Source organism: Lissotriton vulgaris, chromosome 7, assembly GCF_964263255.1.
Source record: "Lissotriton vulgaris chromosome 7, aLisVul1.2, whole genome shotgun sequence".
Classification (NCBI taxonomy): Eukaryota; Metazoa; Chordata; class Amphibia; order Caudata; family Salamandridae; genus Lissotriton; species Lissotriton vulgaris.
The window spans coordinates 174,032,959-174,105,047 of NC_141695.1; the positions used below are offsets into that span (position 1 = coordinate 174,032,959).

General features: G+C 44.7%; 1 long non-coding RNA gene across 1 annotated transcript; it reads left to right on the forward strand.

Moving 5' to 3' along the window:
* Window positions 1-9,760: 9,760 nt before the first annotated feature.
* Window positions 9,761-43,718, forward strand: LOC147701116 (uncharacterized). The gene is made up of 3 exons (XR_015297156.1): window positions 9,761-9,813; window positions 10,273-10,292; window positions 43,526-43,718. It is a non-coding gene; the product is annotated as an uncharacterized LOC147701116 (long non-coding RNA).
* Window positions 43,719-72,089: the final 28,371 nt, after the last annotated feature.

Genomic DNA, 72,089 nt, shown 5'->3' on the forward strand with positions numbered 1-72,089 from the left:
CATATTGCATTCATGGCACAATGACTATGATGCACCTTGGAGGACCCCAAATATTTCAAATTAACTTGTCATTTTTGAAAGATGCGTCTTACAGGGGTATGCCTATGCTGCTCCTAGGTGGATGGTATTTATACAGTATTAGAGGCCCTAGGGGGGACTCTTCCTACAGGAAGGGAGGGGATAGGTCCAAGGGATATATTCTCACTAAGATGCAAAACAACCAAAGGACCAGCTATCCCTTACATACCTCATGATTTTGCATCTCTCGTGGAAAACCACCTATCTCTGAAGAAATAAGACTCTATTTCTTTTTATATTACGACCCTCGCCCACTTTAGTAGTGGCTTGCTTCGTCATCGGGTCTCATGCTAGCCCCGAAAAGTCAGGATGGGCTCCATAGTGTTTCAGGGAGCACTTGAGATATTTTGGTAACTAGGGGAAGCTAAAGAGACAGAAATACATCATCCAGACCAAGATATACCTTTTTTGGCCGTCCTGATGGTTATGATATAAAATTAGTCATGAGGTATTAAATTACAATATAATGGTCATTGTCATTGTAATTTAATGTTATAATTGATAGGACAATATTAGCAGTAACTGCCCCAGTAACACATATGAGTTTTTCTTGGCAAGAATGCATCCAATACTAAATTGCATGCAGAAAAGTGATTTGCCATTCCAGGTAGAGGGTAAATTGTAAAACAACAGTTGATGGACAGAATGCAGAACAATGTCATACATTCACCCCAGTACAGAGATCTGGGCCTAAATCCATCGTTTTTTTGCACTCCACACCACCCCAGTTCAGACATGGCCATATGCAAATCAGCCTTGACCCTGTGACTCATGGGAAAAGTCCAGCCTGAACTGCCAAGCCAGGTATTTCCTGGACCGGAATCAAGCATCCTAGGACCGGTTTCTGGCTGTCAGCCATCTTCAGCCAGGATAGCTTGACTCCAGCGGTATGGAGAGCATTGGACTCACGTCTGAGCATACCCATCCCACTCAGGGTGACAAATGCAAAACAACAGTTGATGGACAGAAGGCAGGACAATGTCATACATTCACCCCAGTACAGAGATCTGGTCCTAAATCCATTGTTTTTTTGCACTCCACACCACCCCAGTTCAGACATGGCCATATGCAAATCAGCCTTGACCCTGTTCCTCATGGGAACAGTCCAGCCTGAAATGCCAAGCCATGTCTTTCCTGGACCGTAATCAAGCATCCTAGGACCAGTTTCTGTCTATCAGCCGTCTTCAGCCAGGATAGCTTGACTCCAGTGGTGTGGAGAGCATGGGACTCACATCTGAGCATACCCATCCCAATCGGGGTGACAAATGCAAAACAACAGTTGATGGAGAGAATGCAGAACAATGTCATACATTCACCCCAGTACAGAGACCTGGGCCTAAATCCATCATTTTGTTGCACTCCACAAAACCCCAGTTCAGACATGGCCATATGCAAATCAGCCTTGACCCTGTGCCTCATGGGAACAGTCCAGCCCGAACTGCCAAGCCATGTCTTTCCTGGACCGGAATCAAGCATCCTAGGACCGGTTTCTGGCTATCAGCCGTCTTCAGCCAGGATAGCTTGACTCCAGTGGTGTGGAGAGCATGGGACTCACGTCTGAGCATACCCATCCCACTCGGGGTGACAAATGCAAAACAACAGTTGATGGACAGAATGCAGAACAATGTCATACATTCACCCCAGTACAGAGACCTGGGCCTAAATCCATAGTTTTTTTGCACTCCACACCACCCCAGTTCAGACATGGCCATATGCAAATCAGCCTTGACCCTGTGCCTCATGGCAACAGTCCAGCCCGAACTGCCAAACCATATATTTCCTGGACCGGAATCAAGCATCCTAGGACCGGTTTCTCTCTATCAGCCGTCTTCAGCCAGGATAGCTCGACTCCAATGCTGTGGAGAGCATGGGACTCACGTCTGAGCATACCCATCCCACTCGGGGTGACAAATTCAAAACAAGTTGATGGACAGAATGCAGAACAATGTCGTACATTCACCCTAGTACAGAGACCTGGGCCTAAATCCATCGTTTTTTTGCACTCCACAAAACGCCAGTTCAGACATGGCCATATGCAAATCAGCCTTGACCCTCTGCCTCATGGGAACAGTCCAGCCAGAACTGCCAAGCCATATCTTTCCTGGACCGGAATCAAGCATCCTAAGACCAGTTTCTGATTATCAGCCGTCTTCAGCCAGGATAGCTTGACTCCAGTGGTGTGGAGAGCATGGGACTCACGTCTGAGCATACCCATCCCACTCGGGGTAAATTGTACGTTCAATGAGAAATAAATGTATTGCGATTTATATAGCGCACGTATCACCCAAAGGCATCAAGGCGCTTGCCTTGGGAACCCGTCCTGGTATTCCCCTGTGAGATAACCCCAGCAGGGTATCCACAAGGTGAAAGCCAGGCATCCTGCCGCGAGGGGCCGTAGTGGAGATTAAGCAAGCTATTGCCCAGAGTCGCAGAGTGTGAACCCGTGAGTCGAGTAGGCACCGGAACGAGAATTATCAAGTCCGTGGAATTTTTGAGCCCAAGACCCGCCGAGGCGGGGAATTGAACCCTGGTCCAGGACCGATCTCAGCTTCCGGGTCTGCCGCCTCTAACCCCTGAGCCACACTTCTCCACAATTACTTGCTGTAAATATTTATACTGTGCAGAGTTTCACATGATTCACTGCTACACCCACTCACTCATTCTACCTAGTTCCTTTTATGTATCTCATCGACAAAGGACAGGATGTCACAAAAGTATGCTCAGTGTGGAATAAAAATATTTCATCTATGTATCCAACATCATGCATACTAGGCTAAATCCTCCGGAACATTTTGTGGTCAATTGTAACTATTCAAGCAAAAAAGTCCAAATCATTTAAGGCAGAAGTATTATCCAGGTACTAAGTAGTTGTTTTCTAGCTGATTATCTAGTTGATCTGTACCACTGTGTCATAAAGACCAACCTAAAAGCATTGATTTTAATGATGTTTAACTCAGTCTTTAGAGCCTGATATATAAGTTGATGATACAAAAAAAACCTTCAGTTTGAGGAGCAAGTGCTAAAAATGAAAGAATCCTTGTATGGACAGTTTAATTTCCATAGCTTTTGAATGGATAATGTGCCACATGGTTAGAGTGGGGTATCCTGCATTGCAGTTTCCTCAACTATATTGTGCATACATTGGAAACAATTCCACTGGTGGATTATTTTCCAAATTTAGAACTTGCTACCCAAATTACAGAATCTTCTATTCCCATCTAACTCAAACTCAAGACTTTTTCTGACATTTCAGACATTTTGTCTCACATTTCAGACATTTTTAGACAAATGGTAATATCCTCAATGTTGGAAGGAAATGGAACTGAGATACATGAAGATATATTGTCTTATTTATGGGTGGGTCGTAACACAAAGTCCTCTAGTTCTCTGCATGCGGAGTGTTACCTTCATCATAAGCAGGGCACCTGGAGTTATTCAATTCTGCGGCCATGGTGCTTTCCACATAATTATGGATTTGACACATTTGCTGCATAATCTGTCATTTGCTGCATAATTTGCAGATGTTTCTCTACCAATTTCTTTGCAGCTCAAATAAATCAAAAGTTACTACAATGAGGAAGATGCATTATTGCACAGTGAAAGGCCTTTCTCAAAAGTTGACTGGTGACCTTTTGAATGCCTATTGCTATATTTCAGTGTTAAAATGTTACTACATAGGGATAAAATTTGCCCATACAGTGTTAACATATAAAAAAAGACAAAATAATGGGAGTAATACTATCACAAAATGTGCGTTTTCTTGCCACATAATTTAGTAAAACCTGCTGCATAATTGGGTCGCCAAATTCTAGTGACCTTGATCAAATGTCTAGCATAAAAATTGTAATCTGCTGACTTACTCTCCACTGGTAGAGACTCTTCCGGTAAAGGAATTGCCACCTTCCGATGATATAGACAGATGAAATGTTACAAAGGAATATTAAATCCGCCTACAGAACCTTATTTAGAGTTCAGTAATCGAAATCCTTCAATTTGTGGTGTATGGGCTAACAAATATGAAAATACACAGGTGGAGTTTTCACCTCCATAGAAGAGTATGGCTATTCCACCATAGGGCTAAAGTGGGATAATCAGATTTGTAATTATCTCCTCCATATTATCCATACCTCTAATCCACAGCTTGGACAATATTCTGGTGGTGTTTATTCCACCAGATCTATAATCTCCTCCACAAATAGTAGGCTTTTTAGCAACCAGAGGCTTTTAAATAAACTAATAATTTCCCACCCAGGGGCTTATTTATTCGAGCGTAAGCCTCTCAATCATATCTATGAGGTGACACAAAGCCAATCTGCATAGCTTTGCATGGCATTATAGATAAGGAGTAAGACAAAGCAGCTCAAGCCGCTGCCTTGCCTTACTCTGCATCAAGCAGGTATTCCATGGTCATTGCGGTGGGCTTTCCCAGACAGCACGCATGATTTTGATGCTGCCCAGATTAATGTAAACATGTAAACCTGGGGCAGCACCAAAACCTTATACTTCCCCAGAGCAGGCGTAACAATCAGATTTTTTCTTCTCCTCGTTTTCTTTCTTTCCATGTGTGCTGCAATCAGAACCACTCATAGAAATAGGGAAGCATTTGTCTGGATTGTTTTTGTGCAGGTAGGTGCCCCTTTCTTCACAAAAACAGTCCTGCCTTCAATGGAGGCACCCTTGCACCATGGTGCAAGAGTGCCCATGCTGGCGCTAGGCAGCAAATTGTCCACCAGCATGGAGGGAATGGACAGGATTGCACCGTATTTCATAAATACAGTGCATTCCTCCCCTTTCACATTGGCCCAGGTCAGCGCAATAAGATTTGTGGTGCTGCCCTTTGCCAATTCCTCATAAATTAGGCCCTGAGTTTGTATGCAACTATTAACATCCGCAGTGTTGGAGACTGAAGAGCCCCATGTAGAGAGGAGTGGAAACGCTGGAATTTATAAATCCATCATTGGAGAATTCTCATTTGGTGGAAAATCCTGTAGTGAAATTACTATCCTAAGCAGGAAGTAATTTCACTGACAGATTTTTTACTGGTACAAAATCATCTAACAAAAGGCTTTTGACTAGAGGGTTGTTAAATTTGTGTAATTTGCTTTTTCGTAATTATGTGAAATTTTGACATAAGTACAGAAAATTATATGCAATTAAGTGAAATGGAAATTTGTCATTTAGCACTATGAGCCCGATTACGATGTTGAATTGACAGTGACCGACAGGCCGTCTTGGTGGTCTGCCCAACAACCAGGGCCGTGGTCTGACCGCCTGATTATGATGCCAGTGGTCATAGTATTGTGGTTGCAGGGACAAACCAACAGGATTATGATCCAACTGCCATGAAAAGGCAGACCGCAAGCAATTTTGAGGGCCCCTAACAGGAACCCAGTGACCCTGAGCCTCTGCTATGGTGGCTGTCACGCGTTGCAGGAATGTCTCTAAACCTGCAGTTGTGCATTGAGGCTTGTGCTGCAGCCCTTTTCCAGGCCAGAGCAGAAGCCTCAATGTAAAAAGGCATGTTTCCAACCTCCGACACGGTGGTCGGATTGTAATTCGGAGGTCAGGTCAAGTGTCTAATTTTTGGGCGTGGTCCCAATCCCAAAACGGTGTTAGTTGGACGTTCGTCAGACCCTCATCATAATCAGTCCATATACTTTATTGCAAGATGCATCCTTGTGTCAATGTTTGATACAAGGACGTATTTCACTCTATATAAAAAGTGCAAAAAACAATCACAACACAGCAGCAATTCACATTCTGTTGTTCCCGGGTGTTTGCAGTGCATTTTTACCACAAATGGCATGGTAACTGTGCATTTCTACTGGCAATGATGTGCAATTAAGTGAAATGGCATAATGTTGTCATTTCAAGGATTTTACATTCCAAGGAGAACCCAGAACCCCCAAAAGTTTTTGAGTATCACTGTAATTGACCTTTCACCCTGGCTTCTCTACCACTTCATTCAACATTTGGAGGGTTTTACTTTCCTGGTCAATATTAATTCAGGTCTTAAATGCTCATAATTGCTCATTTTGAACTGGGGAGAAAAAAGGTATATAGCATGTGTGCCCTAGTCATACAAATAATCTCTCCCTTTGACTAATATTCTCCCTCCTGTTAGTGTATTTTTTTTCCTGTTTCAAAGAGAAGCCAGCACAAAATGATACACAGAACTCCTGATAAAGCTCTGAAAAACGTAAAGTTGTCGTGATAGAGGCGATAGCCTGGCATATAACAAATAAGCTAAGTGAAAAACTAATAATTTTGAATTTCACGTGTGGAAATTAAACTATAGCTGTTGTAATCGCACTTGTAGAAAACCATATTTAAAGTAATAAAGGTTTCATAAAATAATTATCAAAATATCCAAGAATTGCAATTGAGCATAATAGAAAAGTATTACTTGAATTAGTTAAATGTCTTTTCATGAAAACAAAATACAACAGACAGCATCATTATTTCCGCCTTTATCAAAGAAATAAAAAATAAATCACTGATACTTGTACCACAAGATAATTACCTCAACTGTTAAGCATTTGAATAGCAAGCATTGCATGTCTACTGTGAATGGTCCAAGCCTCAAAACAAAGATTTGCATCTGACGCAATAAAACAAAAATGTGAACGAAATGTTAAATTTTATATTTAAAAAATAAAGGCTGCAAATACCTCCTCAATTGAAATCAATATAATTGAATCGAAGCTTACTTTATTTTAACTTTCAATTCGTAATTACATATGTATACTTGTGGTTTCATAGGTCTAGCTCCCAAATAATCTCTACCCTATTCAGCATATGTATCTTTGATAATTAGTTGTAATTCTTGCTCCTGTTGTGCAGCACTGCATTCCCTCAGGCATTAACATATAGACAAAATGAAAGAGCCACCATATTACTGCATATAGGGACAGAATCAAACGAAATTGCAGTAACATCAAAGATTACAAAATACATGCTGATAGACTATCCAGGAAACTAGCAGATAGGTGATACCCAAGGAGGATCATTAAACAGGCATATTAATGAGCTAAATATCATAACAGAGAGTCTTTTTTTTTTAAGTAAAGAGGCAAACCAAAATGCTACACATTTGTCGATGATCTTTGTTACAAATTATAGTAACCTCAGCAATAAGGTGAAAAATATCATCAACAGAAATTGGCACTTACTATACAGACAGGGCAAAATGAAACTGGACAACCCCCTGTTTGTTTTTATTCCGTAGAAATAGAAAAATTAGAAATTGCTTAGTGCGTACATACAAGAATGATACTAATAAGAAACAATTTAGCATAATTCATGCTCCTCTACCTTTAGGCACATTCCCCTGTGGTGCTTGTAACAACTGTAACAATATTCTTAAAGGAACCTATGCTGAACATAATAATGTAACTCATAAATTCAGAAACATGGCAAACTGCCGGTCAAAGAATCTGATTTATTTGATCCTATGCCAATGCAATCTGGGCTACATAGGAGAAACATCCAGAGAAATGTAATTCATATCCGGATTAGCGAACATAAGTCTGCGATCCGAACCAGTAAAAGAAATGCCCCGTTAGTAGAACACTGGTAGAAAAGGGTTACACATCTGATCATCTGAAGTGGTGCGTGATAGAGATAATTCAAGTGAATGCAGGAGGGGGAGATATAAGAATAAAACGTAAGAAACAAGAACAGTTTTATATGTCTAAATTTCAGACATTCAGATTAGGCCTGACAAACAAAGTAGACTGGGAGAAACTCATTTAATGGGGTTCTTTGTCAGTAGATCAACTATGATGAAAGTAATCAGATAGGATTCCATGTAGATACACTTTAACAATAGCACATGTCCATGATGAAACTCATTAAGTAGGATTCCTTGTCTGTGCACTCTAGAGTAACATGTGCCCACATTAATTTCAGCATGATGTCTTTTGTATATTCAATCGTGTCTCTGGTAAATCCTAGACTTGGGGAGCACATAAAGATTGTACACTACATGAATACTTTCTTTTCCCTGTATCAAGACAAATATGGAGAATGTATAATTTTCGTTATCCGTTACCCTTGGAAGGGAGATCGTCTCAAAAAAATGTTGGTCTATGCACTTTTTGAAAGTATTCATCCATTCTATCAATTTAGCCATTTTTTTTAATCTTGTAACTTTCACTAATAGTCCAATTATATAAAGGAAGCCCTTGAGTGGCTTAAAGAAAGGCTTCATACACAGCATAATTAAACATTAAAAGATGGCCACCACAGTGTCAGGTAATCTCCTTGTGGCGTTGTGGAGTTAATTGAAAACACATGACCACCTACAGGATATTTAAACCGCATCAGGGTAAAGCCATATCACGTAGCCTGACCCGGAAGGTGGCTACGTAGGAGCAGGGAGGCCGGACTGTCTTTAACAAATAAGTTGCAAGGAACAAAGTTTTTCATTTAGGTTTTGATTTAGGTAGCATTGGGCACTAAAACCAAACTTAACACAGCTTAGGAGCAGGCCCATTTTAACAAGCAAGCCATGAGGAACAAAATCTCTCTCTTTTTATTTAGGTTTTTGATTTAGGTAGTATTAGGCACTGAAACTAAACTTAACGCAGCTTATTATAACATGCTTTCCCTGCAACACAAGTAATATCAAAGGAAGTAGTTGGTTTAAGGGACAACTGGTGAACAGTCGAGGAGAAGAGAGGTGTTTACAGAAGGTGGTAAGGACTGTATAAAATCGTTAGATAGAACTAACAGCTCCGACATAATTAATTTTAAGCACACAGGGTTCTCTGCTACTGCGATACAAGCCTCATATTGCTGTATGTTTAAGTTCCTTAGAAGTTGGTAAGGACTGTATAAAATCATTAGATAGCTCTGACATAACTAATTTTAAGCACAGAATAGGTCTAGACTGTGTCTTAAACTGTGTCTTAAACAATATCTAGAATGTACACATGTCAGGCACTAATTGTGGGTTTTGAATTTTGACCCGTACAGAAACCACCATTTAGTAAAGTTTCACTATCAAGATTGGCAACACAATCAGGTAACTGATATCAACAACCACTAAACTTGAGTAACCTGATAGGTAATGAACACCAAAGAAACAAGAGCAAGAACTTACAATATATTGATCTATTTTCCAGTGTCACTGGTGCGAAGGAAATAACATGTATTGTATTGTATAGTGGATTTATATAGCGCTTATCCCCCAGGGGTCTCTAAGCGCTTGCCTTGGGAACCCGTCCTGGCTTTTCCCTGTGAGATAGCCCCTACAGGGCATCCCCAAGGTGAAAGCCAGGCATCCCGCCGCGGGGGGCCGTTGTGGAGATTAAGCAAGCTTAATGCCCAGAGTTGCAGAGTGTGAACCCATGATTAGGTCAGGCACCGAAGCGAGAATTATCGAGTCTGTGGACATTTGAGCTCAAGACCCTGCCGCGTCGGGAATTGAACCCTGGTCCCGGGTCTGACCTCTGCTTCAGGGTCTGCCTGCTCTAACCAGTGAGCCACACTGCACCAATACCGTAGGAGAGTCCAATCACGGCTCACCAGATTCGGATAAGAAAAGGTATAAGCTCTTAATGGTAAAATCCTTCAAGTTTAAAACCAAATTCATTTATAAAATTCTTGAGTATTAGTCCTGACGGTTTCTTCTCATTTATAAATTTTTTAAGGGCGTTCGCCATTAGAAACATCAAATTTCGGTGGCTCCTACGTATGCAAGAAATACAAGGAATTGTGCCATATGAAAAGGTATGCCACACTATAAGTGTGTAGTAATGTTTAGTTCATTAGATAGCGTTCATCGACATACTTGTTGGTTTTCTTACACGATTTGTCTCATTTCATGACATTCCTTGCTTTTACATTGAAAAGGTATTTTCCCATCTGAATCATTTCTATAAAGTTTTCTTATCCACTACCTTGAAAACAATTTTTTAATAGGTAAGTCACTATGCAAATATGTTGGATCATTTGTTGTTTCTAGCGGATTAATAATTTTTTGTCACTATGCCATGTTTTGAGTCCGTGCTCTCTACACCTTCATAAGGTGTCTGATTAATGCCATGCAGGGGCTCAGCAATGTAGCAATAAGTGATGTACACACATGTATAATCGAGTTATGGGTTGTTTCCATTAAAGTATTATTCTAAATGTCTCTTGAAGTAATAGTGATTTAATCTGATGCCTTTTTGTATATTACATTTGTAGAAAACTACGTCCTGAAGAAGGTGACCAATCCGAATTTAAACGAAACGCCACGTCGACTTTTTATGTAGTTTTCTGGTTTTAACCCTCGAATTGATGAAATTTGTTGCATGATGTTTTGATAATATGTTTTAATATGTGCTGAATACTTTTAATAATAACAACTTATTACGGCCATTTGAGAACATTGTGTTCACAATACTGTTCTGTTTTGTTTCTTTATATTATCACTGTGACAACCCGGATAATAATACAGTGGCGGCATTATAGTTTTATTGTTTCTTGGTATTGCAACAACCTGAAGGGGATTTTTAGAATCATCAGCAGGATTTTGTTAAGAGTGCATATGTAATATGTCCATTGAGGATACAATGAGCTAGTTTACAACATGTGATCTACATATTCTTTCAGGGACCTTTTGTATTTCCTGTTGACATATAGCGACCAATGTTGCCTCCCCTTTTATGTTTGCTAACATAATTGTAGATACCTGGGACGAATTGCCTATTCATTTAATCCCTAAGTTCATAGCAGGTTCTGCTCCATACTCTGTATTTGTCTTAATACCTCTGGTATCATTGCTATTGAAGGAGTGCCATGAGTCCTGGTATAGTTGGCAGCAAAACAGTACCCCAAGTTGTACAATCCTCAATCAGGGCAACTTTTCCCATGGGCAAGCAAATTGTCAATATCATGTGTTTTTTTCTTGTGGGCCTATGTGTAGAAACCGTGCCTTTTTCTTGTGGGCCTATGTGTAGAAACCGTGCCTCGTTCTGTGCTATCCAGAATGGCATTTGCTCGTTTAGTGTACATTCTTCCCATAACTGTGGGAAGTGTTTGTGGGGTGATTTTAGTTGCAGTCCCTCATAGTTGACCTGCTGGAGCATCCAATGTAGGTTTAAGTGTGAGTGTTCTCATAATTAACCGTGCCAGATTTCTATAAAGTTTTCTTATTGCTTAGTGAAGTGGACATAAGTCTGCTACCAGTAGTGTGTCAATTTCCAGCAGCCAGGACCATCCGAGTCGCTCCATTTCTGCTGAGCAGACCGAGTCTCACTTTATCTTTAGTATGTAGGAGGGCACCTTTAAACCAATTTATATGCTCTTGGTAAGTGAGCAGAACTTCTGTGTCCTCATGATGACAGTATTCATCTGGTATTTCAGTATAAGCAGGTGGGAATTTAACCCACCAATAGAATACCTCTGTCCTAAATGCTTCATGTGCCTCAGTCATGAAGGTTAGTGTTGTAATCAAAAGAGGATGCAACTCCAGGGTCTCTTAAGTAGTACTTATTAAAGAGTTGGAGTACAGAGCACCCCACCAGGAGCAGACTTTCTGCTGTTTAGCCCGTACACCAACTGCCACCCTCACTCATCCAACATTCCATAGCATCATCATGAACCAACATTCTACACCACACTCAAACTGGCTGAGCTGCTAGTATACCAGTTACGGCCCCTCCTAGAGCTGAGAGGTCAAAGATTTTTCATTTTTCAGCAACTTTCTGAACTGTTTATAGCACCTTCCTGCTCATCTTCCTCTCTTCTAGTACTAGCATTGTCATCTGCAGCTGTGTTGCTGCCTGAGACATTATTGTTTGAGGTTATATAAAAAGAGATAAGGGTTTTGCACAATGTGGAAAAATTATATCTTTCAAGCTTAACTAAACCTAGAGCCAATACATAGAGTACACCTACTCAGCTGTGGCAGGGTCTCTGAGAAAGCACGACTGAACTACTCAAATTTGACTGTTAAATAAGAACAAAACCAACGTTGGTGGTGCCATGTCATGTAGTTCCTACAAATCTATATAAGATCTGTGCATTTAGACAACATAAAGTAAGGGATTGGTGTCCAAACTGATTCCAGACGCCTCCATAGGATATGTTAGTTTACAGACCAGCTAGCTCACAGTGCCACTATCAGCCCCACAACCTTACCAATGAGAGAATAGTTTCTGGCAACAATTGAACAAGACAACCCTGATCCCTCAGGGATCATGGAAACAGAACAGTACTTTTAGCTCAGTCACTCGTGCTTAGAGACGTACACAGAAAAAATGGTGGGGATGTTTACAATACGTATTTATTGAACTAGCGTGATTCTAGTATAAAATATGTCTGCTGAAACAACCATGAGACAGAATTAAATATATACGATTACAAGCACCAATAAAGTCATTTAAAAGGTAGAATTCTACCATAGTTCTAGAACAGTGAATATATGCAGGCATATAAGTACCTGACAATAATAATGCATACTCCTATAATGCAAACCTAAGTATACCTGGCATGAATCCACCTAGAAAAGAGCCAACCCCATTACCTGATGTGAGAGGGTGAAGGACCCATCTTTGTTGTGTGTCGATTTAGATACCAAATATAGATTTCCCGATTCATGCCCTTATATAGGTACAATTAACATTGCCCTTATTTAGGCATAGAAATCCAGCCCTTATTTAGGCATTGATCATGCTAACTAAATACAGGCATGGTCAACTGCATCCATCTATCCACGTCACAACGAGTTCTTGGAAAACCAGACTCTTAAGCCTTTAGGGCTTCCTCTTGCTTGGATATTGATTTCTTCAAGAACTCATTTCTTATGCATGAACATCTATTCCTTAGGGGTTCATTCATGACGTTCTTATGCCCGACTTCTACGTCAATACTGTCATTCCTAAACAACTTTAATGTATGAATATAACTTCTCTTGCCATGTCAAACCACGGTACGGTTTAGCTGCCTACTTGCACGACGTGGCCTGCCACGGCAAGTTCGGAAGGAAGTCAAAACCTCAACTGACGCACTGACCAGACACTGTCATTCTTCTCACAGAGAATCCAGCTCCAGTATTTCTGATTCCCCTTGCAGGGTGTTAGAGATCGAGATTCGGAAAAAGATTCCAACCTCACTCATTCTAAGGTATGGAGTGGACTAGAACCTAGAGAAACTTTTGGCAACTCTTGGCTAAACTAGACTATAGCTCAACAGCACCTACTTCTTCCCTCAGACTACACTTAGGTTAGGTGCACTGGGGTAGGATTATTTTAGAAGCACCAGATGAGTATTTTAGCCTGTGTTATTTATGTATGTATTTTTATGAGTATGTCATAGCTACAAACCATGCTATTACAGTATTATTTTATCTTACTGCAAAGGCTGTATGTATTTTACTTCGCATTCTGTCTTACGATTGTAGCAGATCATATCACTTGCATGAGAAAAAAGACTGTTCAATCAACCCTTTTATTGAAACGCTCATCTCCCTATTTCTGAGCAAACTCTGTAGAAACGAAGCATGCACGATTGACTGAGTGAAACTGTTATCTTTTGTTTCCACGATTGTACCGACTCTAAGGGAAACACAGTTATCATGTTTATGCGGTTGTCAGAAACTAATCCCTTCTTGTTCATTCGAGAAGTTTCTAGTGACCTCTGAGTTAGATGGCACGCACAAATAATTCAGTTTAATGTACTCTACAGAGACATACTGACCTCAGTCCTATGTCAAATCTATAGTGTATATTATTCCAATGCACAGAGCCTATCAGGGATATAGAAACTACACTACATGTTACCCAACGGTTTGGTAAGGCACAAATGTAATGCTAGATACTGAAGTAACTCAGTCTTGCTTTTCTCATAGAGCCCTAAACATAAAACTCCATAAGACATCTGAAGTGTGTAGGGATAATATCCGCCAAAGCTGAGTAGGACGAAAACTCCTATGTATTAGCTGTTTCATTTGTTCAACATTGATGGATAAAGTGTTCTAAAATATTCTGCACCTTATCTTTGTTTCCTAGAAACTTGCTATACAACAAAGCTGTAGCCGACAATGTTGCAGTACTTTTTGACAATACAGGTTTTAATGAAACAAATGCGAATGCAATAATCATTCCTCCAAATTTAAGGAGAGCCATCACTCTAAAACCTATAAAGCATGGTCTAACCAAGAGGGGATAGAGCAGTTTTTGAGATAGAGGCACATGAATCTCACCAGATAGAGGTATTTTACTAATGGTTAGTATTCCCTGAATCACATCCAGTAACACATGTGTTTCATAAGATGAACCACCTGAGGAACATATTCCGCTCGAGGATATTGAAATTCCACTCACATACCAGAAGCAATAACTATGGGTTAAAGGCACCCTAAAACACTTAAATCACATTACCAGGCTTGGCCCACTATGTAGACCAGTGGCAACATGAGTGGTTTTAGCAGGTTACCCACCTCATCCTGAAATCGAGGACATGACAGACATAGAAGTACTTGCTCAACTCAAAGAGTTAATCAAGATTAGAGACAATTAGTCCAATATGTCATGCGGACTCTCACAGTCCAACCACCATCAGTTATGCAACAGCAAATATCTCACCAGGGAAATACACTAAAAATCATTCCACAGACTTTACATGCAGTCATGGGTAAATTGCCCGCAAAACGTGAATAAATTCCATTCTGGATAGCTCAAAAAATTACTCAAATCGAAGCGGTATTTCTTAATACCAGCCCCTATGGCAAACAGAATTCTAACAATCTGTTTACTGATGGGGATAACACCACATCTGGAAGACTGCACCTCTTGGGGAACAGTCTTTGCTGCTATCTACACTAAATAATATGGTTTTCCGTCTATGGTGGTACTACCCGAAGTCCTGAAACAGATTCAAAACGAATACAGGGCAGGGGCTGCCCTGAATTTAGGTATGACATTACTGAAACATTTTAACCAGGTCTCAACAATAATATTATATAATATTAAAGGAGAAGCAGCAGCAGTGGCAATCCACCACAAATTATGGGAATTTGATGTAACAGAACAACCACAAGAACTAGCCAGAATAATTGAAAAGTTCTATGAAGAATTAGGCAGAGACAGTTTGGGTGGGAAACCAGTTAAACCACAACTGTATGACAAATCCTGAAAAGGCCTTTACTAAATCCTACATCTTCTAAAAAGAAGTGGGAAAATAAAGAAAAAGATTCTCAATCCCGAGGTAGGTCTCCTCAAAAGGAGCCCTCTGAAAGGAGGTATAACCTCAGGAATAGGGATAATTTGAGAAAACCTGACAGGTATCTAGATACTGATATACATTCCTCTCGTACCTTTCAGATATCATGACAGATATCCGAAAGAAGAGTACGGTCAGATCAAAAGGAAGAACGTGTGAAGTCCAAAGACGATCAATACATTCAGAATACCAACCAAAACCTCAATTCTCCAAGAAGAAAGTAGCAAGATCAGATATGCCGAGGATTTTGAGAACACAGCTCAAGTATGGAAAAAGGGCTCGGACAATGTTGGAAGGTGCAGCAGAAGTATCAATAGCTCACCAGAATCTGAAGGGACTTCTGGATCTGGATGAAGACATTCAAGTTGAAGCTGCAGACACCAGGGTTAGTTCTCCACATAAGTTAAATGAAATACCACTCCAGACAAAGAAAAGTGAAAGCACTCTTTTGGGAGCATCTTTCAAAGGGATATGATATACTTCTAGCAGAACGGGACTGGCCAGCAGAATTTGTCGGAGAGTGCCCACATGGCAAAGACATCATTATGCCAGCCTTCTCCAACCATGTTCCAATACATTTAAAATATACTTATGCCACAAAATGGGCTGTTGCCCAAGCCCGGGCATTATACAAAATTCATGTAAGATGGGATGAGGATTCACCTCACCATAAAATCCAGTTAAAAAAATCAACCAACTGCGCAAAGGCAGTATCAAATTAAGCAAGAAGCTAAAAAACAGGTCAGGGAGATCTTAGATTAACTTGAATACCAAGGGGTGATTGAAACATGCACCTCATCAATGAACAATCCTTTGTTTCCTGTTTCCAAACCAGACAATACATATCATCTACTTTTGGATTACAGACACATAAACTCTTGTTGTAAAACATTTGCAGTGCAAAATGCACCCAGTATAGCATTAATGAATAACATTGTGCATAAAAAATATGAAGATAAATTAGATATTTCTAACGGTTTCTTTTGTCAAAACATTTGACCGCTTTCTCAATAATGGGGACGCAGCGTCAATTTTGTTGTCTCCTTCAAGGATTCAAGAAAAGTCTGGGGTTATTCTCAGCAAGGGTAACAGAGTTACTACAAACTTATGATGATGAGGCATTGTCATATGTCGATGATATCTATCTGACCGACAATGACCTGAACAAGTACTTGAACAGGGTGAACACCATTATACTGGGCTTCGCCTCTGAAGGGTAGGAATTCAATTTCAAAAAATCTAGAATTGCCCATCTCAACGTGCTTTTTCTAGGATATAAACTATCAAGTGAAGGCAAAAGCCTGGTAGCCAACTTTTTAGAAAAGTGTTCACTGCGGTATAGAGTCAAAATATCTGGTTTTTAATATCGACTACACATAATATTGATTAAAAAATATAGAATAGACATAATATCGACTAGACAATTTTAATATCGAATAGAATGGACATAATATTGAATCAAAAATATACAATGGACATAATATCGACTAGACAGAATGTAGACAAAAATATCGAATTTAAGGTAAGTTAATATTCATTTTTAATTTTTGTGTAATATAATTCTGTAGCGAGTTGTGGGATGAATTGAAATTGATTACTTGATAAATCTGTGAATTTTAGTAATTTATTTTCTGTAGCGGGTTGTGCGTTTATAGGGGAATAGTGTGGGAAGTAATTTAATTATAATTAATTAAATATGTTATTTTATTTATTGGTATTTATTTAGAATTAATAGTTAAATAATTATTAATTAGTAATTAATTAATATATAATTAGTAATGTATTGTAATTGATTAATTGATAAATATATTACTTTTATTACATTATTTTTTGCAGTGGGTTGTGTGTTTATAGGGGAATAGCTTGGGAATTAATTTAATTGTAAGTAATTACATTTTTAAAATATTTTTTGGGTGTCTAATTTTAATTTATTTTGATATTGTAAATTAATTTATTGGTCATTGGTAAATACTTAGTATTACTAGGTAATTTTTATTATTAGGTAATTTTTATTTCTAATTTTAATTGATTAAATAATATATTTTATAAAATTGTAAAATATTTTAATTATTTTGTAATTGGTATTAATATTTATGTTATTTATATTTATGTATGAAGTATTTACTTTCCCTACTATTGCACTCACTGGAGTAGGAATAGTAATTTTTATCTCTACGCTATCCAACGCTTTCCCTACTGTTGCACTCTCTTGAGTAGGAATAGTAATTTTTATCCCCACGCTATCCAACGCTTTCTCTACTGTTTCACTCACTGGAGTGGGAATAGTAATTTTTACCCCTATGCTATCCAACACTTTCCCTACTATTGAACTCACTGGAGTGGGAATAGTAATTTTTACCCCTATGCTATCCAACGCTTTCCCTACTGTTGCACTCTCTGGATTTGGAATAGTAATGTTACCCCTATGCTATCCAACGCTTTCCCTACTGTTGCATTCACTGGAGTGGGAATAGTAATTTTTATCTCTACGCTATCCAACGCTTTCCCTACTGTTGCACTCTCTGGAGTAGGAATAGTAATTTTTATTCCTATGCTATCCAACGCTTTCCCTACTGTTGCACTCACAGGAGTGGGAATAGTAATTTTTACTCCTACGCTATCCAACACTTTCCCTACTGTTGCACTCACTGGAGTGGGAGTAGTAATTTTTACCCCTACGCTATCCAACGCTTTCCCTACTGATGCACTCTCTGGAGTTGGAAAAGTAATTTTTACCCCTCACTATCCAACGCTTTCCCTACTTTTGCACTCTCTGGAGTTGGAATAGTAATTTTTACCCCTACGCTATCCAACGCTTTCCCTAGTGTTGCACTCACTGGAGTGGGAATAGTAATTTTTATCCCTACGCTATCCAACGCTTTCCCTACTGTTGTACTCTCTGGAGTAGGAATAGTAATTTTTACCCCTACGCTATCCAACACTTTCCCTACTGTTGCACTCACTGGAGTGGGAATAGTAATTTTTAGTCGTACGCTAGCCAACGCTTTCCCTACTGTTGCACTCTCTGGAGTGGGAATAGTTATTTTTACCCCTACGCTATCCAATGCTTTCCCTACTGTTGCGCTCTCTGGAGTGGGAATAGTAATTTTTACCCCTACGCTATTCAACACTTACCATACTGTTGCGCTCACTGGAGTGGGAATAGTAATTTTTAACTTTACGCTATCCAACGCTTTCCCTACTGTTGCGCTCTTTGGAGTGGGAATAGTAATTTTTACCCCTACGCTATCCAACGCTTTCCCTACTGTTGCACTCTCTGGAGTGTGAATAGTAAATTTAACCCTCTCGCTATCCTACGGAAAAAATATTGTATATGTTTTGTTAATAATATGTATATATATATATATATATATATATATATCCAAACTGAGTCTCCCAAAGAATACAAGATCCCCGGAAAACAAATGAAGCCGCCACTCCAGTCACTCAATTTGTGTGAGACAACTAATTTATTCTTAAATCCTCTGCAGCATTATTCACAGCACAAAAAACCAACGCGTTTCGTTAGCTCCCCACTAACTTGATCACGGTTGTTTCAAACACTGTTTGCTGGTTGTGTTTTAAAATGGGAGTTCCCGCCCACCTAGGTCACATGATTACACCAATCTGTTTACTATCACAGTGGTATTCTGGGATCTGTAGTTTACATTTCAAATAAATGTAAACATCACACAATTTATCACAAGCTTTAAACCCATTCCTTATGTTATGGTTCCCTCATTCCCTGCTATACTGAGTTTAAACACCCTTAAATGTTTATTTCTATGTGAATGAGGTATTTCCTCCATAAACAATTTTTAAACAAAAACAGAAAAAACAGTCTTTCGGATGGAGGGTCATGCTCCCAAGTCTTATTCCTTAGACATATTTGGAGCCCTCTAGTGGGCTGACATTACTGAGGGATTGCAAAGTTTTTCAGAGTGTTTATGGGTCTATATGTTTTATTTCAAATGTCCCAGATACTCCATTGTTCTTGACCTATTACGTGGACTTATGGGATGGAAAAATTATGGAGATTATTGCGAGAAGTAGTCTTAGTTTTTTTCAGATATGTACATAAAGTTCTTCCGACTGATTCAGTCCGAAAGGGGTCATTGTTCGAAAGTTCAAAATGTGACGTGACTCCTTTTGGCGTAGAAGTTTTTCACAATGTCCACCTCTGTCTGACAGTGACATCGTTTCCAATCCCAGGAATTTTAGCAATCGCCAATTTCCGTCATGATGTGTCTCCATGTGTTTGGCCACTGCATTTCCTCTGTCCTTGTTTATGGTGGCCCTTACATGTTCCAAGATTCACTTTTTCAGCTCGCAGATTGTACTTCCTATGTACCGTAATTGACAAGGACATTCAATCATATAGACGGTATACTGGCTTTTGCAGGTGATTAATTCCTTTATCTTCCAGATCTTTTGGTTTGCCATTGTGACTTGTTTGGTGGGTTTATGCAAACACAACAGGTGATGGACCGAATGTGGATCAATGTCACACACTCAACCCAGTCCAAAGATCTGGGCCCAAATCCATCATTTTTTTTGCACTCCACACCACCCTGGGTTAGACAATGGCGATATGCAAATCAGCTCTGACCCTGTGCCCCATGGGAACAGTCCAGTCCGAACTACAAAAGCCATGTCCTTCCCAGAACGGAATCAAGCATCCAAGGATCGGACCGGTTTCGAGGTAACACCTCTCATCAGCCCGGCTAGCTTGACTCCAGTGGTGTGGAGTGCCTGGGACCCACGTCTGGGCATCCCCAGCGCACTTAGGTCGGAATATGCAAACACAACAGGTGATGGACCGAATGTGGATCAATGTCACACACTCAACCCAGTCCAAAGATCTGGGCCCAAATCCATCGTTTTTTTGCACTCCACACCACCCTGGGTTAGACAATGGCGATATGCAAATCAGCTCTGATCCTGTGCCCCATGGGAACAGTCCAGTCCGAACTACAAAAGCCATGTCTTTCCCAGAACGGAATCAAGCATCCGAGGACCGGACCGGTTTCGAGGTAACACCTCTCATCAGCCCGGCTAGCTTGACTCCAGTGGTGTGGAGTGCCTGGGACCCACGTCTGGGCATCCCCAGCGCACTTAGGTCGGAATATACAAACACAACAGGTGATGGACCGAATGTGGATCAATGTCACACACTCAACCCAGTCCAAAGATCTGGGCCCAAATCCATCGTTTTTTTGCACTCCACACCACCCTGGGTTAGACAATGGTGATATGCAAATCAGCTCTGACCCTGTGCCCCATGGGAACAGTCCAGTCCGAACTACAAAAGCCATGTCCTTCCCAGAACGGAATCAAGCATCCGAGGACCGGACCGGTTTCGAGGTAACACCTCTCATCAGCCCGGCTAGCTTGACTCCAGTGGTGTGGAGTGCCTGCGACCCACGTCTGGGCATCCCCAGCGCACTTAGGTCGGAATATGCAAACACAACAGGTGATGGACCGAATGTGGATCAATGTCACACACTCAACCCAGTCCAAAGATCTGGGCCCAAATCCATCGTTTTTTTGCACTCCACACCACCCTGGGTTAGACAATGGCGATATGCAAATCAGCTCTGACCCTGTGCCCCATGGGAACAGTCCAGTCCGAACTACAAAAGCCATGTCCTTCCCAGAACGGAATCAAGCATCCGAGGACCGGACCGGTTTCGAGGTAACACCTCTCATCAGCCCGGCTAGCTTGACTCCAGTGGTGTGGAGTGCCTGGGACCCACGTCTGGGCATCCCCAGCGCACTTAGGTCGGAATATGCAAACACAACAGGTGATGGACCGAATGTGGATCAATGTCACACACTCAACCCAGTCCAAAGATCTGGGCCCAAATCCATCGTTTTTTTGCACTCCACACCACCCTGGGTTAGACAATGGCGATATGCAAATCAGCTCTGACCCTGTGCCCCATGGGAACAGTCCAGTCCGAACTACAAAAGCCATGTCCTTCCCAGAATGGAATCAAGCATCCGAGTGTGGTAAATATTTAATTACCGTCTTAATTTCTATGCATGTAAGTACTAAAATTAGAATAACTCAATCGGAAAGAAAGACGCAGAGTCCGTGGTGTTAGAGTTCTTAGGGGGTTTATTCCTTAAAAAGGAATGGTTCTTGAACCGGATATCATGTTCCTGACACCACTGGGGTTCAGGAAGGGATAGAGCATACTTTATTGACAAGACATAACTTTTATACTTAAATCATATAATGGATACCAATACAGTAGGCGTAACAGCTGAGAGAAACAAGATAAAAGCACACACATGTTAGCAATACGTAATTAGAAGGCGTGAACTAGGCGTGAACATAGAGGTGTGTGCTAGAAACGTCACATGAAAGTGTCACAAGTAGGTGGGTACATAGCAGAATCTTGCAATGTCAGCAGAGATCTGAGGTCTGGATGCGCGCGCAGCTGCATGACGTGTGATTGACGTGGAGCTGGAGAGTGCAGGGGACTTGACATTTACACTAGCGGAAAGAGACAGAAGTCTGGCATGTCAGATCAACTCGTACCTATATCATATATGATATCTGTTGTTTGGGAACCATATTATCTAGAGGGAAAGGTCTCTTGGGCAGAGGCTATTCTATACTGACTGTGAGTGCGTGTATAAGCGTCTACGTGTCTGCATGAGATGCGAGGGGCATGGGCCTACCATGGTAACAGGAGCTATGAATTACTTGCACGGAGACAGTGAGGCCGGGCCCTTTGCTCTGCAGCTGGAAGGATGTTTACTTGAACTAGTAGGCAGGAATGTATTTCTGAGGAGCGGAGCAGATAATTTGAAGGTTGAATACAGTCTTGGCAGACAACAGGCTGAGCTAAGCGCCGTTAGCCGCGCAGGGAGTAAGGTAAAGGTCACGGGTACAGAGGCAGGCCCAGGCTGAGGCATTTAGAGTCAGAAGGCAGGAGAAGGCTTGATGGCAGAATACAGGGCCTACTTCGCCTGGGCTGGGAAACGTGTAAAGTACACTACATAAAGACGTTGGCAAGGCATACTTAGGAACGGAATATTCAACCCATTCAGGGTGGATCTGAAAGAGGACATGTTAACGTTGGACGCAAATGTATTTGGGTCTTCATAGCTGGCACAGGAGGGAAATTACATGCACTTTAAGCTTGTACATGGAGACGGTGGGGTACATGTTAGGGAACATTTCTTGACCATAAAATTTATATTTCCTCATTCCCTCCTTGTTCCCTACGGACCCTTCATGATATATCGATCCTCATGAATCGATCAGTCTGTTCACGTAACATCATTTGCTCTTCTTTCTTCTTTTCGCGTTTTGAGTAGGAACTTGGATGCGGAATACATGATGTGGCGCATAGACCACAAATCGCTGGCCCACATTGTAGGCACAGGCAACAACTGAATACTACGAGAAGGGCAATGCCTAGGAAGGATAGGATCTTCCATCCCCAAGCGGTCAACGTTGTCCAGAACCAACCGGACCAAGTCCAGGTGCCTTGAGTCTGATGTATCAAACTTGCAATCTTATGAAGACGTGTGATAGCCTTATATACTGTTGGCGCGTTTTCTGGAATGAAAACACAGCAACTCGACCCGATGACCTTACAGGCTCCGCCCCTACTAGCTAGGATGACGTCAATAACAAGACGATTTTGAAGAACAACAACCCGCATGGCAGATTGCTCCTCTGTTAAGTTGCCTAGAGCGGAAGTAGTTTCATTCACTACTGCTTCGAGTGTTCTAGTTAATTTTCGTATCAGTTTACTATTAAAAACAGTACCTAAGTAGGGGAAGAAACCTTTATTGAAGTCTGTGTATTGCTCCCATGTCGTTTCAGTATAGTCGACAATCGGGAGATCTCTTCGGAGTCTAGTAGTTACTAGATTTGTATTTCTGTTATAATCAGGAGGGGCTAGGAAAACAGGTGGCAGAAGGAATGCAATGTAACAGGTACCATCCCAATCTGGAGGTAAGCGTATGTATGCGGTATGGTCACAAACAAAGTAGGAATGGCGAGTAGCTCTAAATGTAGACCTGCCTTGATCACTGAATTCGACCACAGTAGTACATTTACTATGACCTAAGTGTACTGAACCCTTCTTTCAGACACATAAATCACCAGTGACTGGTAATACTGACATAGCAGGGAGAACTGGTGCAGCTTCGGATTCAACAGTAAGAATCATGAGGTTAATTGTATAATTACCTAACCCATATACTTCATTTTCTAGATCAGTTCCTGTCCTAGTGGGAAGTCCCTTCTTGTCAGGATAACAGGCGTTAAGCAAAACTAAGTTCAGGTTTCCCCAAACCCAATTTCCTTCGAAAACAGCAATATCAGAGTCTAAAGAATTAATTAATCTAAACCATGCTCCGCATGAGCCATTGTGAGTGAACGGGTATGGAAAGAGAGGCAGAACCCCCTTGTATTTCTGATAGGGAGGGAGTCGGCCACATATCCAACAGTTTGTAGCATTATTAGTCTGATGGGAGTGATGTAACATACTAATGAATGTGTTGTTGCGCAGCGCAAGTCTGTAAGATAACTCGTGAGGGGGTAATTCGCTAAAAGAATGTTCGGCAGTGACATTGTAAGCAGATTGAGTATGCTTGAAGATAGGGTAATATACATGCAACAATATACTGGCAGCAATAATCAGAAGGCTTACAAAAAACATAACCAATAATGTCACTATACAGTGACTACGAAGTGATTTACAATATGCACGTTTCTTGAGTTGTCTCTCTCTCTCTCTGTCTCGGTCTAGGGGATACATGTCAGAAACTAATTTAACCGATTCACCTAGGGGAGGACTTAAACAATTAAACTGTCTGACTTGCTAGACCGCAATTTTAATTTATACTCCTCTTGCGGAGTTTTCTCTCTCTTGCAAACTTTAAAGTCACTAGAATCGGGGCAGTCCTTTGAGGGGGTGGAAGAGTCAGGGTCTGGCAACAGTTCATTACATTTTTTAATATGACTCGTATGGATCCACCCCTTTCGGCCCTCAACTTTAATTGCAGTCCTCGTGGTCAGAAGGACGAGCTTCGGCTCCTGCCAGCGAGGCTCCAGCGGACTCCTCCTGTCGAAATTTCGTATTAAGACTGTATCACCAGGACGGACATCGTGTGGCTTCACATCAGTGTTGTCGGGAAAGGCTGCGGCAACCTGTGAACGACATGATTGGAGTGCAGACATCAAGGAGGCAAGGTAATCTGTCAGCATATTACAGTCAACATCGGTTATTTTCTTAGGCATGGGCGTCCCCCACATATTTGGTGGTCGGCCAAAGACCACCTCATACGGGGATAGTCCTGATCTCGAATGGGGGACCATTCTCATATAGAACAGTGCAACTGGCAGGGTGACTATCCAGTCGACCCCTTTCTCTTTACATATTTTGGCGAGACGTGTCTTCAATGTCTGATTGTGCCTTTCTACAAGGCCAGCTGCCTCGGGATGTCGGACGCAATGGAATTTCCACTGGTATCCTAACAGAAGTGAAACCTGCTTCATGAGCTCGGATGAGAATGGCTGTCCGTTATCTGAGTACACGATACGAGGCAAGCCGTACCGTGGGAAGAATTCACGAACCAGCTGCTTAGCAGTGGTCGGGGCAGTGTAATCTGGGACTGGATATGCTTCGGTCCAACGGGAAAGTGCACAAACAACTACGAGGACGTACTTGAATCCTCGACAACGGTCCATCTGGATATAATCCATCTGGAGGACTTCAAAAGGGTATTCGGGAGGATGAAATCCACCTTGCTCTACAGGGACGCTTTTACCTGGATTGAACTGACAACAGATCATGCAAGTACGCACTTTCTGTTTTGCGGCTGCTCGTAAATGTTTGTTGTACCAGAGATTCTGTAAACTGTCTAACATAGCTTTTTCTCCTAGGTGTGCTGGACTATGTGCTGTATTTATTATGACTTGAACCATAGAGTCGGGGAGAAACCATGTAGATTTTCCCTTCGTCATCCATCCCTGATCTGTCTGGATCCCTCGTAGTTCAGTCCATCTCTTGATTTCATCTGGAGTAGCACGTGTCTGAATATCGATTACATCTAGTGTGGGATCCCTAACTGTCATACAATGTGTCGGCACTATGATCTTTGTTACATCCGTTGTCTGAGTGTGAGTCAATGCTGTATGTTTTGCTGTTTGGTCTGCCAGGTCGTTACCCTGGGAAATAGAGTCTGTAACTTTAGTATGTGCTTTACACTTCATGATGGATATGCCTGAAGGCAAATGTATTGCTTCTAACAGTGCTTGAATAAGGGGACCGTGTTGAATCTTGGCACCGTGAGAGGTCAAGAAACCTCGTTCTTGCCATAACACTCCGAAGTCGTGTACGACTCCGAAAGCATAACGTGAATCTGTGTATATGTTAACATTTCTGTTCTTGGCTAGTATACAGGCTCGGGTCAGAGCGATAAGCTCTGCTGCTTGAGCGGACAGTGTATCAATACGATGTGTTTCTTTGACTTCAGTTTCAGTGGTCACTGCATATGCGGCTACTAATTCTCCTGTGCTTGTTCTCATACATGAACCGTCCACGTAAAGTGTCAGGTCTGGATTTATCAGTGGAACATCTGTTAAGTCTCGTCGGGGCTTCGTTACTGCATTAATGATCTCTATACAATCATGCTGGGCTGAATCTGTCGTAATCGAAGGTAACAATGTTGCAGGATTTAGAATGTTACAGCGTCTGATTTCTATGTGTGGCTGGAATAGCGTTAATTCATAACCTGTCAGTCGTGCTATAGTCAGGTGTTGAGTCTGGGTTCGGTTTAGAAGGACCTCTACAGAATGTGGAACTTGTACTGTCAATGGATGTCCTAATACTATTGAGTCGCTCTGTCTGATTGCTATGGCTGTCGCTGCAACTGATTTTAAGCACGCAGGGAGTGCCTGGGCTACTGAATCCAATGTACTTGAAAAATAAGCACAAGGCTTATGTGAACCTGCTTGATCTTGAGTGAGGACAGACAACGCTGTACCATCACGTTCTGTAACAAAAAGTGTAAAAGGTTTGCTGTAACATGGTGTCGCTAAAACTGGTGCTTGACATAAAGCTTTCTTTAATTCCTCAAAGGCCTGTGTATGTTCCTGTTTCCAAGGGAGGGCAGTCGAAGTCGCTGCCTCCTGTGTTGTCAACTGAATGAGTGGTTTAGCTAGAAATGCATATTGAGGAATCCATTGTCTGCAGTATGAGGTGAGGCCTATAAAGGCCCGCACTTCCTTTTGTGTCTGGGGTTGTGGCATGTTTACAATTAACTGGATGCGATCAGGAGTGAGCTGCCTCCCCACTTTGGACAGCAAGTGACCCAGGTACACAACTTGCTGAACACAGAATTGTAGCTTCGAAGGAGACACCTTGTGTCCCTTGTCGGCCAGAAAATGTAAAACTATCAGTGATGCTTGTTCACATTCGGGTTCACTTTGTGCGGTGATCAGCAGATCATCGACGTACTGTAGTAAGGAAGTGTTAACTGGCATTTGGATACAATCAAGTTGTCTTTTCAGTGCTTGGCTATAGATGCTGGGGCTTTCTGTAAATCCTTGAGGTGCGCGTGAAAATTTGAAACTTCGTCCATTTAAACTGAATCCGAAGAGATATTGGCTTTCTGGATCAATGGTTACACTGAAGAAGGCGTTCTTGAGATCAATTACAGTAAAGAACGTTGCTTCTGAATCAATAGCCGTCAATAAGGATGAGATGTCGGGAACCACAGGATACTGTGGAACAATGCATTTATTCAGTTCTCGTAAATCAATCACCAGCCGATATACTGGCGGTGCATTGGGATCAGTACGTTTAAGAATCGGAATGATAGGAGAATTACAGATATTGGAGTCGGTTTCTACGACCACTCCTTGGGCAATGAGCTCTTCAATGATTTCCAGTAAAGCCACTACAGCATCGGGTGGTAACTTGTATTGTCTGATTCGTGGTAAAACAACTCCTGGTTTGAGTGTAACACGGTATGGTGTAATGTGCATGCAACCTACATCGGTTGGGCCTTGTGCCCACAGGTGTTTCGGTACATTTTTCAATCTGACATCAAACTCTCGTAATACATAGTGACCCTTAAAGTCACGCAGAAAAAGTCTAACTCCTTCCGGAGAACAACATATCACTGCTCCTAAAGCCTTCAACGTTTTGATACCTAGCAAGTTTTCTGGACATGATCTCGTTAGTAACAGGTCTGTAACGCGTGATAATGGACCTACTGCTAGGGGGACTGGTTTCGATACTTCATTTACAATAGGCTGTCCTGAAAAACCAAGGGAAACATTCTGTGAGCCTGAGAGGGGTGCCCCTGGGACTTCATCATGGCTGATTGTTGTGCGGCTTGCCCCTGTGTCAATTAAAAACTTTCGGTCTTTTCCCAATACTTGACTGTGTACATAAGGACCCTCTTGATCTACAGGAATCTCAATAAGAGGCAAGCCAACCTCCCTCTCTAGGCTGTTTCATGTGTATCGCTGATAATCGGGATAATCAGATTGGGCATACTGGTTCATCTGTCGTGAAACTTGCTGCGTCGCGGCAATGGGCTGTGGCAGTGGCTGTGATACCGCTGCGGTCTGTACTGTATGTGGTGGAGCATGCACAGGCTGTGAATTCTGTGAAGTCTGTGGCTGAACCTGGTCTTGTCTAGGCTGACGCGGTCTTTCTTTAGTTTTACCTGTTGCTATATTGTGTTTCAGGACTGAACATTCATGTACATAGTGACCTGGCTGTTTGCAATAGTTGCATGTCCCTTTAACGGGAACTGCTGAATTACCTGTCTGGGTCGCACCCTTTCTCTGACCGTCGGCTGGAACTGACTGTGCCACTAACATTTTCATTTTCGTGTCTTTCATACGTCTCTGTTCGTGATCCTGTTCTTCTCTAATTCTATTCTGGTGGTATTGTAACATTTGTAACATCTGGGACGGCGTATTTGCTTGCCATGTACTTTCAACTTTATATACACGGTTCTTAACTTGTGTCAGGGAATTCTCGACTAATTTTGTTACAAAAAGATGTGGGTATGACTCGCTACCTGGTTTCAGGCCACTATTAATAATGAAACATTTCTCGAATCTCGAATAGAAGTCACTAGTATCTTCATCGTGTTTCTGTTTACAGGCTGAGATTGCGTCCCAGTCTTCCTTTTTAGTTGTCAATAATCTTGGCAAAACCTGTACTATTAAACCTGGTAATGCTTTAGCTTTGTCCCCAAGGCCTGGCCCTGGGGTACGGCCTTTTTCCTCGTCTTCTATTTCAGTCCAGATAATCTTTTTATCTCCCACCTCCCATTCTTTTTCCTTGAGTTTCTCGTAAATGCCGGTGGGCAGCAGTACTTTTAACAATTTCATAATATCTGTATACGTGTAATCTCCCATGAGTAACATGTCTTTAAGTTCTCGGTGAAAACCTGCAGGGTCTTTATCATGACAGGGTACTAGTTTCTTCATTTCTAACAATTCCAACTTTGTTAAAGGTGTGTACACAAACACACGTTCCAAGGTATTATTGGCATTCATAACTGGGTGTACTTCTCGTAAAGGATTCTGCCTGTCAAAATGACACATTTTTCTTTCTGGGGGCGGAGCTGAAACATATTGTGGGCCTAAGAAAGTGTTATATCTGCGGCGTTGTTCTAGAATTATTTGAATTAATCTGGTACTTAGGCCTCTCCATCTATTCATAAGTAGCGCTTCTAATGTATCTGGTAAGGGACCTGGATCAGAATGTTGTTGTCTGTATAACGTGATGAGATGCTGAATCATGTATACACCAGCTAATTTCTGCTCGTCTGGGGAAAGGTTCAGAAATGTCTGTGCTACTCATCATTGTATGTGCTAGGATTGTCAGCCCATAGTACTGCTGACCGGGCTAGTTCTTGTTCATCCATAGAATTGAGTACATGGTACCCCATCTGTTCTTGAAGAATTTTATCGGTACCTTGAAACAGATATTCAGGAGAATTCGGTTTTGATATATCAGAGAGGAAAACTCTCTTGCTTTCTGGACGAATGCCTTTCCTAAGATAATTTCCCTTACCTACATATGCTATCATTTCGTTAGCCGTGTCATGTTCTTCAGGTCCGTCCTCCTCGGAGGAGTCATTCCTGTCACTTTCTTTTTCTTTTTCTTTTTTCTACCTTCATGATGCACTCGGCATCCCATGTTCCTGTAACGGGCCATCTGTGTCTCTCTTCTAGGTGCTTGGTATAATCGGCCCATAAATCTAGGTACAGTATGGCATCTAAGCCATGCTTATGATACATAAAACTTCCAGGAGTGTCCCTAGGGGGAATAGGAATTTCTTCCTCTAGTATCCCCTTCCTAGTTCCTATCTGTCTTAATTTATTGAAAAACGGCATCTTGTTACTTGGTACTGGATACTCGATACTTGTTACTTACTCTGAACACAGCTAGTTACACAAAAACACAATAATGGACATCAAACAATCACTCATACCACGACATTAATTACATGAAAACATTTTGAACACATATGACTACCCACGATACTAGATGTACTGCTAAACAGTACAGATACACTGTTGGAGAACAGTGCAAGAACTTGAATAACTGATGTACTGCTAAACAGTACAGATACACTGTCTAAAACAGTGCAGACCGTGTTTGTGTACCCAAACCCGTCTTTACCGGATACATAATAATGCACCCGTCTAGATGCGTCCCCAACAATGGTACTCACCGGGAAGCACGGAACAGAAGGCCTCGGAAAACTCGACTGGACTGGACCGGACTGGACTCGACTCGGCTCGATACGTGAATACTTCGGAACTGGTGGGCCTCTTGACACCTCGGACCTTGCTTCTTTCGGCTAGGCTCTGGTCGGGATCCTCCGCACTCCTCACCGCCTCGTCTGGGTGCTGATCGCAGTCTCCGTCGCCTCCGTAGGCCTGAGGGAGATACAGGAAATCCTGCGGGTACGCGTAATTGTCCGTCTTGACTTATGGCAGGGGGCAAAGGTTGCAACGCACCAACCGGCGCGTGAGGTGGGGGAGGGGTCCCAATTCGGGTGCCAAAATAATGTGGTAAATATTTAATTACCGTCTTAATTTCTATGCATGTAAGTACTAAAATTAGAATAACTCAATCGGAAAGAAAGACGCAGAGTCCGTGGTGTTAGAGTTCTTAGGGGGTTTATTCCTTAAAAAGGAATGGTTCTTGAACCGGATATCATGTTCCTGACACCACTGGGGTTCAGGAAGGGATAGAGCATACTTTATTGACAAGACATAACTTTTATACTTAAATCATATAATGGATACCAATACAGTAGGCGTAACAGCTGAGAGAAACAAGATAAAAGCACACACGTGTTAGCAATACGTAATTAGAAGGCGTGAACTAGGCGTGAACATAGAGGTGTGTGCTAGAAACGTCACATGAAAGTGTCACAAGTAGGTGGGTACATAGCAGAATCTTGCAATGTCAGCAGAGATCTGAGGTCTGGATGCGCACGCAGCTGCATGACGTGTGATTGACGTGGAGCTGGAGAGTGCAGGGGACTTGACATTTACACTAGCGGAAAGAGACAGAAGTCTGGCATGTCAGATCAACTCGTACCTATATCATATCTGATATCTGTTGTTTGGGAACCATATTATCTAGAGGGAAAGGTCTCTTGGGCAGAGGCTATTCTATACTGACTGTGAGTGCGTGTATAAGCGTCTACGTGTCTGCATGAGATGCGAGGGGCATGGGCCTACCATGGTAACAGGAGCTATGAATTACTTGCACGGAGACAGTGAGGCCGGGCCCTTTGCTCTGCAGCTGGAAGGATGTTTACTTGAACTAGTAGGCAGGAATGTATTTCTGAGGAGCGGAGCAGATAATTCGAAGGTTGAATACAGTCTTGGCAGACAACAGGCTGAGCTAAGCGCCGTTAGCCGCGCAGGGAGTAAGGTAAAGGTCACGGGTACAGAGGCAGGCCCAGGCTGAGGCATTTAGAGTCAGAAGGCAGGAGAAGGCTTGATGGCAGAATACAGGGCCTACTTCGCCTGGGCTGGGAAACGTGTAAAGTACACTACATAAAGACGTTGGCAAGGCATACTTAGGAACGGAATATTCAACCCATTCAGGGTGGATCTGAAAGAGGACATGTTAACGTTGGACGCAAATGTATTTGCCTCTTCATAGCTGGCACAGGAGGGAAATTACATGCACTTTAAGCTTGTACATGGAGACGGTGGGGTACACGTTAGGGAACATTTCTTGACCATAAAATTTATATTTCCTCACGAGGACCGGACCGGTTTCGAGGTAACACCTCTCATCAGCCCGGCTAGCTTGACTCCAGTGGTGTGGAGTGCCTGGGACCCACGTCTGGGCATCCCCAGCGCACTTAGGTCGGAATATGCAAACACAACAGGTGATGGACCGAATGTGGATCAATGTCACACACTCAACCCAGTCCAAAGATCTGGGCCCAAATCCATCGTTTTTTTGCACTCCACACCACCCTGAGTTAGACAATGGCGATATGCAAATCAGCTCTGACCCTGTGCCCCATGGGAACAGTCCAGTCCGAACTACAAAAGCCATGTCCTTCCCAGAACGGAATCAAGCATCCGAGGACCGGACCGGTTTCGAGGTAACACCTCTCATCAGCCCGGCTAGCTTGACTCCAGTGGTGTGGAGTGCCTGGGACCCACGTCTGGGCATCCCCAGCGCACTTAGGTCGGAATATGCAAACACAACAGGTGATGGACCGAATGTGGATCAATGTCACACACTCAACCCAGTCCAAAGATCTGGGCCCAAATCCATCGTTTTTTTGCACTCCACACCACCCTGGGTTAGACAATGGCGATATGCAAATCAGCTCTGACCCTGTGCCCCATGGGAACAGTCCAGTCCGAACTACAAAAGCCATGTCCTTCCCAGAACGGAATCAAGCATCCGAGGACCGGACCGGTTTCGAGGTAACACCTCTCATCAGCCCGGCTAGCTTGACTCCAGTGGTGTGGAGTGCCTGGGACCCACGTCTGTTTGGTGGGTTTGGCTATCTCGCAGACTTTGCAATTATAGCATTTGGTAAATCCAATGGTTTTGAGCCATGATGTTTTTTTCTTGTTGACAAAGTGGCTATGAATCAATTGGCCTTTCAAGTTTTTTACTCTTCTATATGTTACCACAGGATGATCTCCCATTTTCTGGCTTATAGTCGGGTCAAGTTTTAGTATTTTCCAATTCTTTTTGAGAATTTGGATTACTTGTTTGGACTCCTTGCTGTAATCCATTATGAGTCTAATTGGTTCTTCCATTGTACTCTCTCTTATTTGTGGCTTCAGACAGTCTGCCCTTGGTTTATCATTTGCTCTCTCACAACATTTTTTAGTCAAGTTTTTCCCATACTTTCTTTTCCGGAATCTATTCATTGTTATTGCGCTGTGTTTTTCCCATTCTGTGCACTCACTACAGATGTGTTTAATTCGAAGAAATTCTCCGTAGGGTATACTTGAGATCAAGGCAGGTTGATGGAAACTCGTAGCTTCAAGGGTGGAGTTTGTAGCCGTTACCTTTCTATGCAATGTTGTCTCCACTTTGTTATTTCTTACGTATACCTCTGTGTCTAGGAAAGATAGGCGTTCCCTGCTTTTTGTATAGGTGAATTTCAATCCCGGTATACTGTTATTCAAAAGCTCAAAATATTCATCAAACTCCTTCTCGCTTCCGTCCCACACTATAAACAAGTCATCAATGAATCTTTTCCATTGTATAATGTGTCGGGTGAATCTCGAGTTTTGGGAGTTCCAGGCTATCTCCTCCTCCCACCATCCCATAGCTATGCAAGCATAGCTTGGGCTGAATGAGAAGCCCATCGCTGCGCCGTTGCGCTGACGATAGAGTTGTTCGCCGAAGAGGAAGATGTTATTTGTTAGCATCAGGGTGATCATTTCATACAACATTTCATTATGTTCCTTGTAGTGTATGTTGCGTTGTTTTAGAAAATATTTACACGCATCCACGCCCAAGTCATTGTCAATGTTCGTGTACAACGCGATGACATCCATCGATATCAGAAGATAATTTTCTTGCCATTTTAGATTGGATAATGTACATAAAAAGTCTGTTGTATCCTTGAGGTATGATTTCAAATCCTCTACATAGGGTCTCAGAAAAAAATCAATAAAATTCCCCATTGGTTCCATCAACGAACCATTTGCCGATACAATCGGTCTTCCTGGTGGTCTAGTAGGATCTTTATGAATCTTTGGCAAGAAGTACATTGTGGCTGTACGTGGGAAATCAACCGTGAGATATTTCTTTTCCTCATAATCAATGAGATTTCTGCTTTCCCAAGTCGTGAGTTTTTGATCTATCTCTCTCTTTATTTGATCCATTGGATTTTTTGGTAATTGTTCATAATACACGGGGTTGGTTAATTGACTCATCGCTTCCTCCGTATATAAATCCTTGTCCCAAATAACCACGTTGCCCCCTTTATCTGCCATTTTTATTTCCAAGTTTTTGTCATTGATTAGGGTTGCCAATGCTTTTCGTTCTTGTTGGGTTAGGTTATCTTTGAATTGAGTTTTGGGGATGTTATATAGTTCCTGTATTACTGCCTCTTGGAAGATGTCAATTTTGTTTCCAGGAATGAGTTGTGGGTAAAATTTTGACTTCGCCTTCATTTTGCTGATTCCTGCCCCTAGTTGTGGTATTGCTGCTTCCAAAGTTATTTCATTTTCTTCCTCCACATCTAGGTTCAGGAGAGCTAAGTAGCCCTCAGCGTCTTTTACACTCAGATTTGAGGACGGGTTTTGGGGGGTTCTGTCAATTTGAGGCTTGTTTTTTCTCTCTAGGAAGTGTTTTGCCAGCTTAATTTTCCGAATGTACAAATAAAGATCTATCCTTGTTTGTGCCAAGTCCATCTTTCTTGTTGGACAAAAATTGATGCCTCTCTTTTGTAAGGCTGTTTCCGCTGGTGATATCTCCCTCTTGGACAAATTGACCACTTGTAGTTCTTCATTCATTTGCCCCTCTTCTGTTTCATGCCCCTCGTTTCTATCCCACTCTGTTGATTTTGTGCGCTTTCTCCTCCAGCCTCTTCTGGTTTTTTTTGTTGTTGGTTTCTTTGTCTGGGTTGTCATGATCTTGCTCGACCTCTTCCTCTTCCTCGCATTTGTCTTGGCGCCCCCTGCTCCTGCTCCCACTGTCGTTGTTGGAGCACGTGGCGCATATCCCCTAAAAAACGCCTCTGTACATCATCCAAGGTTAAATCTTCTTCTGTTGGTTCATTGGATGTGATTGAAGACAGATTGGAGGATGAGATAGTTCTTGTATCCGATTGTTTTTTGAAGGGATCATATTTTCGGGCGAATGTGAAAATTCTTCCTTCCGAATAATCGTTTGCATCTCTAACAAATTTGTTATGTTTCCTCAATCTCACAGTTTCCTCATGTTGATCTATTTGTTTTTCCAAGTCCTCTTTGAATTTTGTCATTTCTTGATTTAATTTTAAGGCTTCTAGTTCTTTTTCCACTTCCTTAAGTTGTTCCTTTATTTTGTCCAGGGCAATTTCAATATGCTTGACTAATATCTTTATCAAGCCCAGTGAAGAATTCAAAATGAATGCCCCCCATTCCTGTAATAGTTCGTTAGTAACATCCTGTTGACTTGGCATCAGCATGATTCTGAGTCCCCTTGGAACTCTTTCCGCTTCCAGGTATTTTTGTAATGCTATCAATTCCCAAGATTTATTGATTTCTTTTCTGTTCAGTTTTTCCCAATGTCTTATTTTGCTTTTTATGTCATCTTTCGGTGTTTCACTTTGTTTAGTTTGAACTTTCTCCATATTTCCCTTTTCGAACATGCTTGTTATATGTTCCTTTCTTTTGGCTTCTCTTTTCTCCATTTTACTACTGCTGCCATGTGCTGTTTAGGATCAATTATCTTTTTTAATGTCTTTGTGTCTCTATAGTGGCTGCCGGCTTTACACTTAATGGGGTGATGTTTACCCGCGTCGTGATTACGAATTTCAAAGGAAAAATGCGAGGTTCCCGCTGTGTGTGCCGCGCTAGTTCCAATTGTACGTGTTAAACTGCTCCCATTGTTTGTAATGCCGCTGCTGAATCGCTAGGCTTTCCTTATGCTTTTGTTTGAACTCCGTGGGGAAATGTGCACATCTGACGCCCTTTCGTGTCAGTAACAAGAAGGAGAGAGGGGGATCCCTTCTTACCTCAGATGTAGTCTCCGGGCAGCATGGGTTTCCCGTCCTCCGCACGCACTTCTCGAATCTGCTTCCCTCGGTTTCTGTTTAGGTTGCGATGAGCACCACGAAAGGAATTCACAATATTCAACCAAGGTTGGTTCAAGTCTCCTTCCGTGTTTGGTGCTTCTTGCATGTGCGTGGCTTCATGCGGTGGAACCAAACCGCTTAATTATCCAAACTGAGTCTTCCAAAGAATACAAGATCCCCCGGAAAACAAATGAAGCCGCCACTCCAGTCACTCGATTTGTGTGAGACAACTAATTTATTCTTAAATCCTCTGCAGCATTATTCACAGCACAAAAAAACAACGCGTTTCGTTAGCTCCCCACTAACTTGATCACGGTTGTTTCAAACACTGTTTGCTGGTTGTGTTTTATAATTGTTCATAATACACGGGGTTGGTTAATTGACTCATCGCTTCCTCCGTATATAAATCCTTGTCCCAAATAACCACGTTGCCCCCTTTATCTGCCATTTTTATTTCCAAGTTTTTGTCATTGATTAGGGTTGCCAATGCTTTTCGTTCTTGTTGGGTTAGGTTATCTTTGAATTGAGTTTTGGGGATGTTATATAGTTCCTGTATTACTGCCTCTTGGAAGATGTCAATTTTGTTTCCAGGAATGAGTTGTGGGTAAAATTTTGACTTCGCCTTCATTTTGCTGATTCCTGCCCCTAGTTGTGGTATTGCTGCTTCCAAAGTTATTTCATTTTCTTCCTCCACATCTAGGTTCAGGAGAGCTAAGTAGCCCTCAGCGTCTTTTTCGCTGTTTTTGTTTAAAAATTGTTTAAATACCACATTCACATAGAAATAAACATTTAAGGGTGTTTAAACTCAGTATAGCAGGGAATGAGGGAACCATAACATAAGGAATGGGTTTAAAGCTTGTGATAAATTGTGTGATGTTTACATTTATTTGAAATGTAAACTACAGATCCCAGAATACCACTGTGATAGTAAACAGATTGGTGTAATCATGTGACCTAGGTGGGCGGGAACTCCCATTTTAAAACACAACCAGCAAACAGTGTTTGAAACAACCGTGATCAAGTTAGTGGGGAGCTAACGAAACGCGTTGGTTTTTTGTGCTGTGAATAATGCTGCAGAGGATTTAAGAATAAATTAGTTGTCTCACACAAATCGAGTGACTGGAGTGGCGGCTTCATTTGTTTTCCGGGGGATCTTGTATTCTTTGGGAGACTCAGTTTGGATAATTAAGCGGTTTGGTTCCACCGCATGAAGCCACGCACCTGCAAGAAGCGCCAAACACGGAAGGAGACTTGAACCAACCTGGTTTGAATATATATATATATATATATACATATATACATATATATATATATAAATATATATATATATATGTTTTAAACATTTGTTTTTTAAGTAACATCAATTATTTATCAATTTTAAGTGTATTTAGGTATTTTAAGTAGGTTTAAATTAGTTATATTTATTATTATATTAGTTTTAAATTACTTTTAAGATTTTTAAAAAATTCGATATTTTGACTGTCTATATTTTGTCCTATCGATATTTTGGAGTCGATATTTTCGTACTTACCTGTTTGTAGATAGGAAGTCGATATTCTGGCATTCTATATTTTTACCTCGATATTTTTGCAAGTCGATATTTTGACTGTCGATATTCTGTCAGTGATCCGTTCACTGCTCCAACCTCCAAAAACTTACAATCGATTCTAGGTTTCCTGATTTTGGAGGAACTTACATTCTAAACTATGCAAAAACCTCACTACGAATTAATAAACCTGATTTTAAAACAATAAATTGGACAAAAGAACACACAGAAAATTTGCGTATACTACAAACAGACATGTTAGCAACAAAACATTTACAAACACGCGTAAACGTACGCAACTCAGTGATCCGAATCATTCCGGGTCAATGCGGATTCACCTACTTAACTTTTAACGAAAGTGAAAAAGTACCAATTGCATACAAATCTCATTTGTACATGCAAGTAGAAATGAAGTTTACATCGACAGAAAAAGTTCTGACAGCAGTTCAAACCGCTGTAGCAAAAGAAAGAGCCCTAGCACAAGGGAAAGGCATTGTGGTCGTAACACCTGTGCCAGCCTTAGAGGCAGTTACAAAAGCGAGCATTCCGAATGCAAAAGCTTTACATCCAAGATGGATACAATGGGTTAATTATATTGCAGCAACTAATGTTGAATATGTTTTTGATCCTTATTGAAAAACACAAGCATTCCTGCAATACAATCACACATGTCCTCTGCCTACTGAAATTCTACCTCTTGATCAGTAGAAATGTATAATATATACTGACAAATCTGCACAACCTGCTTCGGAGGGGTAAGCAAGCATGTAGTGCACATGCGCTATCGTTGAAGGTCGTATGCTGGATGGTAAATTCAGACCTTTGGTCACAAAAACCCAATATCTAGGAGATTGTGCAGCTCTGCGAGCTGAATTTCAGGCTTCATAAAGGCACTTGAAAATACAGATTGCCAATTCCCCAAACTCATAGTGTGCGATTTCTTTTACTGTGTTCAATCTTACAATGAAAATCGGCAGAATTGGCTTCATAACGGTTTCAAAGATGCAAAAGGTGGCACAATCAAACACAAAACTCTTTGGGAGCAAGTAGTTCAGTTGCGAAATGAACTACAAACCACTCATGTGACACAAACGCTGAGTCATCAACCTGATGGCGTTCACGTTAAAGGGAATTTATTGGCTGATGAAGTCGCAAAGGGGGCTGTGCGAATGGCTTCCATAGCTGCAATCACTCGTTCAAAAATGAAAATAGATAGTGAAATAATACTGGCTGTCAATGCTTCAAGGAAAGACAGCGGTGGAGCGTTACTTAAAAAGTTTCCACTCAAATACTCATATATAATCGATGCGAATAGCATTCTGTTTGCTCGAATCCCTGGATTGTGCGACAGAGTAATTAAAAACATGGAATTTAGGACCGCTTTGATGTACAAAGCACATATGGGAGAGGGTCTGATACATCAGGAGACCTCTAGAACAATATTAGCATTAAAGGAGATATAATGGTGGCCAGGGATGAATGCACATATTCACATCTTCTTCATTAACTGCATAAACTGCAATAGAGATTGCAGGACAGAACACCACCGGATAACTGACTACAGCATAGCCAGCCCAGTACAGACACCATTGTTAGACAGCAGTAGACTATCTATGTGCAGGCGTCCCTCTGGACGAATGCAGTCCCACAAACACTAAATCAAGGTTCCTTTGGATATGGCCTCAGCGCTCGGCTGACGCTCGAACTGTTATAAAAGATTTGCGAGTCTTTATCGGCATATATGCAATAGGCACAATATACGCTGACCAGAGCCTTGCGTTTATCTCTCGAGCTTACAAAGAAGCCATGGCCAGTTTGGGAGTTGAATTACGTTATTCTCCATTCCATCCTGAGGGAAATTCTGTTTTGAAAAGAAAAAACCGGGACATAAAGCAATCTATAACAGCTAGGGTATTAGGTTCGGGTGATGGGTGTGTCAAACATCATTATGGGGTCCAACGGTCTTTAAACAATTTGCCAAGAAGTTCTCTAGGGGGTGTCACTCCATCTGAGGTCCTATTTGGGACAAGAATGTTGGTTCTGGATCTTGATTGTCATGGAACAATGGTGGAAAATAAGAAATCTGATATCAAAGATCGCTTGGCTGTTTTACAGGACTTAAATGAACTAAGATAAAAACTAAGCAACATGCAGCAACCACCACTGGGGAAAAACCAACTGTCCCATGAAAGGCCTGTCTGGATCCCAAAGCTTGGTGATCTAGTCAGAGAAAATATCGCGGACAAGAAGGAATTTGGGCCTTCTTACAAACAACCAGTACCTGTCCTAACAATCCACTGTTCAATAACAGTACTACTGCCGCCCCTTGCTGGTAAAAAGGAGAAAATATTTGTGTCCATCGACCTGATCAAACCACACAATTTGGCCGATACTAAGCAGTTGGCCTCGTGGATTCTTACAATATAGCGGACACACTCCTCTAGCTACAATCCAAGAGATTCAAACTGAGAGACTCATCACCTTTGAAGATGTTACAGTGAGAAATGAAGGACTAAGCAACAAAGCTATGGAACTTGCCCCTACTGAGACCCAAATAGCAGTTTGTCCTGATGAACCTGTCTACAAAGAAGTAACAAGTGATCAAGTGGTTCCAGCGATGTCAACGAATCCTGATGCAATTCCAATCATTGACAGAACGGCCTCTGGCTATTTTATTAACTTTGATGCATTTTCTGAAGATCCCAGCGAACCTGCAATGATGCCAGCACAAAGACAGACTTTTTTCATCTCCTGAAAAAGACGTATTTGGTCTCACCATGGATTTGACCATAGATTGTTTTGGGAATATTCTTCTTTCTACTTTGGTTAGCTCAGGTAATAACTCTGGGTATGCTGATAAATGGAAGATATATTCAAATGGACACAGCAAGTAAAAAAGTGAACTTACTTCTCCAGCCACACAAATCATCCCTTCGTGAACAAAGAGACTTGTCAGAAGTGAATATCACAGCCGTACCTATACTGGATGGTTTAGTGTGGAACAGAACTGAATATGACATTTTTGGCCCATCATAGCTTTTGAAGACTCCACACTTATTCAAGATTTCATTAAGTGACTTTATTACCTCTAGTACTTTTTCTGATACTTGGGACTTTGAGACTGTTAATAACATGATGTCTGATCTAGAAATGTCTGCAGTATTCACAGATTATGAATATTTAGATGGTTCATCAGACTATGAACAAATGTATTGGTATAACCATTATGGTCATCATTTCCTGCACAAATCTGCAATGCCTAGAAATGTATATATGTATAACCAATGGGATCATTGTCCTACACCTCCAAAGGGTAGCTCAAAAACTTTTGCTATGAAATTTCCATATTTTCCAGGGTTCAATATATCTAATGCTGAATCATTTTATTTTAAAAATGTGAACAAAACAGGAATGAAAAATATGTTAACAAATACAAAACAGATTTATTCTGCAGTTTTCATTGCCCAACTGTCTAGAAAGGGTTTCGACTTTTGGAAAGACAACATTGAGACAAAAACTGTCAGGAGTACAAAAGATTGGCAAGTGCAGGGGGTAAAAGCTTTGTTTAGAGCCTGTATCTTCCCTGAGCAAATTATGTTTTTGAATTACACTGTCCAACAAACGTCTTGCCTTGTGTTAGCCAATATCAAAGACATGAACACTCGACCATACCTATTCCTACAAGTGATAGCACCACTACACGGAGGGAGGTTGACGTACATAATATTTTGCACCACAACATATCAGATCCAGAATGGAAAAAATGGTTGCTTTGGCCCACAGATGCAAACAACTGTCAAAATCGATACCTGAACAAAACACAGGGTTTCACTATCAATAGGCCAGATCCAAGATATGTTCAAAGACAGCATCCTGGGATAGTAACAACATACAGGGGTGGATTCCGATTCGGGAAAATAATTCATAGCTGTTTCCGTGCGAATCGTACAAATCCGTCTGAATCTCGTAGTACGATCCGTAGGTAAAAAATACATCCGAATCTTTGCGAACCATACGAAAATCAAGGGAAAATCCGTACGATACGGACCCTGAAAGTGAACCGTACGAATCGTAAACATGCTGCATGACCCGACAAGTGCGATCCAGACCGGGGAATCAGAATGCAATTCGTACGAAAAAACGTTGCGTATGAGCTGCGATTTGTACGGAAAACGTGCGTATGAGCGAGCCACAAAATCAAATACCAGATGAACCCACACCGAACGAAGCGCACGCGAACCCCGTAAAAACGTTGCATATGAGCGAGCCACAAAATCAAGTACGAGACGAACCCCCTGAACAAAGTGCACGCAAACCCCGTAAAAACGTTGCGTTTGAGTGAGCCACAAAATCAAATACGAGACGAATCCCCCCCTGAACGAAGCGCACGTGAACCCCTAAAAACAGCACCAGGAGGTAGAAAACGACTCATACCGCGTGAACGTTGCGTTGCACACACAAATAAACAGAAGCAAATGCAAGTAAACAAGCCGTACTGAGCCATGCTGACACTGTAAAACAGCACAAGGAGGGTGAAAACGACTCATACAACACCACAAAACACGTCTCCAGTGTACAATCCATGGAAATGAATGTCCTGGCCAGATCCAAACAGGCAAACAGAGGGGCTAACTCAGAACCACCCCTTATAACATACCCACCAAAAATTCAAACTAAGGCCCACCCACAAATGGACCAATAAAAAGGGCCCACACACACAAACCATGATCCTTTGCAAAAGACGTCCGGTATGCTGGGAGGGTGGGTGTCACAAAATGCATTGTGGGACTCCAAATCAGACCCAATTGCAGGGGCGTCTGCAAGGGGGGAAATGAGGGCAATGGTGGCTCGTGGCCCCCCATGGATCGCCAGTGCGTCTGGTGTGGGCCCAGTCAGGTCCGGCCCTAGTCCATCATGCTTTTGAAATGGTGCCATTGTTCCAGGTGACAGCCCCCTCCATTGGATGGGAAGGGTGCAAGGGGGTGGCCGAGAAGTGTGCAAGGCAGAGAGCGAGAAGGGTGCAAGGTGGAGGGGAGACGGGTGCAAGGTAGAGAAGGGTGCAAGGCATAGAGGAAGAAGGGTGCAAGGCGGAGGGGAGAAGGGTGCAAGGTGGGGGGAGAAGGGTGCACGGCTGAGAGGGAGAAGGGTACAAGGTAGAGGGGGAGAAGGGTGCAAGGTGGAGGGCAAGAACTGTGCAAGGTGGAGGGGAGAAGGGTGCAAGGCGGAGAAGATAGAAAAGGGTGCAAAGCGGAGGTGGAGCAGGGTAGAAGAGGGAGGGGCGAAGAGTGCAAGGGGGAGGGGAGAAGGGTGCAAGGTAGAAAAGGGTGCAAGATGGAGGTGGAGCAGGGTACAAGGGGGAGGGGGAGAAGGGTGCAAGGCAGAGGGGAGAAGGGTGCAAATTAGAAAAGGGTGCAAGGCAGAGATGGAGCAGGGTACAAGGGGGAGGGGGAGAAGGGTGCAAGGGGGAGGATGAGAAGGGTGCAAGGCAGAGGGCGAGAAGGGTGCAAGGCAAAGGGGAGAAGGGTGCAAGGCAGGGGGGAGAAGGGTGCAAGGGGTAGGGCGAGAAGGGTGCAAGGGGGAGGGAAAGAAGGGTGCAAGGCAGAGGGGAGAAGGGTGCAAGGCAGAGGGGAGAAGGGTGCAAGGTAGAAAAGGGTGCAATGAGGAGGTGGAGCAGGGTACAAGGGGGTGGGGGAGAAGGGTGCAAGGGGGAGGGTGAGAAGAATGCAAGGGGGGGAAGGGTGCAAGGCAGAGGGGAGAAGGGTGTAAGGCAGTGGTGAGAAGGGTGCAAGGGGGATGGTGATGAAGTTAAAAATTTGCCCACCCCTAGAATCATTTCTGTGGATGCCCATGCCCATTCCGGCACAGCAACGCCTCTTAAAAGTGGCTGAGTGAAATCTACAAGATTTCACTCAGTCACTTTTAACCACATGCTGCGTCAAAACCCAGCTCATGCTTGAAGCAGGCAAAAGGATTGACAAGGCATAGTGCAGATAGGGCCCCACAGAGCATTGCTGGAGCTGCGTTGCGCCGGTGACGCAACTCCAGCAATGCGCCACTTCTACGGCACAGATGCGTGACGCAGCTGTGCCGTTTATCCCCCATGGTACTCCGGATTGTAAATATGTCGCATCCATGCTGGCATAGCTGTGGTGCACAATGACTGGCGAATCCCTGCTGATATGCAGGGCTGTACCAGTTATTGTAAATATGTCCCCACATGTCATTGACTCCTGAGCACAGATCAACTGACCCCACAACATACCCATCCACAAGTGAGCATTGAGGACAATCCAAAGCATAGACAACTATCAGGTGGAACAGTGCCAACTACAATGTGTATGAAAAATGGATGTTGCATTGAATGGCTTTAACATTGTCTGTCTCTCACACCCACAGGGCAAGGTGCGGAATCTACCCCCAACAATGGGGGAGATAAATCACAGTCCGAGGCTCCGCAGGACCCTTATCCCACCGACAGCGACAAACACTCCATGGATGACCCCGACCAACCTGGCACCTCTGGGGCCCAAACCCGTGCAGCACCTGGATCAGGAACATCTGCACCAACCACCACCACCATTCCTGCCACATCCCAGCAGACATCTGAGAGCCCTGCCCAAAGTCAACAACTGAGCCAGTCTGACAATGAGGGACAAGGTTCGCCGGACACCCAGGCGGTGGCAGACAACACCACCACTGCCCTCCCTCAGGGGTCCCATCGACCCAATGTGCCCACAACGGCAGGCCAGGCTCATGTGGGCAGGGGTGGTGGGAGTGGCGGCAGGCAGAGGCGAGAACCTGACCAGCCAGCTGTAGGGCCCGGTATGTCTGAACTACGCAACATCATGGAGGCATACCGGCTGGACACCAGGGAGTTCAGCCAGGTAGTGGGGACCCTCACAGAGACCAAAAACCTGCAGGCCGAGCAACACGCCAGTCAACAAGAACACCAAGGATGAATAGAGGCAAGACTTGCTGAGTTCCTGGCGGTGCAAAGCGACATAAGCCATTCCCTCTGACTGATCGCAGACAACATGGAGCACGCTCCCTGTGTCACCAGGCAAGACACTTCTAGGTGAAGACCGCCAACAGGCACAGGGAGGGAGGAGGAGGAGGAATCGTCCGACAGAGCATACCATGCATCGTCAAGGCCTGCATATGAGGGTCCCCTAAGGAAGGTGGGTCGTCCACGGAAAAGACAGTGAGAGGCAGTGGGCCATGTGCATCTCCCAGGTCACCTGGTCTGGCACGTTGACTTTGTGTGCAACAGCATCACCTCATTGACTGTCCTACTCTCCCACATGGACTTGCTGGTTGCAGTTTGAACAATGATGCCAAGCACTGTGGTCTGGACTCTGTTGACTCAAACTGCAAGGCATCACATCTCCATCTGTGAACTTTGGATTCCCGGCATTGTTGTACAGCACCTATCACTTACGATTCACGCACAAGACAGATAAATAAACAAAACAATCACAAGCAAAATTGATGTTGCAGTCATTTAGCATGAGTCAACAACATAAGTGTGGGGATATGTCAAAGTATGCCAGAGTGTGGAACAAACTCAAGCCATCCATACACTGGGATCTGAGTCTGGTCGAGGACACACATAGGTCACAATAAAACATCAAATACATACATGGAGCACAATACTCACCCGTGATGGTTTTAAGCTGCTGAGGGGGGGCTTGCCATACTGCTCGGACAGACAGTTTTGGAAGAGTTTTATGAAGGCGTAGAGGTCATGGGTCATGTGCAGGTGCCCAGGGAGGGAGTACCAGGTCTGTTTGGTGATCTGGGAGAACTATCTCCTGCATGCAGTTGTACTGTGGATGTGATGAATGGTGCCCAGAGCAAGGTTGGCTGGACAGAGTTGGGGCAATGGGGTGTTGGATGGGAGACGTACATGTTCGTCTTTGGGGCTGGGGTTGTGGAGTGCCTCCTGAGTGTGGCTGAGGAGTCTGATGGTCATCCTGCAGTTGACAGTGAGCCTATTGTAGGTATCTCAGGTAGACGGTCATGTGGCTGTGGCAGGGGATGTTGAGGATAAGGTGTGTGGATGCACCCTGGATGTGCACAAGCCCTCCTGGAGTCAGGCTCTTGTTCCTGCATAGAGGGTGTTTGCCGTAGTTGAGCCGGCTGGTGTCCTGGACCTGGGTGACTGTCTGTCTTGCCTAGGAGTGGATCTATCTGAAGATCATTTGCAGCATGCGGAGGAAGTTGTAGCATGAGGTAGAGATGGTGTTGAGTTGCATGGTTATTGTGAGCAAGGAGTGTACGAGGAACACGTGCTTGTGTGCGTGGCCACTGTGTGCTGGTGCGCTGCCCAGCCCGGTGTGACACAAGGAGTTGTCCCAGCCGTAAGGGGACAATCCTCAGATGATGACCTCAGTCTAGTCCAAGTCCAGCCTCAGGTGGCTGATGTTCATCCATTTGTCAACGAACCTCATGCCTTCTTGAGGGTTGGGCCTGGGAGTGGCTGGGTCTTTGGTGAGGGTGAGGAGCAGCTGGGTGTCCATGGCATAGGACATGATGATGAGGTTGTGTGTGCATGTGATGGTGGAGAGGGGGGTCATGGAGACATTGTAGATTGTCAGGCTGAGAGATGAGCCCTGGGTCCGATGACCCCAGTGTACTACGTGCTGAAGGGACGAGGCAGACTCCCCGGGCCTTGCTGGTGAGGTACTTGGCGATTTCATCCTGGTTCCTCCTCTGGATCCTAGTGTTGGAGATGTGTGATCTGACAGTGTGGTAGCACATGGTGTAGAATGCCGTTGAGAGGTCGAGGGGGTGAGGGTGGTGGTCTCACCATTGTTGAGCAGGGTCCAAGATGTCGTTGGTGGTGGCAATAAGGGCTGTTGCAGTGGGGTGATTACTGTGGAAGATGGACTGGGGCAGGTTGCCTGGAGGTGTTTGCTTGGAGGGAAATGGTCAGTTGCTCGTTGACTGTCTTCTTGGTGACATTTGCCGGTTAGGGAAGCAGGGTGATGTTCCAGGCGATCCTGCGGTACTGCCATCCTTTGTTAAAGAAGGGCCTGGGTCTCTGCATGCCTCAAGCTCCTATGGAAAGTGGCATACTCAAAGGAGACATTCATTGTGTGCCGGAGGTGGGCTTCAAGGATGGGGTATGCTGTGATTGAGATGTTGTGTGGGAAGGGTCCTGATGGAGAGCTGGAGTGGATGGTGTACATGAGCCGGGTGGTGTCTTTGCTGCTGATGGGAGTCCAGGACCTGAGGGGGAGGTATGTCCTGTGGATAATAGCGCTGTCTGCCTCTGTCTGGCGAGGCTGTCATGTACGTCCACGAGCTTGCAGTGGTAGAATGTTTCAAGGGTTCCCCTTGGCCTTGCAAGGGTGGGATGTCTTTTGGATGGAGAGCGGGGGTTAGATAGTTCACTCACGATGCCGATGAGCTCCTTGATGTTGTGTGTGTTGGTGCCTATGCCCTACCTAAAGGATGTCCTCTTGTCCGTGCTGATGATATGGTGATGTCTGTGTGTGGCGGGTTTCAGGGCTGAAAGATAACTGATGGTTGTTTGTTTCGCAAGGTTTGCACGAGAGTCTGGCTAGACCTGTATGAGTCCGGTAGGTCTGCCTACTGGACTCATACAGTCTGAGGGTGCCACACAGCTCATCTGTGGTGACTTGGGTCAAGCATCTTTGGGGGATCTGTAGCGGAGTGTGGGGCAGTGTGCTGCTTGTCGGAGAACTGGATGCAAATGTTGATGTACCATTGAAGGATGATGGTGTGGTTGTCCTCCAGCCCTGCCACATGTAGTCTGTGTAGGTGAGGGCCTGCATGCTGATGTAGTTGTTGATGGCTTAGCGGAATTGTGGGTGTAGACCTGGAGAGCTATATATGATTGTTAGACTGAGGGTGGTCAGGGGGTTGGTGTGAAACCTGAAGTGCAGGTGCTTGACAATGCTGAGTGTGTCCTTGTTGTTGTATGTGACTCTGAGGGTGTACTTCTGAATGAATTGCAATTCATCCTCCTGGATTGCTGGTGCGGTCCCTGCGGGTGATCTTGTATCCGTCTGTGATGGCAATGTTGAAGTTGTGTGCTGAGGATTTGTTCAACAAGGTTACTGTAATGAAGACAATGTGTGGGGCTGTTGTGTTGAGGAGGTAACAGAGTCCAATGGTGTGCTGGTGAATGGAGCGGGTGTGCAGAAGGAGGCACATGACCTGGTTCTACGGACATGGTCTGTTAGGATGGGCAGCGTGGTGTAGTCAGTAGGCGTTGCACACACAGCATGTGAAGCTGTTGTGTGTGCGCTTAGGGGTTGCCTGATAGCAGGTGTTTGATTTTGTGGTGTTCATTGTTTGGAGGGTGGCTGGAGCATGAGTTTGTTGTGTTACGCGAGTCATGCAAGGACCAGAGGGTCTTGCACTTTGCACGTTGCAGGTGCTGACGGGCGCTGACGGTCCTGCCTTTGGCACGGAGGTGGCGCAACAGTGGCACAGACAAGCTGCTGCCTGCATTAAAAATGGGTGGAGGGAAGGAGGAGCATCTGGGAGGCATGTGGGTTGCAGAATCAGGGCACTCGGTGGGGGGGTGCCGCAGGGAAGGCAGCAGCAGGAATGAGTGAACACCTGACGGCAGAAGGGGTGAGACACCAGGCAAAAAGTAGCACACAAATACAAGGAGGATAGAAAGGCACAGTGTAACAGGTGTATGGAAAGGAAGGAGTTTCTGGTTACTCAGGGGTCACTCAAAGAAAATGGATGAACAATCACCGCAAAATGACGGGCACAGAATCAGGAACCAAAAGGCCAAGCTGTGCACAGGACACACAGCGTCAGCAGGTGTTGCCTGCCCGTTGTGGGTAGCAACCTGCACAAATACATACACAACCAAGTACTTCATGCACAATAGGGATCATTAGCCATGAAGAACTGCATGCATGTTGCCAAAGTATACATACTCCCATATGCACAATCTTTGTCAATTATGCCATAGACGATGCATGCAAAGTGGCAAGAGATCTGCGGTGACAGTGATGAGGCACATTGTACTGTGGTGAACACATTTACTACACAAACGGATCAAGTATGTGTTGAGGCCATGCTGCATGAGCCAATGTCCATGGCCAGGGCCATTGCTCTGAAGAAAATAACAGTCATGTAATGAGTTTACCTGTACTGCTGGTGAAATAATGTGCACAAGCCTGCCTGTGACTGTCAGGGCATTGAATCCTCAGAAATGTGTGATGCTCAAAGTGGTCCATCTCCCGATAGCCCCTTGGTCTGAGTAGAAATAACAAACTCAAAAGGGTGATCAGGCGAGGGAAGGAAAGGAAGGGAACAGCAGGGAGGGAGATCTGAAACAAAGGTAAACAAGCATAAGGATTCAACACAGAATACCTCAGGACCTATACTGTAACAGTTACACCTGTAAAGGAAAACAACAGCCATTGTATCCTAGTTGGGATCACAGTAATGAAAGTGCTACTAGATCTGAGATCAAACAAGGACATTACTACACACTTACAAAGTAGGCTGTTCCATACGTTTACATGTATTTATCCAGCAGTTATCAACATACCCAAAAAAAGTCTTAACTGCCACATAACTGGGAAATTTGAGCTTACTTCAGGACAAGCTCCAAAAGCCCTTGCTGTGAAACAGAGATGAACAATCCACATGGATTCCCAGCACATGGAAAGGTGATGAAACACCATAACACACCAAAGTTTATGTTGTACGAGCTGCAAAAGAACTGGCCAATGTTATGATCCTGTTCCAAGGATTGTGCAACTAGCACAGGGATCACAAAAGACACATAAAAGGTAGCAGAGTATTGCAGCGATATGAAGGGGGTATAACGCTCTGCAGGCTGCTTCAAGGCAATTAAAGCCATGCGGTAATCCTGAAAATCACAGTGTATGAATAAGGTCCAATAAACAGAAATTCAAAAGCGCTGCAGGGCGACTCACACAAAGCCAACAATCCGTAGTTACCCCAGGGAATCAGTGAGGGTCAAGAAGGGAAATTACACATCCCCCGCAAGAGCTTTAAGAAGCTCATCCAACGAGGGAGGGAATTAGGTAAACACAAGGAAGCCCCGCAAGATCCAGTCATCGGATCGTCCAACTGGGCTTTGAAATGCCAAACAGAACAAGCTGCTGTTCCGGAACTCAACAGAGAGTAATGAGGAGCGATGGCACAAAAGTACCCCTATCATGACCAGGATATGCAGCATGCCACAAGAGAATCCTGGAAATAACAGCACCCGACTGGTGCCACAGAAGCGTTTACATTTGCTACAGCGCAACGTTGTGACGTCATCAGTGCAACGTTCTTGGCTTCATGGGAATAAAAATGTATTATAAACTTACCGAGAAGGCTTGCAAAGCAGTGTTCTCCACCAGCCCTGAGGAAGCAACGTGACAGTAACATGACATACTGGCACAAAGTGCAATGCATCCATACGAACAGACTCACAGGACAGTTGACAGAACATGTGGGACATACGCTGGCCCACACCTTCACAACATGGTTGTTGGAAATCAAAATGTACTGACTTAAATGGATGAGCCAAACACATCCTGCTGCACACAGCGAGGCTGCAATTCCCCATTGAGCCTGTTGTTGATTTGTCCCACACAATGTCAACCCGTGGTATCCCCAATGTGTCAGGGGCAAGGTTTACATACATTGATGCCTTCAGCAGAGTCCACACTCCACTACAGATGACTGTCAAGAAGGGTGACTGTCATGTCATGGGAGTGGTGCAACATGTAAGTTGATCCATGGTGATAAGACATGTATGCATGGTACTACAACATGCACAGAAATAGTTTCAACACATTCCCAAACCATACCAACACCAAACAGCCTGTTTGGATCTCTTACCCGAAATGACATTTACACATGTCCCTGCATGGAACACTGATTCAGCCCACGTTGCAATCATCATGAGGAATAGCAGGAGGACTAAGATGACACGAACAGACAACAGACACAGCAACCTGGGAATGACAGACACACAAGAGGTCACCGGTAAAAATCTTTGCAAAAGACGTTGGCAGTTACGAAACAGGAACAACCTAGGACACATGCAAATTTCAAGGAAAGTCATTGCGCATTACTGTGTGGCATGACATCAGCACTTGAGTGACACATCAGAACACACATCAAAGTCACTTTGCATACAGTCAGCTGGACACACACATTGTAACACATGCCACTCAATGCAATTATGAGAAGAATATGCGTATGAGCTGACTCCAGGTATCATCCTCCTCCTCATCACTTGCATCATGACCAAGCCCTTAATCCTCAATGGGTAGATGTTACTGCTCCTCAGGATCCAGGATGAGTGGCACTGCCTTCTCAACTGCCATGTTGTGCAGCATGCAGCACACGAGGAAGATCTTACAAACCTTGTCCGGTGCATATGGGAGAGATCCTCCGGTCTTATCGAGACACCGGAAACGGCTCTTCAGGAGGCCAAACGTCCTCTCAATCACTCACCTGGTCTGCCCATGTGCATTATTGTACCACTGATCTGCAGCTGTTCTTGGGTTGCGGAGAGGTGTCATTAGCCGTGGCATGATGGGATATCCTGAGTCCCCTACATAGATACATCATGTAAAATAGTGGGTCAGAGCAAAAGATACTGAAACACTCATCACAAACAGAGTTTACCCACCAACAAGACATGCCAGCTCGTTGCCTTATGATGAATGCATCGTGTGCCACTCCTGGGAAACGTGCACACATGTGGGAAATCAGCATGTTAGCAAGACACACCACAAGGAAATTTATTGAATGATAATGTTTACGGTTGCGGTAAGCCTGCTCCTGTGCCTGTGGTGGCACCAAAGCCACATGTGTCCCATCAATGGACGCAATGACAAGTGGCATCCCTCTCAGGGCATAGAAATCTCCCTTGACATCTTTCAACTCTTCAGGAGTTGGAAATTTGATGAATTCATCACTGGGCTCCAACATGGCTGCCAAAACATCACGCAGGACACGGCTGAACATCGTCTGTGACATTCCACCTACATCAGCTATGGTTAATTAACATATACCTGTAGCAAAAAAATAGAGGGCTGCCATTGTAGATTGATACTTGTATAGCGCACTACTCACCCGCAAGGGTCTCAAGGCGCTTGTACGAATACCGCTGTGGAACCCATCCGGGCTTTCCCTATGAGGCTTCCACTCCTGGGCACCCCCAAGGTGAGGCCAGGCATCCCTAGCATTGTGGGGGCCGTTGTGGAGATTAAGCAAGCTATTGCCCAGAGTTGCAGAGTGGGACTCCATGATTGGAATAGGCACTGAGGCGAGAATTATCAGGTCAGCGGAATTTTGAGCCCAAGACCCGCGAGGCGGGGAATTGAACCCTGGTCCCGGGTTAGACCTCTGCATCAGGGTCTGCCGCTCTAACCATTGAGCCACACTTCTGCCATGACCTTTATCTTGGGAGTCAGCGCAGTAGGATACCTGTGTTGGGGGTGGAGATGTGGTGCCAGCTTGTTCGTCAACTCCTGAATCAACTGTTGAGTGAATTTGTAACGTCGGATGCAGGCATGTTCCCTCATGGTAGCCAAGTCTGGATATGGCCTTGGTAGAGGGGGTGCCCTGCAGGACATATTTGGGAATAATGGAGATTAACAGTCAGCCAACATCAATGGCAATGTACTTAGCACATGAAAAACTGCTACTATACATCAGTCACTATGGAGTCTGGCGTGTGCAATACATCCAGGACACAAATGCCAGCTTGCTGGCACTCCTCTGAAAAGCCAGATACACCTGTTGATTGACAAATAAAAATGACATGCCCTGAAATGAGCTGCTGGGCCGGTCTGAGTGAACAGCCCGAGATATCACTGGAGTGACAAACGTCACAATACCTGCAGTGGAAGGTTGTCATCCCATCCAGACAGCTGACTGCAAGGCACACGCACAGGTCACATGGAATGTCAAATGTACATATCAAACACATTGCGATTAAGGTGTACACGTGACAACAAAACAACACAGCCATTGTCACGACGCAGACATGTATGCCTGGGGAAATATGATGACTGATGCTATCAGACCCAACAGCCGTGGGAATGCACATGTGGCATGGTGTGCGTAGATGTGAAACCATTCCCATCTCAACACAGACCCATGTTAGATGCACCAACAGCAGATGCAGTTTACGGAACACAAACAGCAAGCTCAATGTTATACAGGACACACACCTGACATAGTCACATAGGGTCATGCTAGCGTAACATGTCAGTTGACAAGGTGCAACTGTCCCTGGCATCAGAAGACAGGTGCCGGTAGTGATGGCTGTGCCATCCCAGTGTTGCTGTGCTTGACAAAATCTGCCTAATGAAACGCATGGGACAAGTGTCAAGGTGATGTGTGCCAACTAGTGCCCCATCATACATGACATGTGTCCACAGGTCATCACACATAGATTGTGCAACAAGATAAGATGCCCTGTGCTATATCACTGGCTGCCACACCTAGGGCCTGCACATGAAAGTATGCAATGACAAGTACTTGATAGACATCCATGTGTGAACCGTACCCCTACATCCCTGCTGTGTGTGCGCCTCGTATCATTATTGTAATGGTGCCATACGTGAGTGTGTGAACCGCACCGTACCCCTGCATTCACATCAGCGTGTGAAATGCACCGTACCCCTGCATTCACATCAGCATGTGAAACGCACCATGTGAAATGCACCATACCCCTGCATTCACATCAGCATGTGAAACGCACCATGTGAAACGCACCATACCCCTACTTTCCGGGCGTGTGTGCGCATCGTATCACTATTGTAATGGTGCCATACGCCAGCGCGTGAAACGCACCGTATAAGTGTGTGGATTTTAAAATTAATAAGGGGACTAGTAGTAGGCCCTGAATGCATCCTGGGTGTCATGGATACTGATTTTTGAGTAGCTATGTGTCCAACATGGCACCTGCACAAGTCAGTTGGCCCAAAAAATACAATGTTGCAAAATGATTGTTGAGCTGAAGCTCAAATTTTGAACGATGCAAATGCTGTCAGAGCCGTATGTTTGAAGGGATTGGCGGAAACGTACAATGCGAACAAATCTGACCTATCACTATGTACTCCTCGAACTTAATGCCCCTCAGCAGCACTGATTTAAGGCAGCAAGAACCCCTGAGAGGGCACTTGCCTGCACACCATTGGAGTGGACCACACTGCTGCTATCTCTGCATTCTCTGGCTACAATGGCACGTACTGTGGAAAGGGCCCCAGCCTTCACAGAGGAGGAGAACCAGGCCCTGCTGGACAGCTAACTACTACAGTACAGCAAGCTGTATGGGAGACCAGAGGAGCAGGTGAGTGCTGACTCCACTACCTTAGACAGTGCATCTGTTGTGTGAGTGTCACAACAGGTATCTTTTCCAGGTGGGACAGACATGCAATGTGGTTTGGAGTGAGTCCCAGGGGGTATATATGGTGATGTTTCTCATGCAGGGCATGATGTATTTCATGTGTGTTCACTCACTTGCATTAAGCTTACTGTGACATTCACTGAATAGTGAATGACACATTCAGCTGTGCCAGACCTTGGTGTCTTTATTTCCAAATGTCCTGAGGTGGAACAGTGGTCCCCCCAGAGTGACAGGTGAGTGCACTCACAGATGTTCATGAGTTGAGTGGACCTGTGGTCAGATTGTCCAAATGATGTGTACAACCTCATGGACATTGGTGTGTGTGAATGTGCCTTGTCATGTGGGTGAGTGTGTATGTGATGTGTTGCAACGCTGCTGCATGGCGTATGCAGCAGCTCTCCCCATCTGATGTGACAAGTAAGCAGTGCTGTGTGCCTGACTTGCAAAGCTAGCAGAACACCTGTGACACCCCACAGGCAAGTGGCACATGTGCAAAGTGAGGGCTGTATCCTCTGTTGTCAGTGACAGGCGAGTGATCTTTGCCAGGGTATGTCTGTGTGGTCTGCTGAGGGTTCTTCAGTGGAGTGGGATATGTGACTGCTGTCACACACCCTGCAGTTGCAAATGCTGCCCAGTGTGTGCCCTGATCAGTGAGTTTGTTGCACCCCTTACGCCATCTGTTGGCCTTCAATGCCATATAGTGCATTGGGGCTTCCACACAGGCCAAATTCACATGGACAATGATGCAAGTCCTGTCAGCATCCTATGCCCTGTTCACATTATCAAAGATGTGCAAGTGTATGTCTCTGGGACATGGAGCAAGTGTAGTGATGTTGTCTCACTGTGTCTTCCTGACAGGTAACACCATCCGAGAAGGGGGAAATCTGGCGGGACATCGTCTGGGCCATCAGGTCTGCGGGGGCCCTCACCAGCACCTACGAAACATTCAGAAGAGGTGGCAGGACATCCGGTGCAGGACCCGGCGTATCGCCCGAGTCCAGCTGAAGCTGTCACCTCCACACCGGCATGGTGGATGCCGTCGCCTGATCCCCCCACATGCTCCGTGTCCTGGCGGCGATGTCCCCAGACCTCGATGGGCAGTTGCAGGAGAGACAGCAGCAAGGAGGGGATAGGTACATGGCTGTTTGTTGTGTTGTGTGTCACCTGATTTTTGAAGTGCTCTGAAGCCTGGCTACACTCCCACAGTTGGGGTGTCTGCTCAGACAGGTTATATGTGCAGTGCCTTTTCAGTTCCCCATAGTCACCTGGTGCTCATTTTCATCCCTTCCCCTCCTTAACATGTGTCCCCTGGTCTGTATGTAATCACATTTGCACATGTTCATCTAGGGTGTAAGAAAATAAGACTGCACATTGATTTCCGCATCATGTGGGAGAATGGTCTGTGACATGTGTTGAGACCTTGCCTGTGCAATGACCTGGGCACTGTGTTTGAGCTTCATATTTGTTGGCACTGATGATAAGTCTCAACATAGGAGTGTGAGGTTTCAACTGCTCACCCTTGCAGCAGACATGAACTATGTTGTGTCTTTAGACATGATGTACATCAGTGGGAGATATGCATAGTGCCATGACGGTTGCTCATGGTACAGTCAGCTCATTCCAGAACCACGGATCAGTGTGTCCACTACAGTCCCCTGAGACACCCTAGCCTCCTAATCATGTGTGTCATCCAACACTGTGCCCATTCTATGTGGGTTCAGCATGGGTCTGCCTCTGTGGCATTGGTCCCTGGCATAGTTTGTATTTTTCCTGTGTCTGCAACATGTGTCCACTGCCAGGGATACAACATTTGGCTTGTGCTTACTCACACTGGGCAGTGCCTGTGTGCCTATTCACAACAATCTGTTGATGGTTGTTTGTCACAAATATGTATTACCAGCCCCACGAGTTGAGCTTGGGTTACTTTTGGAATTGTTGCTGCACCGTTTTTGTTACCCCGATTCAGAGGTCTCACTTCTTGACCTGTATCAATCACATTGACTGAGGTATGGGGGTGTTGTGCTGGAGAGGTCTACATGGGCCTGCCTGATTTAGCCTTGCCAGGTCTGACCTGTGGGTGAGAAGTGGCTGAAAATGATTCAACATGCACTGCCCCTGTGACGGTGGCCAGTGATTTCAGTTGGGGCTTGGCAGCCTATGTCATTTTGTTTCAGACATGATTCAGGCTCATACATTTTTGCCACATTTATGTAGTTCAGATGCAACGCTGTTTTGTCTTAGTGTGCACACTTCTGTGTTGACATTTTGCCTGGGGATAACGGTGTGTCCACAATGCAGCAATGATTTTGTTCATCACAATTGCTGGCCCAATAGCTTAAGCATTGTCCAGAGTTGGGACATGTGTGCCACTCCACATGACAGCCAGTAGAGTTTATGTGCAAGCAACTGTGTCATCAGGGAATGGATGCCCATGTGAGGACTGACATATTTCAAGTTGTGTCACATAAATTATTGTACCTTGGCACTCACAACACTTGTTAAAAGTTGTTCATGTTTAGAAATTGGTAATATGACGAATTGTGTAAATGACACTTATGCGCCTGCATGATAGATGTCTCACAAGGTAGTGCACACAAAAAGACATTTCCATTTTCTTGAAAGAAGCTGGCACCTTTTCAAAGAGGCCAGTGTTAGTGATTAATGGTGTGCCTTGATCTCCATATACATGTCCCCACAGTGGTCTTGAGGTCTTGAAACTCCTTTGTTGTCAATTATACAAACTAATGAGTGTCAAGACATCAAGACCTCCGTTGGACCATTTATATGGACAATCTGCAACGCCATTTGTTTCTAACAGTATTTTATCTTAAAGGGTGCCAGCTTTTTCAATGAATGTGTAACTGTTTTTTAGTGTGCATTTCCTTGTGAGACATCTTTCATGCAGGCACATACGTGTTCTCTTCACAAGATAGCAAATTACCACATTCAATACATGTCGATTGTGTACAGTATGGTGAGTCCCAAGATACCAACATTTATTTTTTGCTCAATGTACTTACAGGTCTCTGAGTGTGGTGTCACCTTGGGGAGTGAGGTGGGTTAGTTTGCCCTGAGGGGCACCACTACTGTTTGTTTCTTTGTGAACTTGAGGTGGCATCACTTCATTGTATTGATCTGCTCTCCTGTAAACAAACACTAGCTTTTCTGTGTATTTCTCATTCAAGTTGAGGCCTGGTGTGTTCTTTGGATCATTGTGTCCAAGTTGCATTGTGTCTATATTAACTGGGCAGTACAAGGCTCAAATATGTGCAGAGTTATCTGGCTGTTACTCATAATGGGTTGCATGATTTGCAGTGTGACCAACTAATTTTGTGCTCATGTGTCAGATGTGTACAGGTGACTGATGCATTTCTGTTTCTTCTCCTTGCCCACAGCATCATCACCAGAAACAGGAGGAGACAGCTGCACGGACCAAAAGGAGGCACCCAACCACAGTGCCACCAGCGTGGAGGAGTCTGAGGGAGCCAGTGGCACGGAGGGTGAGGGGAGTCAGTCCGCGGACCTGTTGGAAGGCGACACATCTTACCACGCCGATGGATCGATTCTGGCTCCCTGGAGGAGGGGGAATTTGCTGAAACACCGGGCAGCAGCACAGAGTCTGTACCCGCCCCCTCCAGCACCATCTCCACCCACCCAGTTGCTCCCGTCCCTTCTTTCCGTGCAGCCCCCCATGTCTCCTTCAGCCCCTGCCCCTGTCACCCCTGCTGCCCTCAGTGCGGAGTCTGTGGACTTACTCCGCCAGTAGCAGGTTGGTCAGACATCGATGCTGAATGTCCTCCATGCCCACACTCAAATACTGACACAGTTGTTGTCTTTCATGGAGGGCATGTCAGCAAAGATGTCTGACCAACGTCGGATTATGCAGTCCATGGACTCATCACTGACGGCAGCAGTTTCCCTCCTGCAGCAGTCCGCCCCCCCTCCTTCGGACCCATCCACACTCCCCTCTCCCATACCTGTCCCACACAAATGCAGGAAGACACCATCACACACCCCAACAGACACAGGCAGCACACCTCCACATATGGCGAAGCGCACACTTCCTGGCACGCACACTCAGGGGGCTGCAGGCACACCCCACAGGGACTGGGCTTAGACCGCATACACGCAGCCAGAGACACAGTGCGCAACCCTCACAGCCCTCTCCGTCCACTCCAATAGTGACCTCAGGTGTAGGAGTTGGCCTGTCCTAACTGTAGGAGTTGAGTTCACCTTCGGCGCTGCACAAACCACTGAGGAGGATACGTCCACCCCTGCACCCACCACACCTACCCATCCCACTCCTGTCCCTGTGGTGCCTGGTCCTGCCCTCGATGATGCCCCCCAAGGGTCAACATCACATTAGCTACTCCCTGTACAGGCAAGATCGGGGTAGACGGCCTACCCAACGTCCCCCTACAAGGACATTTGTGTGGACCTGCCATTGGCCTTATATGAGCACAGACTCATTTTTGCACATCTTATTTTTTCCTGCTGAATAAAGCCTTTTATTTTACGTTCAACACTATTGCATTTCAGGTACTTGATGTTGGTGATGAGGGGCCTAGAGTTGGTGTCATGGTAATGTTTTGGGGTTCTGATAGATGTTTTTTGTTGATGGTCATGAGCTGAACCATGGTATTTGTGTGCCATCACAATGTCTCTGCAATTAATCATTGGTTGTGTGTGTTCAGTTTGGCTAGAGACATTGTCCTAAGGAGAACAAAATCGCAGACATCCACAACAGCTTCGACAACCAACCCAGAGACCATCCCACCCAATCTTCTGCCGTACCTTCACCCCCCTTGAACATCCTTAACGACTGGAACCCAATCTCCACCGAGGACACCATCCGCCTGATGAACTCCATCCACTCAGGATCCCGCACAGACCCGTGCCCTCACCACATCTTCAACAAAGCTGACTCCATCATAGCACCACACCTCCGAGACGTCATCAACTGCTCCCTCAACTCCGCCACCTTCCCGGAAAGCTGGAAACACGCCGAACTCAGCGCCCTTCTGAAAAAACCCACAGCGGACCCCAACTGATCCTATCACTCACCAAAGACCCCAACACCGCCAAAACCAACCTACATGAAGGTATGAAAGAAGTAGCAGAGTGGATGAAGCACAGCCGTCTGAAACTTAACTCAGACAAAACAGAAGTCCTTATCTTAGGCACCTCCCCCTCCGCTTGGGACGACTCTTGGTGGCCAGAGGCCCTTGGAAAAGCACCCATCCCGACGGACCACGCACGGAACCTGGGCCTCATCCTGGACTCCTCACTCTCTATGAACAGACAAGTCAACGCAGTCTCATCTTCATGCTTCAACATCCTCCGCATGCTCAAAAAAACATTTCGCTGGATCCCCACCGAAACCAGAAAAACAGTCACCCATGCACTGGTTACAAGTCGCCTGGACTACGGAAACACCCTATACGCTGGTATCACCGCAAAACTCCAGAAAAAACTCCAACGCATCCAGAACGCATCAGCCAGACTAATACTAGACATCCCCCGTAAAGACCATATCTCTAACCACCTGAAAAACCTCCACTGGCTCCCCGTCAATAAGAGGATTACCTTCCGCCTCCTAACCCACGCTCACAAAGCACTCTACGAACTCGGACCCGAATGCCTCAACACACGACTTTCCTTCTACACCCCCCCTCGCCAGCTACGATCTTCCAACCAAGCCCTTGCTACCATTCCTCGCATCAATAAAACCACCATGGGAGGTAGATCCTTCTCCTACCTCGCAGCTAAAACATGAAACTCACTCCCCACTCACCTACGTCGCACTCAGAACCACCTAGCATTCAGAAAGCAACTTAAAACCTGGATATTCGACAAGTAATTCCCATCCCTTCCTCAAGCGCCTTGAGACCCTCTGGGTATGTAGCGCGCTATATAAATTTCTGACTTGACTTGACTTGACATCTTCACTGCAGACAGTTGCACAATTGTTGTGCTGATATGTGTGCACATTTACTTTTTTGGTGACGGTTCCCTTCAACAATGGCCATGCCTGCTCACAGATGTCTACTGCTCATTCGTCTGTGCCATGCTTTCAAATCACTGTACTTGTGTTTTGAGTATGTATAAATGCTTTCATGGACACATTCACCCGTTTCACTACTATGCATATGTGTAATCACAGCCTACCCCTATGTTGGGGATTTTTATGTAGGATATTTGGGCACATGACAGACAATTTTTTGTATCTAAGGGGTTTCAACCCTATTTCTTCCATGATAGACTACATCATGGTGGTCTGACCACCACCTGGACATTCATATTAGTCCTGGGATGTGCGTTACAGTGTGTGTTCCCTTTTGCTCTCTTTGTTTGGTGGGCTGTTACATCACTATACATTATTTTGTCATGATGGTAGGGTGTGTATTTTGCCTGCAGCCTCCATGGGTGGGTACGGATGTGGAATTTGACATCACATCCACATGTGGTGTGTCACGCAGTGTGTGAAAGTAATCCACCGGACAACAGGACCACCCTCAAGCTCGCCACCCGGAAACACCACCAACTGATCCGCACCGCCAAGAAAACGGCTTTCAAGAACCGACTGGACAACAACGCACACAACTGCAAGGAACTCTTCAACATCGTGAAAGAGCTCTCCAACCCCAACGCCGGAAACAACGACATCACCCCATCGCAAGACCTCTGCAACTCCCTCGCCTCCTACTTCCACAACAAGATCGCGGACATACACAACAGCTTCAGCACTCAACCGACGCACGCCACGACCGCAGCAACGCCACCCACCACCACCCTCCGCGCCTGGACCCCGGTCAACACCGAAGACACCGTCCACATGATGAACTCCATCCACTCCGGATCTCCGACCGACCCCTGCCCTCACCACGTCTTCAACAAAGCCGACACTGTCATCGCACCCCACCTGCGGGACATCATCAACACCTCATTCGACACCGCCACCTTCCCCGAGAGCTGAAAGCACGCCGAACTCAGCGCTCTACTAAAGAAACCTTCAGCAGACCCCAGCGAACTCAAGAATTACCGCCCCATCTCTCTTCTCCCGTTCCCAGCCAAAGTCATCGAGAAGACCGTCAACAAGCAGCTGGCCGCCTTCCTCGAGACGAATGAATCCCTCGACCCATCGCAGTCCGGATTCCGTGCCAACCACAGCACCGAGACCACCCTCATCGCCGCCACCGACGACATTCGAGCCCTGATGGACAACGGAGAAACAGCGGCCCTCATCCTCCTAGACCTCTCCGCGGCTTTCGACACGGTCTGCCACCGCACCCTAGTGCAGCGCCTCAGCAACGTCGGAATCCAGGAGAAGGCACTGGAATGGATCGTCTCCTTCCTCGACGGAAGAACACAGAGAGTCCGCCTACCCCCGTACAAGTCAGAGGCCACCAAAGTCATCTGCGGCGTCCCTCATGGATCCTCGCTGAGCCCTACTCTCTTCAACGTCTACATGAGCCCCCTCGCGGCCATCGCACGCCAACACAACCTCAACATAATCTCCTACGCCGACGACACCCAGCTGATCCTCTCCCTGACCAACGACCCCGCCGCCGCCAGAGCCAACCTGCACGAAGGGATGAAAGAGGTAGCCGAGTGGATGACGACGAGCCGCCTGAAACTGAACTCAGATAAGACGGAGGTCCTCATCCTGGGCTCCTCGCCCTCCGCCTGGGACGACTCCTGGTGGCCCCCCGCCCTGGGCACCGCACCCAAACAACGAACCACGCACGCAACCTGGGCTTCATCCTGGACTCCTCCCTCTCCATGACCAGGCAAGTCAACGCCGTCTCCTCGTCGTGCTTCAACATCCTGCGCATGCTTCGGAAGATCTGCTGGTGGATCCCCACGGAGACCAGGAAGACCGCCACCCAGGCCCTCGTCACCAGCCGACTGGACTACGGCAACGCACTCTACACCGGAACCACCGCCAAGATCCAGAAGAGACTCCAGCGCATCCAGAACGCCTCAGCCAGACTCATCCTCGACATCCCACGACACAGCCACATCTCCGGACACCTAAGAGACCTGCACTGGCTCCCGGTCAACAAGAGAATCACCTTCCGCCTCCTTACCCACGCACACAAAGCTCTCCACGATCAAGGCCCGAGCTACCTCAACAACCGCATCAACTTCTACGCTTGAGGAAATATAAATTTTATGGTCAAGTAATGTTCCCTAGCGTGTACCCCACCGTCTCCATGTACCAGCTTAAAGTGCATGTAACTTCCCTCCTGTGCCAACTATGAAGACGCAAATACATTTGCGTCCAACGTTAACATGTCCTCTTTCAGACCCACCCTGAATGGGTTGAATATTCCGTTTCCAAGTATGCCTTGCCAACGTCTTTTTATGGTGTACTCTACACGTTTTCCAGCTCTGGCAAACTAGGCCCTGAATTCTGCCACCGAGTCTTTTTTCCTCTGCTTTCTGACTCTGAAAGCCTCAGCCCAGGCTGTCTCTGTACTCGTGACCTCTGCCTTACTCCCTGTGCGGCTCATGGCGCTTAGCTCAGCCTGCTGCCTGCCAAGACTGTATTCAACCTTCGAATTATCTGTTCCGCTCCTCGAAACTGCATTCCTGCCTACTAGTTTAAGTAAACATTCCCCCAGCTGCAGAGCAAAGGGCCCGGCCTCACTGTCTCCGTGCAAGTAATTCATAGCCTCTGTTACCATGGAAGGCCCATGCCCCTCGCATCCCATGCAGACACTTAGGCGCTTATACACGCACTCACAGTCAGTATAGAATAGCTTCTGCCCCAGAGACCTTTCCCTCTAGATAGTATGGTTCCCAAACATCAGATATCAGATATGATAGAAGTACGAGTTGATCTGACATGCCAGACTTCTGTCTCTTTCCGCCAGTGTAAATGTCAAGTCCCCTGCACCCGTCTGTTTCACGTCAATCATACGTCATGCAGCTGCGCGCGCATCCATGCCTCAGATTTCTGCTGACATTACAAAATTCTGCTTTGTTGCCACCCACTGTGACACCTATCTGTGACGTTTCTAGTACACACCTCCATGTTCACGCCCAGTTCACGCCTTCTAACTACGTATCACTACCACGTGGATGCTGTTATCTTGTTTCTCTCAGCTGTTACGCCTACTGTATTGGTTTCTATAATGCAACTTAAGTATATAAGCTATGTATTGTCAATAAAATATGGCTCTATCCCTTCCTGAACCCCTGTGGTTGCAGGAACATGATATCCAGGTCTTGACCATTCCTTTTTAAGGAATAAAACCCCTAAGAACTCTAACACCACGGACTCTGCCTCTTTCTTTCCGATTGAGTTATTATTGATTAAGTACTTACCTGCATAGAAATTAAGACGGTAAATCAAATATTTACCACATTATTCTGGCGCCCGAACAGGGACCCCTCCCCCACCCCACGCGCCGGTTGGTGCGTTGCAAGCTCTGTCCCCTGCCATCAGTTAGACGGAAACTACGCGTACTGGCAGGATTTCCTGTATCTCCCTCTGACCCACGGAGGTGACGAAGACTGCGATCAGCACCCAGACGAGGCGGTGAGGAGTGCGGAGGATCCCGACCAGAGCCTAGCCGAAAGAAGCAAGGTCCGAGGTGTCAAGAGGCCCACCAGTTCCCGAAGTATCCACGTGTCGAGTCGAGTCGAGTCGAGTCCAGTCCGGTCCAGTCGAGTTTTCCGAGGCCTTCTGTTTCCGTGCTTCCCGGTGAGTACCATTGCTGGGACGTATCAAGACGGGTTTGGGTACACAAACGCAGTCTGCACTGTTTTAGACAGTGTATCTGTACTGTTTAGCAGTATATCAGTTATTTCAAGTTTTTGCACTGTTCTTAGCAGTGTATCTGTGCTGTTTAGCAGTACATCCGATATAGGGGGTAGTCATATATGTCTCAAATGTCTTCCATGTGATTAATGTCGTGGTATGAGTGTGACTGTTTTTAATGTGCATTATTGTGTTCTTGTGTAACTAGCTGTAGTCAGTATTAAGTAGCAAGGATTGAGCATTCAGTATTAAGTAAACAAGATGCCGTTTTTCAACAAGTTAAAGCAGATAGGAACTAGGAAAGGGATACTAGAGGAAGAAATTCCTATTCCCCCTAGGGACACTCCCGGAAATTTTATGTACCACAAGCATGGCTTAGATGCCATATTGTATCTAGATTTATGGGCCGATTATACTAAACATCTAGACGAAAGACATAGATGGCCTGTTACCGGAACATGGGATGCCGAGTGCATCATGAAAGTAGAAGAAGCACTATGGAAAAAGAAAGCCAGACAATCTCAGAAAGACGCCATAGAATTTTGGCGTAAAGAATCACATAAGCGTGCTGAAAAAGCACTCCGTAGAGAAGACAGACTTAAAGAATCAGATAAGGCCCAAGAAAACGAATTAGTTACTGAAGGGATCCGAGTAAAATCAGAACAAATAGACCGTGCACGAAATAATCTCGTAAATGGCATGTATCTGATGGCCGAGGGTTCGCCTGAGGCCACTTCAGGAATACCGAAAAATCTGCCGCCACCACTGGTTCCAACTAAAGTAAATCACAGGACTACTAAAGACATATTCCTGAATTCCTATCTAGAGGATGGAGCACCCGCTTACACCAATCTGCCTGTCCGCGTCCCGCCTACCGACGGCGACGGAGGTGGCAACCCGCCTCCAGACCCTACCCCGCCATTACCGCAACAAGGTTTCCCCGTTCGACAGTCCTCCGTTCCTGCACCTCCACCACTTCCCGCACCTAAGATTGATATACCGAAACCGCTTCTACCTGATCTTACTAAAAGACAAGTTCAAGTACACATACAGACTCCACAGAGAGATAATGTCCAAGCTTCCGCCTCAGGAGGTGCGACCGGGGGTTACCGGACCCCACCAGCAACACACAGATTACACCTTAGGGACACACAGAACCCTTTCACGTTCCAATCACCCCGTCTCGACATGCTCAAAGAACCGCTTCCAGTTTGCAGATACGATCCAGTACCCGGCAAAGACGATAGGATGTTGATAGCATCACTACGATTGCGACAAGCTACAGATTACCTAATATTATTCTCAGGAATGAAAGAGCACTTAGATAGAATATACCATTTTGTCCAGACTGGGGAAGACCCTGAAAGTATTAAAGAGGCCATGGCACATCAGAAAGTTGACACTCAAGCATATATATTACGTTTTTTCATAAATTGTCTAATAAGAGAACGAGACAGGCCTGAGACAGAACAGGATGAAATAGAGGCACTCAACAAGTGGGGTCAAAATATATCCGAAGGAAAACATGATAAAGGGGGTTGCATAGCCAGTATGTACAAGAGAATAAGAAAAGCAGTGATAGAAATACACGAAAAAGAGAAAGAAAAAGCTTCCTCCGAGGAAGAGGAAGAACCTGAAGAACAAGAAAAGACTACAGACACGATAGCGTATGTAGGTAAGGGAACTTATCTTAGGAAAGGCATTCGTCCGGAACGCAAGAGAGTTTTTCTCTCTGGCATAACAAAACCGAATTCTCCGGAACATCAGTTCCAAGAGACTGATAAAAGGCTTCGAGAACGAATGGGGTACCATGTACTCAATTCTATGGATGAACAAGAACTAGCCCGGTCAGCAGTACTATGGGCTGACAATTCGAGCATATACAATGATGACACAGTAGCGCAGACATTTCTGAACCTCTCCCCAGACGAACAGAAATTAGCAGGTGTATACATGATTCAGCACCTCCTCACGTTATACAGAAACCAACATTCTGATCCAGGTCCCTTACACGATACATTAGAAGCATTACTCATGGACAGATGGAGAGGTCTAAGTACCAAGTTAATACAAATAATTCTAGAACAGCGACATAGATACAACACTTTCTTAAGTACAGAATATGTTCCCGCTCCGCCCCCAGAAAGAAAAATGTATCATATGGAGCGTCTGCATGGCATTGAAAGTCAGAACCCCTTACGAGAAGTGCATCCAGTTATGGGTACCGATAATAACCTGAAACGTGTGTATGTACACACGCCTCTGACCAAGTTAGAACTATTGGAAATGAAGAAACTAGTACCCTGTCATGATAAAGACCCTGCAGGTTTTCACAGAGAACTTAAAGATATGTTGCTGATGGGAGATTACACATATGAAGATATCATGAAAATGTTAAAGGTACTGCTGCCCACAGGCATTTACGAGAAACTCAAGGAAAAAGAATGGGAGGTAGGAGACAAAAAGATTGTATGGGCAGAAATAGAAGACGAGGAGGAAAAACGTACCCCAGGGCTAGGCCTTGGGGAGAAAACTAAAGCATTACCAGGTTTAATAGTACAGGTTCTGCCAAGATTATTGACAACTAGAAAGGAAGATTGGGACGCAATTTCGGCCTGTAAACAGAAGCAAGATGAAGATACTAGTGACTTTTATTCAAGATTCGAGAAATGTTTCATTATTAATAGTGGTCTTAAACCAAGTAGCGAGTCGTACCCGCATCTTTTTGTATCAAAGTTAGTCGAGAATTCCCTGTTAGCAGTTAAAAACCGTGTATACAAGGTTGAGAGTACATGGCAAGCAAATACGCCATCACAGATGTTACAAATGTTACAATACCATCAGAACAGAATCAGAGAAGAACAGGATCATGAACAGAAACGCATGAAAGACACGAAAATGAAAATGTTAGTGGCCCAATCAGTTCCAGCCGACAGCCAGAGAAAGGGTACGACCCAGACAGGTCACGCCGCAGCTCCCGTTAAAGGGACATGCAACTATTGCAAGCAGCCAGGTCACTACGTACATGAATGCCCAGTCCTGAAACATAATATAGCAACAGGTAAAACTAAGGAAAGACCGCATCCACCTAGACAAGACCAGGTCCAGCAACAGACTTCACAGAATACACAGCCTACGCATGTTTCATCTCATACAGCATAGACGGTAGCGGTACCACAGCCACAGCCCATTGCCGCGACTCAGCAAGTTTCACAACAGATGTACCAGTATGCCCAATCTGCTTACCCCGATTATCCACGATACACATGAAACAGCCTAGAGAGGGAGGTTGGCTTGCCTCTTATTGAGATTCCTGTAGATCAAGAGGGTCCTTATGTACACAGTCAAGTATTGGGAAAAGACAGAAAGTTTTTAATTGACACAGGGGCAAGCCGCACAACAATCAGCCATGATGAAGTTCCAGGGGCACCCCTCTCAGGCTCACAGAATGTTTCCCTTGGTTTTTCAGGACAACCTATTGTAAATGAGGTGTCAGAACCAGTCCCCCTGGCTGTGGGTCCATTATCACGTGTTACAGACCTATTACTTACAAAATCATGTCCAGAAAATCTGTTAGGAATAAAGACATTGAAGGCTCTAGGAGCAGTGATATGTTGTTCTCCGGAAGGAGTTAGACTCTTTCTGCGAGATTTCAAGGGTCACTATGTATTACGAGAGTTTGATATCAGATTGAAAAATGTACCAGATCACCTGTGGGCACAAGGCCCAACCGATGTAGGCTGCATGCACATTACCCCATACCGTGTTACACTGAAACCAGGTGTTGTTTTACCGAGAATCAGACAATACAAATTACCGCCCGATGCTGTAGTGGCTTTACTGGAAATCATTGAAGAGCTCATTGCCCAAGGAGTGGTCGTAGAGACCGACTCCAATATCTGTAATTCCCCTATCATTCCGATTCTTAAACGTACTGATCCCAATGCACCGCCAGTATATCGGCTGGTGATTGATTTACGAGAACTGAATAAATGCATTGTTCCACAGTACCCTGTGGTTCCCGACATCTCTTCCCTATTAACTGCTATTGATCCAGAAGCAACGTTCTTTACTGTAATTGACCTCAAGAACGCCTTCTTTAGTGTGCCTATTGATCCAGAGAGCCAATATCTTTTCGGATTCAGTTTAAATGGACGAAGTTTCAAATTTTCACGCGCACCTCAAGGATTCACAGAAAGCCCCAGCATCTATAGTCAAGCACTGAAAAGACAACTAGATTGTATTCAAATGCCAGTTAACACCGCCGTACTGCAATACGTCGATGATCTGTTGATCACCGCACGAAATGAACCCGAATGTGAACAAGCATCACTGACAGTTTTACACTTTCTGGCCGACAAGGGACACAAGGTGTCTCCTTCGAAGCTACAATTCTGTGTTCAGCAAGTTGTGTACTTGGGTCACTTGCTGTCCAAAGTGGGGAGACAGCTCACTCCTGATCGCATCCAGTTAATCGTAAATATGCCACAACCCCAGACACAAAAGGAAGTGCGGGCCTTTATAGGCCTCACCTCGTACTGTAGACAATGGATTCCTCAGTATGCATTTTTAGCTAAACCACTCATTCAGTTGACAACACAGGAGGCAGCAACTTCGACTGCCCTTCCGTGGACTCAGGAACATACACAAGCCTTTGAAGGATTAAAGAAAGCTTTATGTCAAGCACCAGTTTTAGCGACACCATGTTACAGCAAACCTTTTACACTTTTTGTTACAGAACGTGATGGTACGGCGTTGTCTGTCCTCACTCAAGATCAAGCAGGTTCACATAAGCCTTGCGCTTATTTTTCAAGTACATTGGATTCAGTAGCCCAGGCGCTCCCTGCGTGCTTAAAGTCAGTAGCAGCAACAGCACTAGCAATCAGACAGAGCGACTCAATTGTTTTAGGACATCAATTAACAGTACAAGTTCCACATTCTGTAGAGGTTCTTTTAAACAGAACTCAGACTCAACACTTGACTATAGCACGACTGACAGGTTATGAATTAACACTATTCCAGCCACACATAGAAATCAGACGCTGCAGTATTCTGAACCCCGCTACATTATTACCTTCAATAATGACAGATCCAGCTCCGCATGATTGTATAGAGATCATTAATGCAGTAACAAAGCCCCGACGAGACTTAACAGATGTTCCATTGACAAATCCAGACCTGACACTTTATGTGGATGGTTCATGTATGAGAACAAGTACAGGAGAATTAGTGGCCGCATATGCAGTGACCACTGAAACTGAAGTCAAAGAAACATACCATATTGATACGTTGTCTGCTCAAGCGGCAGAGCTTATTGCTCTGACCCGAGCCTGTATATTAGCCAAGAACAGAAATGTTAACATATACACGGATTCCCGTTATGCGTTCGGAGTCGTACACGACTTCGGAATGTTGTGGCAAGAACGAGGTTTCTTGACCTCTCACGGTGCCAAGATCCAACACGGTCCCCTCATTCAAGCATTGTTAGAAGCAATACATCTGCCTTCAGGCATATCCGTCATGAAGTGTAAAGCACATACTAAAGTTACAGATTCCGTTTCCCAGGGTAACGACCTGGCAGACCAGACAGCAAAGCATACAGCATTGACTCACACCCAGACAACTGACGTGACAAAGACAATAGTACCGACACATTGTATGACAGTTAGGGATCCCGCCCTAGATGTAATCGATATTCAGACACATGCTACTGCAGATGAAATAAAGAAATGGACCGAACTAGGAGGGATCCAGACAGATCAAGGATGGATGACGAAGGGAAAATCTACATGGTTTCTCCCCGACTCTATGGTTCAAGTCATAATCAATACAGCACATAGTCCAGCACATCTAGGAGAGAAAGCGATGTTAGACAGTTTACAGAATCTCTGGTATAACAAGCACTTACGAGCAGCAGCAAAACAGAAAGTGCGTACTTGCATGATCTGTTGTCAGTTCAATCCAGGTAAAAGCGTCCCGGTAAAGCAAGGTGGATTTCATCCTCCCGATCACCCTTTTGAAGTCCTCCAGATGGATTATATCCAGATGGACCGTTGTCGAGGATTCAAATACGTCCTTGTAATTGTTTGTGCACTTTCCCGTTGGACCGAAGCATATCCAGTCCCAGATTACACTGCTCCGACCACTGCCAGGCAGCTGGTTCGTGAATTCTTCCCACGATACGGCTTGCCTCGTGTCGTGTACTCAGATAACGGACAGCCATTCTCTTCCGAATTGATGAAACAGGTTTCCTTGCTGCTAGGATATCAGTGGAGATTCCATTGTGTCCGACATCCCGAAGCCGCAGGCCTTGTAGAGAGGCATAACCAGACACTAAAGACCCGTCTTGCTAAAGTTTGTAAAGAGAAAGGGGTCGACTGGATAGTCGCCCTGCCAGTTGCATTGTTCTACATGAGGATGGTCGCCCACTCGCGATCAGGACTATCCCCGTATGAAGTGGTCTTCGGACGACCACCGAATATGTGGGGGACGCCCATGCCTAAGAAAATTACAGATGTTGATTGTAATATGCTGACAGATTACCTTGCCTCCTTGATGTCTGCACTCCAATCATGTCGTTCACAGGTTGCCGCAGCCTTTCCTGACAACACAGATGTAAAGCCGCATGATGTCCGTCCAGGAGATCTGGTCCTAATTAGGAACTTCGACAGGAAAAGTCAGCTGGAGCCCCGCTGGAAAGAGCCGAAGACCGTCCTTCTCACAACGAGGACCGCTATCAAAATTGAAGGCAGAAAGGGGTGGATCCATACAAGCCATATAAAAAAATGCAATGAACTAATGCCAGGAAAAGACTCGTTCACCCCTTCCAAAGACTGTATCGAACCTAGTGACTTTAAAGTTCCGAAACAAGAGAAAACTCCCCAAGAGGAGTACAGACTGAAACTCCGATCTAGCAAGTCAGACAGTTTAATTGTTTAAGTCCTCCCCTAGGTGAATCGGTTAAATAGTTTCTGACATGTATCCCCTAGATCAAGATAGAGAGAGAGAGAGACAACTCAAGAAACGTACATATTGTAAATCACTCCGTAGTCACTGTATAGTGACATTATTGATTATGTTTTTTCTAAGCCTTCTGATTATTGTTGCTAGTATATTGCTTTCTGTATACTATCCTATTTTCAAGCGTGAACAATCTGCTTATAATGACACTGTCGAACACTCCTTTTGTGAATTACCTCCCCACGAACTTTCTTACAGACTTGCGCTGCGCAACAACACATTCATTAGTATGTTACATCACTCCCATCAGACTCACAACGCTACAAACTGCTGGATATGTGGCCGACTCCCTCCCTACCAGAAATACAAGGGAGTTCTGCCCCTCTTTCCGTACCCGTTTACACACAATGGCTCCTGTGGTGCCTGGTTTAGAATAATTAATTCCGTAGACCCTGATATTGCTGTTTTTAAAGGGAGCTGGGTTTGGGGAAACTTGAACTTAGTTCTGCTTAATGCCTGTTATCCTGACAAGAAGGGACTTCCCATTAGAATAGGAACTGATCTAGAAAATGAAGTATATGGATTAGGTAATTATACAATTAACCTTATGATTCTTACTGTTGAATCAGAAGCTGCACCAGTTCTCCCTGCTATGTCAGTATTACCAGTCACTGGTGAATTATGTGTCAGTAAGAAGGGTTCAGTACACTTAGGTCATAGCAAATGTACTACAGTGGTCGAATTCAGTGACCAAGGCAAATCTTCCTTTAGAGCTACTCGTCATTCCTACTTTGTTTGTGGCCATACCGCATACATACGCTTACCTCCAGATTGGGATGGTACCTGTTACATTGCATTCCTTCTGCCACCTGTTTTTCTAGCTCCTCCTGATTATCACAGAAATACAAATCTAGTAAAGAATAGACTCCGAAGAGATCTCCCGATTGTCGACTATACTGAAACGGCATGGGAGCAGTACACAGATTTCAATAAAGGATTCTTTTTCTTCACAGGCCCCGTCCAAAATAATAAACTAATCCGCAGATTAACTAGAACACTTGAAGCAGTAGTGAATGAAACTGCCTCCGCCCTGGGTAACTTAACAGAGGAGCAGTCCGCCATGCGGGTTGTTGTCCTTCAGAATCGTCTTGTTATTGACGTCATCTTGGCAGACAGAGGCGGAGCTTGTAAGGTCATCGGGTCAAGTTGCTGTGTTTTCATCCCAGAAAACGCGCCAACAGTATACCAAGCTATTACACGTCTTCATAAAATTGCAAATCTGATACATCAGAATCCAGGCACCTGGACTTGGTCCGATTGGTTCTGGACAACGTTAACCGCTTGGGGATGGAAGATCCTATCCTTCCTAGGCATTGCCCTCGTCATAGTATTCAGTTGTTGCCTGTGCCTACAGTGTGGGCCAGCGATATGTGGACTGTGTGTCACATCGTGCATTGAACATTCCAGTTTTTTCTCAAAACGTGAAAGAAAGAAAGATGAGCAAATGATGTTACAAGAACAGACTGATCGATTCATGAGGATCGATATATCATGAAGGGTCCGTAGGGAACAAGGAGGGAATGAGGAAATATAAATTTTATGGTCAAGTAATGTTCCCTAGCGTGTACCCCACCGTCTCCATGTACCAGCTTAAAGTGCATGTAACTTCCCTCCTGTGCCAACTATGAAGACGCAAATACATTTGCGTCCAACGTTAACATGTCCTCTTTCAGACCCACCCTGAATGGGTTGAATATTCCGTTTCCAAGTATGCCTTGCCAACGTCTTTTTATGGTGTACTCTACACGTTTTCCAGCTCTGGCAAACTAGGCCCTGAATTCTGCCAC